The sequence below is a fragment of the Schistocerca serialis genome, chromosome 6 (genome assembly GCF_023864345.2).
Source record: "Schistocerca serialis cubense isolate TAMUIC-IGC-003099 chromosome 6, iqSchSeri2.2, whole genome shotgun sequence".
In the NCBI taxonomy this organism is placed as follows: Eukaryota; Metazoa; Arthropoda; class Insecta; order Orthoptera; family Acrididae; genus Schistocerca; species Schistocerca serialis.
The window spans coordinates 263,815,330-263,887,418 of record NC_064643.1 but is presented as its reverse complement, the minus strand read 5'-3'; positions in this window follow the sequence as shown (position 1 = coordinate 263,887,418).

Genomic DNA, 72,089 nt, shown 5'->3' with positions numbered 1-72,089 from the left:
AACAGCTTCAGTTCAGTAAAACTTCCAAATAGAAAACCAGCAGACTTTCAATGATAACAGCTTCAATTAAGTAGAACTGCCAAATAGAAAACAGGCAGACCTTCAATAATAAGAGCTTCAGTTAAGTAAAATTGCCAAATAGAAAACAGGCAGGCCTTCAATAATAACAACTTCGGTTATGTAAAATTACCAAGTACCAACAGGCAGGCCGTCAATAATAACAGCTTCAGTTAAATAAAATTACTAAATAATTAACACACGAGCCTTCTTTAATAACAACTTCAGTTTAGTAAAATTACCAAATACCAACAGACAGGACTACAATAACAACAGCTTCAGATAAGTAAAATTACCTAAACAGAAAATAGGCAGGCTTTCTTTAATAGCAGCTTCAGTTAAGTAAGACTACCAAACAGAAAACAGGCTGGTGTTCATGAATATCTGCTTCAGTTAAGTAACCAAGAGTTTAAATTGCTTCCTCACAAGGGATGTGAGTTTGAGCGTGTTTATGATCCAGCTGTTGGAATATTTATTTAGTTTCTAGCTATTTAAATGTAAATGCAGTATTTCGAAAGTGTTTCATTATGTTTGTGAATGTGTGTCTTGGCTTGAAGACATGGTGGGAGCACTCTAGCCAATCACTCCGCTCGTGAATCGGGAGACTGGATGGAAGTGGGAGAACAGTACGGCAGAGGACACGGGAGAGGCCGCGACAGTACGGCGCAAGGGATGCATGGTCGCGGCAGAGACTTGGAGAGTGTGGAGTGGTTTACCCGTGGTCGCGAGAGACAGAAATACTTCGTAGTGCAAACTTGCGAACTTGTGAGATTTCTATGGTTTCTACAGTGAAGACGTAGTATGCATTTGGTAGCGAATATCTCATGAGCTACGTTGTCGTTCATAACTAATTACGTGCAGTTGAATCTATTGTTTCCCTGTTATTCAACTTATATTTTATTTAACTGCTGGACCATCGACACCAATAAGTGTTTTGCAGAAATATACCGCATTCTCAAAAGTACTTCTACTATCGTACTCATCATTTAAAGTCGTTAATATAGTACCGGCATATTTTATTTAATTGCAATCTTTCATTTATAAATTTCTACGTTACATTCGCAATTGCTGAGTGATAGGAACCTTCGACCATTCGATTAATGTGTATATTCATATTGTATACAGCAGACTCAGCAGTGTTTGGCCTGTAATGCGGCAACTACTTATCCCAGCCCCTAGACAACGAAACCAGCCAAAACTCATAATATTTCAGCTTTGAGTCAGAGGGTACGTAGTTGAGGGCCACCACCTCACATCCTTTCATCATTTTATTTGAAAGCACGCAAACTGGTTTCAACTCTAAGTGTGCCATGTCCTAGAGCTCGCTGGCCTGACTACGCGCGAAGACGGCACTCGAAGCCAGCCACTGATTCAAAGCGGCCCACGAATATGGCTAGCAACCACCCGCTGGAACCTGTGCCCGGGCAACTTGCTCAAGTGCTCGCCTTACTCGCCGGGCGGACCTCTCACACCATCCTCGTCGCTCATTTGCCATTGCCAGTCTACATTTGATATCAAATCTACTTCGCTCATTATTCCTCTGCTGAGTCTGCTCCTCAGTTTCTGTTCGAAAAACATATGGATTTTTTTGTTCCACCTTCTCCTCATCTCCAGTGTGTGAGATAATTAATTACTACGTTTATTTATTACGTTCTGTTTCTCCTGAGGAATGTTTTGTTATAAACTCTGGTCTGTGTTACCGATTTTGCAATTCAGTATATAGAGAAGAACCAATTTATGTTCTAATGTCTGTGAATTCCTAAGGGAACAAATTGCTTAGGTCATCGGTCCCTAGACTTACACACTACTTAAACTAACTTATGCTAAGAACAATACACACACCCATCCCCGAGGTAGGACTCGAACCTCCGGCGGGAGGGGCCGCGCAGTCCGTGACATGGTGCATCAAACCGCGCGGCCACTCCGTCCTGGAACCCATTTATTCCCTTTATCACCACTAATTTCAACAAGAATCACAGAGCCGACCAACTTGTCAGGGCAATGCACGTAGTTGATCTGATACATGTGAGTTCTAGGGCGGCAATCTTTATGTTAAGGGAGGGTTGATTCGATTCAGATCCCAGGCACTGTATATCTTTAGTCATAGTTCAATGTCGTCTTGGACCCTCTTCTTGTAATCATACGCTTCTTTTCCTATGTTATGGGCATTATGAGTTTTCGATGAAGAGATCTTCCATTTACTACAGCGAGTGAAAACGTTGTCCAAGTCATTCTGCCCATTTCCTTACGACTATCGAACACGATACCTCCCTATTGAAAACCAAACCGTTAGCTAGGAATGTCATAGTGCTGCTGATATTATTTGATAAATCAGTGATGAATACTGACAGGTCCTATCAAGTTGCCTTATGGTACACCCGATCTTGCTTTCGTTACTGTTCATCATTAGGCATCTAGTATAAAGTGCTCGGTTTTGTTCGAAACTCATCGTGCCAATCGCATCTCTGTAAAGACACACCGTTTTGTTTTGTTTGCTAGTTGAATACGTGGTACAGTCTTGAGCGTCTTTGAAAATCTAGGATGAGACCAAATGTTCATGTGCATGTATTTTTAGCAAGATATCGTGTGTAAATAAATGAATGTGTTACACATGAATCACTTTTCTTAAATCCACTGGTGGAATAGTCAGCAATCAGTTAAAAGACACCATGCAGCTGTATCCATTGTGGGGGAAAAAAAACCGGTAAATTGTAACTGCGATAATGTGGCAGGACGTTTTTCAGCAGAGAGCATTTCATATTAAATGTGGAAATTGTAAATAAACTGGAGTGACAGGAAATATTTTGAACAGCTGCTTTTACGTATGCATTTTGGATTTAGCCATTGAACAGTGCGCAATTGGCATGTCAAGAAGTATCTGAAGAATAAATACTGCGTTTGAACCTTGAAAATACGTAATAGACAGTAAATCATGAGAGTTATTAGAAATATTCTGAATAACGTGTAACACATGTGAACTGTGTTAATTGCCATTGGACAGCGTACAATTGCTCTCGTAGGAATGGTAATGAAATATTAATATTATGTGTGACAGAGTTTATTACACTGAACATCGAGAGAAACTTTTAATTTTAGTGGTACTGAGAGCTACATCGTTACGAACAGTGGCAATAGATATCTTTGCATCTCATCTGTGAAAGTGTTAATCATAGACATTGAACATTAGTACACGACATTCACTGTGGACTGATGTTGCGGAGCATTAAGGATTGTTATAAACTCTGTGACTAGATTATTATTGCCACAATATTAATCTGATGATGGTGTGCAGTCTGCGACTGGAGCTGGCTGAGTGAGGTCGGAGTGACCGCTGGACGGAACTGACGGCTACGAGTGCAGTGAGAGCGGAGGCGCGTTACCGATGCCGGTCATCCTCTTAATAAATCAAATCAACGGTGCTGCGTGAAACTGGTGGCCAAGACGACTCGTGACAGACGGCGTGTGCATATTCGAGTACAGCATACAGTTGTGGCCGACGAGTGGGAAATGACGGGGCTCCGGCTAGTTTTAATGCCGGAAGCATACGGCTTCTGCTTTCTAATAATATTACTTTGCAGTAATTAATGTAATTTTTATTTACATAATTACTGAAGAAAGTAAATTTTCTTGTCGTTTTAAGGAATTTAATCATGTAGTTTTAACAATTATAATTTTCGTGTTTTGTGCATTATTTCTGTTGTAAATAAGAGACAGAGTTTAGGCAATGAAAATACAGTTTACGTTATTTTCACCCAGGGATGTTTTAATGATGAGGGCAATATTCACGAACTATATAAGCGTAGGCTTCCGCGGCCGTTGTCTTCTTCAATAAAATTCTTCAGGGTATCAGACCGCATCGTCATAGTTTAAAATGGCGCATTTTAAATCATGACGATGCGGTCTGATACCCTGAAGAATTTTATTGAAGAATTCACGAACTATTCAATCATGAGAATGGTAATTACTACATTTAAATGAATCTCATGATGCAGTACAGGTTGAAACTGTTGAGACAAATGGTGAATCTCGTGATTTAGTGTACGATAACACGGTTGGTGTAAGTTGGGAACAGTAAGTTAATGATAATTGAATTCATGTTAACTTAACACAATTATCAAGTAGTCATGAAAAAATTAGTATTGGGACACCATAATAGATTGATAATAAGAAGCTGTTATATTTAGTGAGATGTTTCTCAAAGGAACTGCATATGTAGTTACAGAAAAACACTGAATCCAGTAGTAGAGGCAATAACGTGCATTTTGGAAAGAAAACTGAATGAATCAATAATGACTTAAAACAAACTAAAATGAGCTGTCAAAACAATTTCGTAAGGATTTGAAACAAGGCAGTTAATAAAATAATAATAAGGTTTACAAATCTAATGAGTGACTTGATCAATAGAACAAAGATTTTTGAGTCTCATATACAGAAATTTAAGATGAATTGATAGATATGAAAAGCGTGTTATTTGTCAGGAGCGAAAAAAATGAGTACTGAAGAGGAGACATCCGTAGAGGTAATTTGTAATGAAAATAAAGCACAAGAATATTACAAAGAAACAGGAAAGAGTGAGGTTCAGAATTATGAAACAGTATCAGATGTAAAGGTCTGAGAGTACATTTGAATAATGGAGAATTAGAGATGAGATATGTAGAGAGATGGATTGAAGCAGGTAAACAGAGTAATTTTTATGTTGAAGTAATGGGAAATGAGGGTGATTACTGTACTACAGGAGGTACAGTAGTGAGAGAATAATGATAAATGCATGTAACATAGACAAGTAGTAGTATGAAAATAAGCCGATTTGTGAGAAAGACAATATTGTTTGTATGGATATGAGCCAAAATAGTGACTTTAAAATTATCATAATAAATTTTATTTGGCTGAAGCAAAATATTAGTGATTTAATTAATGATAAAGTCAGATAACATCTTATGATGAAATGGAAGTGATGCTAAAGTTATTGAGCAAGCAGCAGAAAAATTTTTCTTAAATTTGTGTTCTTCGGAAAGATTATACTTATTGGTATGAGCTACATTAGCATATCCGTTTCAAAAGACGGCTTCCAGTCGTTTGGTAGTAGCGTGTGAAGTTATAGATACTAACAATGAATAGTTATTTAAATTATTGTGTGTGTACATTAACAACTCAATTTTTATTGTGAAGACTTTTCAGTGGTTTTTTTAATGCTGTGTGGCTCTGGCCACGAATGTTGTAATCTATGTGTAACGTGAGAGGTCCTGCATGAGCAGAATGGTTAATGGCCCCTCTGGAATATGAAGGAGTCACTCGTATATTTAGGGGAGTCGAGGCACGGCAGCTGTGGCAGTCAAGCGTGCATTAGCAGCAGCCAGAAATTATGTGACGCACTAGTTACGATGAGGATTTACGGCAACGTAAGAGTTTATACTCGGTTTACCAACAAATTAAGAGAGAGTTGTTTTATTCAGTGAGCAATGGGAAAAATGTGTGGATTACACGAAATGTATTCGCAGTTGCGAAAATGGACAACCATCAGCTGTATACTGTGTCGTAGAATAACAAGAATGAAAATTTGAGCTGGATATGAACTCGAACACAGATTTCCCACCTATCGCGAGCGCAGCCCTTACTTTTTGGTAATCCGAGCATGAATCACGGCCAGTCCCAAACTTTCATATGTCGTCAACCTACATATACATGTCCAAAGGAACTTTGTAACATGCTTCCTGAACAACACAGGCGCTGCAGTATTGTACGTGTGGATTATGTAATGTATCGTGTCGGTGTTTAGTGCCACTAAATACTGAGCGTCAGTGGAAGAGTGGAGCGAAGATCACTATTTTGTCACGGATGGCGGGAGGGAAAGTGAAACTCTGCGGGAGGTGGAATGTTCTTCACTTGGCTCAGTGGGTGCGGTGTGAGTGAAACATTGGTTGTTCCACTAAAAGTCGTTTATTAGAAAGGAGATCCTTTAAACAAACAGAGTAATACAATGTGTGCAACTGGCTCAATTCCTCGCGGCTGCGGGGACGCGGAGTCGTAACGTGCGGATTACAGTGACCGCTGATACGACAACGGCTCGTGTTGCAGCGGCGCGCCACCGGCGTGTTCTTACATGTAGTACCGTACCCGTGACTCAGTGCGACGGCGGCGCGATCTCCTCCTTGTGAATTCGCTCGTTGCGTTATTAACAAGCGGCTGCGCTGCGGAGCGGAATGCTCCGTCCCGAAATCGAAACAGCGACCCCTAGGCTCGTCGTCTTCTCGCCGAGTTCATCAACCCCTAGGTTCACAGGTAATCCATTCGACGAGGCCCCACTTCCTTCGTCCTCACCAGCCACCTGGGTAAGTACCACATGAGCTTCTTTCTGGTGACATCTGGGATGGCATCTTCTGCGTTGACCTATTGGTGCGGTACCGACATCTTCTTCTGTCGCGGAGCGTACTGGCTATGTCGTTGAAGCGAAGTATGACGACCGCTGACTAACTCTCGGTTCGTCCAACCAGGTGACGTTTCTTCGTGTCTTTTTTCTCTCCTCAAAAGATCTCCTCATGTCCAATTGTGGGAGATATTTATTCGATGTTTTTTCAGCTGTCACGAAATTTCTAGGTTGACAACTGACTCTTCGTCCGTTGATCACGAGGTGCATTCAAGTTCTAAGGCCTCCGATTTTCTTTCCCCGGACTGAAAAGAGATAGAAACATGCGCATCGTTTTAAAATGAGGCCGCGTTCATTGTCAATACGTCTCAGAGATGGCAGCACCGTACGGCAGATGGAATTTTACCGCCAGCGGCGAGAATGAGAACTGTTTTAAATACTTAAAATGGCGACGTTTTCCTTACTTGAACAGCGTGCAATCATTTGTTTTCTGAATTTGCGTGGTGTGAAACCAATTGAAATTCATCGACAGTTGAAGGAGACATGTGGTGATGGAGATATGGATGTGTCGAAAGTGCGTTCGTGGGTGCGACAGTTTCATGAAGGCAGAACATCGTGTGACAACAAACCGAAACAACCTCGGGCTCGCACAAGCCGGTCTGACGACATGATCGAGAAAGTGGAGAGAATTGTTTTGGGGGATCGCCGAATGACTGTTGAACAGATCGCCTCCAGAGTTGGTATTTCTGTGGGTTCTGTGCACACAATCCTGCATGACGACCTGAAAATGCGAAAAGTGTCATCCAGATGGGTGCCACGAATGCTGACAGACGACCACATGGCTGCCCATGTGGCATGTTGCCAAGCAATGTTGACGCGCAACGACAGCATGAATGGGACTTTCTTTTCGTCGGTTGTGACAATGGATGAGACGTGGATGCCATTTTTCAATCCAGAAACAAAGCGCCAGTCAGCTCAATGGAAGCACACAGATTCACCGCCACCAAAAAAATTTCGGGTAACCGCCAGTACTGCAAAAATGATGGTGTCCATGTTCTGGGACAGCGAGGACGTAATCCTTACCCATTGCGTTCCAAAGGGCACTACGGTAACAGGTGCATCCTACGAAAATGTTTTGAAGAACAAATTCCTTCCTGCACTGCAACAAAAACGTCCGGGAAGGGCTGCACGTGTGCTGTTTCACGAAGATAACGCACCCGCACATCGAGCTAACGTTACGCAACAGTTTCTTCGTGATAACAACTTTGAAGTGATTCCTCATGCTCCATACTCACCTGACCTGGCTCCTAGTGACTTTTGGCTTTTTCCAACAATGAAAGACACTCTTCGTGGCCGCACATTCACCAGCCGTGCTGCTATTGCCTCAGCGATTTTCCAGTGGGCAAAACAGACTCCTAAAGAAGCCTTTGCCGCTGCCATGGAATCATGGCGTCAGCGTTGTGAAAAATGTGTACGTCTGCAGGGCGATTACGTCGAGAAGTAACGCCAGTTTCATCGATTTCGGGTGAGTAGTTAATTAGAAAAAAATCGGAGGCCTTAGAACTTGAATGCACCTCGTATGCTTCTCAATTTTGGGCATTTCAGTGTAACCAATGTCGACACATATGGCTGCTCTCCATACAGTGTCGTCCTCCTCCGCATCGCCAGATATGTCACGCACGTGAGTTCAGTGTTCTGACAGTTGCTGGAGCATTGACCACTGATGTGCTCACAGCACCGGTTCTTGTTCTCCTCAAAGTATATTGCCCGTCGGCTAGGTCGTTGATCTATCGAAGTTCTGACTCCTGCTGCACAAATTCCGCTGGTCATCGGCCTTCTCACATTGGGCGGAAACGTGACCCAATACCGACACACGTGCCTGCTTTCCTTGTTCGACTACTGCCGCATCCGAATATTGTGGCTTAACGTGTCAACATCTCTAAAATGTTCACGTAATCTGTAATAAATCTTTACGTATTTTTCTGCTTTGAACAACCATAAATAACATATGATTGTTATACATAATTATTATACTCCCTACAGTTATACTAAATTTGTTCACATTTTTCAATATTAATGTAAATGTTTCGTTTTCAGGAAGATTTCGCCATTGTGTACATCTAACGCATATCTTACTTAGTAAATGCTACATTTGGAGAAGGGTGATGAAGGAATGACAACTACATCTGAATGCCATGACGAGCCAGTGGAACGAGAGCGGATACCTCAATTGTATCAAGAAATGTGAGCAGATGAACCAGTAATGTGGCTGCGTCATGAATGTGATTAATAAATTTCATTGTTATAAAATTGTAATGTAACTGGAAAATGAATTATCAGAGCCAGAAAATAAAAAAATAGATATTAATGGAAGTAATTACGCTTATTGTCGAAGAGCACTGACACACACTTCAGGAACCGAAATAAGTTTGAAATTTCGGTAAAGAGTATTGGTTCAGAAATATTAGGTAATCTGTATTGTAATGGTTTGCATAAGGTCCCAGGAGCGTTGAATATTTTTAAAATATTAAGTTTTATTTTTAATAAAACCTGCAAATCTGGAAGAAAACGTTTTAAGTTGGGGAAAAAGTGGTACTTATGCCCCATGTTGTGCCATATTTGATTAAATTTCATCATACACTATAGAGAGGCTCTGCTGCTATACGTCAGCAAGCTGTTAAGACCGGTAGCCAGCCGCAGCCCATTAAACAACAGACGATCACATAGCATGAGAACAAAGCCGCAAGCTTTGTCATACTGGAGCATACAGAGAATTTGGTAGTTCACACAGTGAGTCTTGGCGCCAAACGCAGAGCTCGTATTAATATTAACTGTTTAAATGTATGTATGATTCTAACTAGACTGCCGACATTAGCTACACTGACAACTTCCTAATCTTGAGTTCAGTAACTCCAAAATCAAACTCACGTTTTAATTAGAATTTCATATAATGTTGGCAGTCATTGGCGGAATAAACCGACCATTCAGAAACAATTACCTAACTCTTCAGGTAATTTTGAATGGACTTTCAAGCAGTATACTGACAGTCAGTCTTCGACTAGTATTCAGGTCGACAACATTTATTTACTGAAAGTGGATACGTTATGTTTTTAAACTTAGCTGGAAGCACTGTTCGGCCTCGGGAAAAGTTTATGTGCGATCTCGCGTGCGTGCGACCTTCTGTGGTCATTATTGTTCTGAAGACTTTTATGAGCTTGCAGAAGTGCTCGATAAGTAAAGATTAGACTCCGCGAACTTAGATTCACGTATTGCCACTAGACTGGCTGGGGAAGACTGTTTCTTCTTTCCTTCTTATTGAAAACAAGATGGAATCCTTTTATTTCGATACTTTCACTGAAGTAGCTGAGACGCCCAGCTAAGGCCGCAGGACAGGACACGTAGTTTAAGTTGTGGAAAGGGACCAAAATAAGCGGCTATCAGTTACACTCGAACATACAACCTTTTATTTGACCAAACATTACAAAAGCCAAGAAAAAAATTAAAAAAGCACAGCTTTAGTTTTGGAACTTAATTAGCGGCTGAATGCGCCGTACAATCTCATGCCTTAACGGCAAGACCACTTTAATTTAAAAACGGTTGAAAGCCAATAACTTAAAGCTCAACCAAAATCAGAAATTTAAGAGGCAAAGCCTTATCTTAAAACTATTTCCTTAATTAGGCCGAAGGCCCAAAGAATCTGAGACTTTAAGAGCAAACAACTTAAATTCAAAATCGGCTGTAGGCCCAACACTTAAGACTCAATAACATTATTTTAAAAATGCCAATGGCTTTACGTAAAACAGTTCTTAAATTAGGCTGAAGGCCTAAACCATCTGACGCCTTAAGGGCAAAACAACCTTAATCCAAAATCGGCTGAAGGCCTTAGGAATCTCACACGTTAAGAGCAAAACAACTTAAATTCGAAACCGGCTGAAGGCCCAACACTTAAGACTCAATAACATTAATTTTAAAAATGACGAAGACTTTACGTAAAACAGTTCTTAAATTAGGCTGAAGGCCCAAACCATCTAACGCCTTAAGGGCAAAACAACCTTAGTCTAAAAATCGGCTAGAGGCCATACAAGTACAAACAACAAGAACAAACAAGAAAAGGCAGTACACCCAAGGGGTTCAGAAGTTCCGAGGGTCGGCCTGGAATTCAAACACTGACGCTCGCTTAGGTGAGACAGGCAGTCAACCCAACCGTTGTCGATCCGACGACAACCCAACCGACAGACAGTCTGTGGACCCACCAACAAGATAACCTCCACTTCACCCGACCAGCACACAACAAGGAGTTCAATGGAACATTGTAGAAGGTATTGGCGCCCTCAACCAATTATACATTGAGCTGTGAAACTACACACCGTGCTGGACAGCGACAACACGATGAGGGAACTACACTGCCTGAATTTACGTCAACGGCCAGGGCAGGTAACCGGAACGTTAACGGGCACAAGGCAGATTCCGCTGGTGCACATAAATCCAAATAACCAAGTACAGTTAAACTCCACCGGAGGGTGGCTAAAATTTGCCAACTCGCGGAAATATCCCAACAGCCAATAACGAACTCCAAACGACACAATCTGAACTGTCGTGACTTGCTGGTAGATTAAGTCAAAACTTAAATTATATGTCCAGGATCGGTGATCCACGAACCTCGCAGCAATGGGAACAGCACCACACACTCCGACACTGCATAGATGACACCAGCGGACTCGGCCAAACGACGCACCGCGGAGATTTCCTCGCTGGTTCACGCCAACCGACCAACTGCCCGCACACATCCCAGCCGGACACTATAAGCGCCGGTCCAAAGATAGTCCAAGGTGCAAATATCGATACACACTGCTGCTGCAACCTGTGGAAAGAGAGGATAACAGCATAATCGCGATAACCGCGGGAGACTAAACAGATTAGCAACAAAGATTTAATCCAATGCAAAGCATTTGCTAGCCACGGCTCAGTAGCATTGAAATATTCCAACCGGTCATTCATAATTCAGAGTTGATAGTATTTGTTATAGGACTCATGACCGGCAGTCAATAAGAGTAATTTAGTCGTCGAAAGAACTTTACAAGACAAGAAGTAAGCCAGTTCTTCTTGGTGAGGTAGGGAACTTGCAGGTGTGGTGTACCTTCCCCACGTGACGGTCAGCGCAGCGCTCCGCATGCAACAATTCGTAGGGAACTGCTCACTTTATTAGCATGTCCGACGCAGCAATGTACCACGGCAAGAATATTCCTTATTTCTCATCCTAATTAAGCAATTGGTTAGGCAGGGGAGTATAAATTTAAAACAAGCCACTACAGATGGCTTTCCTTATACAGGGAAAATATAACTGTTAGTAAAAGTGAATAATTTACCATCGAATAATGCACTGTCACCGTTGAAATGCAATACAAATGCAGAGAGGCTCTTCGCAAATTGTGTACCATTTTCGGTCAGTCAAATGTGCCCGATTTATCAGCTGTTAGAAGACTAAATGTGAATTCTGAAGAAAGCGGTTCAGTTCATGAGGTGAAGGGACCAAACGGACTTGTACCGGCCTGTGTGCCGAAAATATTGAATTATTAGGTGAGAGAGTAGCCCAAAGTTTCAGAATTTCGATTCGCCGTCGGTCATAATGACTGACCATTACTAGGACTACCATGCTGCGAAAATCTGATAAAGTTTATTAATGTAAATCGTTACAATGTCCAACTGACTAACTACTACTTCGAACGTCTCATTTGCAACAGCGTGGATTCGCTGACTCGGTGTTGGAAAACCAAACTGTGTATGACGAAGTTAATTGGGTGGCAACAGGTTAAACTAATGAATCTGGGGTGACGAAAATCCCCCCATAACCATTTAGTGGTAGACGGGTGAAAACGAGTCGCCATTTGACGTAGATTTTGGAGTAGCCAGAGTAATTTTTCCCAAATTTACGAACAATACCACAGGTTTACAGAGATCGCGATGCTGTACGTCGTTTTAACATTGCAAAGGAGCATCTTTTGCTCCAATTGGAAATGATGGAAATCAAAAACAAGTGGTTGAAGGAAGATGCAGTATCCTGCCATACAGTGCGCGAATAAGGCGCATTGCTACAGGAGAAAACCTACGTCATCACGCCTTATGACTATTTTCTTCGCGGTCACGTCAATTCAAGCGTTTATGCAAACAAATCGGTAACGTTAAAGCACCAAATTGACGTCGTTAGAATGTAAAACACATCTTAAAACTTACGAAACTGTCATTAAATTTTAGGTGAAAAGATTTTCCACCTTGCAGTGCTTTCGATCCACACTGTGACATGTACTTAGGTTGTGTTTTGATGTCATTTGATAGGACTGATGCCGTTTTATTATGAAAATGAAATACGACTGACATCGTCAAGTACACGTTGGTACTAATAATTGAATTTCATTCGAATGTTTTGTGATTAAAGCCTTGTAACGAAATGTGAGGGCTGGATCCACGCAGTGACTGCCGGTGGTCGGTTGACGCCCAGTTGGTGGCATCACGAATCTTTCGAACGGTATGGAAGCAGTTTAGAATGTGCCGGGCAGCGCGATGGCACCACCAGACGTTAGCACGCAGGCGAGTCCACCAGCCTGCATTTGTTTTAAGAGATGGAAGAAGGAATTTGCCCTCGACGGTTTTCTGGGAGAAACCAAATTTGAGTTTTTTGGTTGGCCCGAGCGTTTTAGAGTGAGGACAGTGGAAGTACGAATAGAAGGTTCTAATTCTCGTGTTATGATTTGCCGGCCCTTAATTTGGGAAGAGGTAATAAAAGTGAGTTGGGTAGCCAGCAGAGGACTTGTGCCCAAGTATCTGAAATGGAAATACTTCTGATAGAGACGCCGCCCTCCCTCCACCCCGCGCTACGTAGAACTTCTGTTGCACGTCTTAGCTAGCGTACTGAAGTGCGAATTTTTTTAATTTTTAATTTTTATTTATTTATTTATTTATTTATTTATTTTAGTTGATTCTGTACTTCACCTCTTCGGCTGGAATTCCTCGTGTTACATATGCCCTACCCTTCGGGAAGCTCTTTCGCTGTTATGCACTTGCGTTTAAGACGTCCCTGGATTGCACCTTTGGGTGGGCCGGCCGCTGTGGCCGAGAGGTTCTAGGCTCTTCAGTCTGGAATCGCGCGACCGCTACAGTCGTTGGTTCGAATCCTGCCTCGGGCATGGATGTGTGTGATGTCCTTATGTTAGTTAGGTTTGAGTAGTTCTGAGTTCTAGGGGACTGATGACCTCAGATGTTAAGTCCGACAGTGCTCAGAGTCATTTGAATCATTTGCACCTTTGGGTGGAAGTTGTCGTCTTACGCTTGTTGTTCGCAATGAAAACACTGTGGGGCGTAGCCTTGTTCGCAACACACGATACTTCGAGAGTCGTCACTGCAATCCACAAGCACGCTGTTTGAGACGTGAAAAAGCCACCCACTGCAGCATTCAGGGCAGACAGTGTAAATTGCTGAGATCACTTGTGAAAGTTTCACCACTGACGTTTCACATCAGCTGATTAGAGTAAAAAAAATGGTTCAAATGGCTCTGAGCATTATGGGACTTAACATCTGAGGTCATCAGTCCCCTAGAACTTAGAACTACTTAAACCTAACTAACCTAACGACGTCACACACATTCATGGCCGAGGTAGGATTCGAACCTGCGACCGTAGCGGTCGCGCGGTTCCAGACTGTAGCGCCTAGAACCGCTCGGCCACACCGGCCGGTCTGATTAGAGTAGATTCAGTATAGATTCAGTACGGAGGCAAAGTCAAACGTTCACTGTAGGTATTCCCAGTAATGTCTTTATAGATGTCGTATCGTCCTATCCCTTCTTCTTGTAAGTGATATTCTTTTCCTCGCTGATTCTGTGGAGAATCTCCTCATTCCTTACCTTAACAGTGCCTCCAATTTTCAGGATTCCTCTGTAACACCACATCTCAAATGCTTCCATTCTCTGTTTTTCCGGTTTTCCTATAGATCATGTTTGTCTACCATACAATGTTATGCTCCAAAAGTACATTCTCAGAAAATTCAACACCAAATGAAGTCCTATGTTTGATGCTGGTAGACTTCTCTAGACCAGGAATACCATTTTCGACAGTGCTAGTCTGCTTGTTATGTACTCTTTGCTCCGTCCATCCTGGGTTGTTTTGCTGCCTAGTTAGCAGAATTCCTTAACTTCATCTACTTCGTGAACCCCAATTTTCATGTTAAGTTTCTCGCTGTTTTCATATCTGCTACTTGTTACTACTTTCACCTTTCTTACATTTCTCTGAATGTAAATTCTGTACTCATTAGACTCTCTTGTAATTTTCTCTTATCTCCGTCGTTGCTTCTTCCTTTTTGGTCTTCCAGTCTTATTATTCCCTCTTGGTTCTTGTACATAGTGTACATTGTCCATCTTTCCCTATAGTTTACTCCTGCTTTCCTTAGAATTACGAATATTTTGACACTTTTACATTGTCGAACGCTTTTTATAGGCTGACAGATCCTATGAACCTTTCTTCATTTTTCTTCATTTTTTTCCTTTATCAATTGCAAATTCAGAACTGCCGTTCTGGTGCAGTTACCTTTGTTAATTGGAGGCCGCAGGGGGGTAGCCGCGCGATCCCGGGCGCCTTCTCACGGTCCGCGCGGCTCCCTCCGTCAGGGGTTCGAGTCCTCCCTCAGGATGGGTGTGTGTGTGTGTGTGTGTGTGTGTGTGTGTGTGTGTGTGTGTGTGTTGTCCTTAGCGTAAGTTACATTAAGTAGTGTGTAAGTTTAGGGGCCGATGAGCTCAGCAGTTTGGTTCCATAAGGTATTTGTTAAACTGATTGTGCGAAGATTCTCACACTTGTCGGCTCTTGCTATCTTCGGAATTGTGTGGAAGATGTTTTTTCGAAAGTCTGTCATATATCACCAGTCTCATTCTTCCACCTTTTAGGGGCAGTTTCGCACCCCAACGGCAAGACAGTGCTCTCTGTCGGCTCCTCCGTCCTCTTTGACAAGGCCTTCTGCATTGAACAGTGGAATTCCCGTTGCACTCTTAATGTTTCCGCCATTGGTTTTAATTTGCCAGACGATTGTTTCAACTTTTCTGCATGTTGAATTAGTTTCTCCTACCATCATTTCTTTTTCGATTTGTTTATGTTTATCGTACAGGCATTTCACCTTAGCTTACCTGAACTTCATACTTATTTATTTGCTGAGTGACTTGATATTTCTGTGCCCCTGAATTTCCCCGAACATTTTTGTACTTATTCCTTTCGTCGATCAACTGAAATATTTCTTGTGTTATCCATCTTTCTTTGCTGTTAGCTTCGTTGTTCCTATGTTTCTCTTTCAAGCTTCTGTATTGCCCTTTTTAGAGATGTCCATTCTTCTTGAACTCACCTGCTTAATGAGCTATTCATTATCGTAATATCTGTAACGTCAGAGAATTTCAAGTCTATGTATTCCTTCGTACGTCCGTATCCCACTTGTTTACACACTGATTCTTCTGTTAAACTGAAGCCTACTCTTCACCGTAACTAAATTGTGAGCTGTATCTATATTTACTTTTGGGGATACATTGCAATCCAATATGTGATTTTCGAATCTCTGCCTGGTCGTGATGTAATCTAACTAAAATCTTCCTGTACCTCCCGTCCTTTTTCAAGTATACCTCATCCTCTTCTGCTTCTTGAACAGTTTATTAGCTTAAGTTCATTGCAGAATTAAATTAGCGTTTCTTCTCTCTCATTCTACAGAGCACATATACTCCCGTAATCCTTTTTTCCTCTCCTTCACATTCAACCGCCTTATAGTCTCCTATGACTATTTGATTTTCATCTCTCTTTTCATACTGAATCAACATTTCAGTATCCTAATATACCTTCTCTATCTTTTCATCTTCTGCTTGCGACAACCGTCCACCTGTCTGAGGTGATCCAGGTGGGGAAAGAAATACATGACGATGATCCACGATTCAAGACAGATTTCAACTTATGTTTACAGGCGACAGTACTCGTCATCATACGAGAAGACGACCTGGAGAGTCCGCATACTGAGCTGTTGTAGGGTTCTGCTTATCTAACTAGCACGGTCTTTAATTTGTAATTAAAAGAAGAAGGACCATATGCATATCCCTCCCTTCTATCCCTGTTACACACCCGTCAGCTGGGCGACAAATTGGCGAGGCCTCGGGTAGCAACCCCTGCCCTCTCTGCCGCCATCCTTCACACCCAGAATAGTTTATGAAGTATAAAAGAAAAAGCGGTAAGCAGTCATGGCGTAACACTACCAAACTGATGGGCCGTGTTCGATTCTTAGTCATGGCCTTTTTTTTCATTCCATTTTTAGGTGTATCTGACAATACTTTGATAATGGGGAAGTGTGATTAATAATCAAATAAGTAAATGTAACTTGATGACAGTTATTTTCATCGTGACACATTGCGCGCTACGACAGGATGATGATCTCTACCGATCCGCAGTGTGATAGTGATGCCACCAAAATGTACCGTGTGTCGTTTACTTCTTCCGCCAGATAAGAATTCCATAGCACGACTTCAAAATCAAGCGACACCTCAGTAGAACAGACAGTTGACAGATAGGGAGGGGGCTACCAACATTCATGCGTTGATCCGTAACCAGTTGTAAATGTCTGTCTTTCTAGGTACTCTTGTAAGTCTGTTACGCATTCAAATTGATAACTGATATATCTGTTTTTAGGTACGTAAACCAGATACGTTTTCCACGAAAATTGTACTGGAAAACATGTCAATGCTGCGAGATATTGTTTGTGTGTTGTGCGTGGTGTGAGAAATATCTATGTTTTGCCTGTTTCTATGATAATTTTCACCCCACTGATTACGAGAACGCTCAAGAACACACGATCAGAAAGGATTACGCTATAATATACTTCAGGTGTATTTTGAATTATGTATCACGATGAAAGTAACTGTCAGCAGACTTTATTATTTATTTATTTATTTATTTGTTTATTTACAAGTGGCAAGAGCCTTATCGACCTGCTCTACGGTGTTTGTACTGCTCTTTTAATTGTTCATTTTTTATCATCCCCCATTGCACGTTATCTTCATCACATACTAGACCAAAAATTTTTCTTGGTATTTTTCTTTGAAATATTAACAGTTTTTCTTCATCTTTCTTTCTAAATATTAATGTTTCACATCTCTAAAACGTTACTAGTATATTGGTTGACTGATACAAGAGGATTTTAAAGTTAGTGCTAAGTGATCTTTTCTGTAAGATTTTGATAAAGCTAAAGGGTGTTTTGTTCACTATTGCGAGACGGACATCTACATCCGTTCCACTATTGTTACTAAACAGACTCCCTAAGTACATGAAACGGTCAAATGTTTTGAAAATGAATCCATCTACAGCCAAAGTTTCACGCCTTTGGTATTACTTACTTATGACCAGACATTCTGTCTTTTCTTTATTAACATGTAATCCTGCTTTCTCAGCAGTTTTGTAATAATTTTGCGTCGTTTTCATTATTTCTGTTCTGGAACTACTTATGAACGCTACATCATCTGCGTAGGCATTTGTAGTAATTTTCATCTCCTGCATTTTGAACCCTTGTGGATCAGTTTTACTAAATTCTCTCTCGATTTTTTCTAAGACGGGATTAAATAAAATAGGTAAAATAGCGTCTCCTTCTTCCAGTCTAGTGAAAACCTTAAAATTTTCTGTTCCTCATATAGGTGTCATGATACGACATGAAGTTCCATCTGTACAGATTTTAATTAGTCTGATTAACTTTGAACGTATTTCAGATTCCTTCATTATACTTAAAAAGTCTGTCGGTGTATGCTATCGTAGGCCTTTTCGAAATCTACAAGTAATATGCGTACATCTACACTGAATTCCCACGCCTCTTCAGTTATCTGTCTTTGAGTGAAAAGATAAGTAACATCCAGTAAAGCAATTCCTCAACTATCGTACACAAAGGGATCATTCTTCTTAAATATGGGGCATGTAATTGTGGTTTTCCAGTCTGCAATTATGGTTTCTGTCTTCCAAACTGTTTCTATGAAGGAATGTAGTTCTACTTCCAGCTGTGGTCCACCATTCTTTAATAGCTCAGCGTATATCTGGTCTTCATCACAAGCCTTGTTATTCTTTAATTTCTTTGTGGCTTGTCGTATTTCATTTACCGATGGGGTGCTAACTTGTACATCGACTGTATCCCGTTCTTCAGGTTTAAAGTAAGGCTGTGGATCATTGCTGTTGACTAATTGTGAAAAGTATATCTTCCATCCTTTATGTATGCCACTCTTGTTGGTCGGTATTTTCCCATGCTGATCATTTATAAACTCTTCTCTTTTAATAAATTTACACAAAATTTTTTTAATATTTTGATACGTCTGCCTTGCTCTGTGGTGCTTGAAATCATCCTCTGCTTCTTTTATCATATGGTGGTAGTATTCATATTTTTCTTATGTTAGAGTACGTTGTGTTTCCTGGCGGATTTTGTGATATCTTTCCTTCAGTGTCATATTGATCCTTCCTGTAATCCACACTTTTCTTGCATTTCTTCTCTGCAGAACTTTTTCTTGGCACTTTTTGCTAAACTAAATTTTATTAGGTAGCTTTCTTTTTCCTATAACTTTGTAAGATACTTTCTGAACACTGTTCTTCAGGTGTCTCCATCTGCTTTCGACATCTTGTTGTTCCCTGTTGGACGGCCTAGTTTTTGTTAGATTGTGATGTGTCGGCAGCTGGGCCAACACCTTGTAGTTCGAGATGGCTGAAAATGCACGCTAGACTAACGCAGACGGGCGTGAAGTACTGGAACAGGCTATGTAATTAATGCTATGAAGAAAAGTACGTAGCTGGATTAATACTTATCTTTAATCAATCATTGTGGTACATCGCTCTTGACGATACACAGGAGACTTTTATTACAATCACTGTAAGGCTAATGGCGCCTTGCTAGTTCGTAGCCATTAACTTAGCTGAAGGCTATTCTGTCTCTCGGCTAATGAGAGAGAAAGGCTTCGTACATCTAGTCGCTAGCTAGGTCGTCCGTACAACTGGGGCGAGTCCTTGTTCGTATCACGAGACCTGCCTTGTGGTGGCGCTAGGTCTGCGATCACACAGTGGCGACACGCGGGTCCGACATGTACTAAATGGACCGCGGCCGATTTAAGCTACCACCTAGCAAGTGTGGTGTCTGGCGGTGACACCACAGATTGCTTAGAATTTCTTTGGTAAAGTTTTCTTTTGTAGATTCTTCATCCAGATTTCCTAAGTTACATCTACAAATTTCCGCTCTATTTCCGTTTCTTTTTCTTTTTAATTTTATTTTAATTTTTGATACGATTAACTTACGGTCTGTGTCACAATCGGCGCCACTATAGGTTCTAATAACTTTAATACTATTCTGGAATCTTTTTTTGATACCCACATCATCAATATGATTTACTACTTCTACATCTGGTGATATCCATGTCCGTAAGTGAATGTGTTTGTGTTGAAATTTTGTGCGCTTAGCGTGAGATCATTTGTTATTGCAATATATAAATTTGTTTATTTATTTATTTAATTATTAATAACACCTCTAGATGTTTTCAGATAGTTCAAATGGCTCTAAACACTATGGGACTTAACATCTGAGGTCATCAGTCCCCTAGACTTAGAACTACTTAAACCTAACTAACCTATGGATATCACACACATCCATGCCCGAGGCAGGATTCGAACCTGCGACCGTAGCAGCAGCGTGGTTCCGGACTGAACCGCCTAGAACCGCTCGGCCACAGCGGCTGGCTTCTAGATGTTTTACTTGCAAAAAAGGAAAGAAACGTGTTTAAATTTAGACAATATTATCAGATGCACCGAAAAATATATAGAATGAAGAACTAGCCACGACTAGGAATCAAACACGGATTAGCAGTTTGATAGTCTCATGGCTTGCTCGCTCGACCACCGACCTCGCTCTGTTAGATACATCACTACAACACAAAAACGTTAATAACTCGAACATTATTAATTTTGGATCCCACATTACACTGGTACAAAATGTTTGTTTTTAGACGATCTGTCAAGTAACATTGAAATTACGATTTTGGGTCATCAACTTTGACCTCGATTTTTTCAAAAACTAGGCAGTGTCTAGCAAAGTGCTGAACACGTATATCCTTATTTGCAACATACAACGTCCTATCAAAACGTCATCAAAAACGGTGACCGACATATCAGACCCTTCCCTTATCAGATTCAGGAACACAGCGGCTACTCGAAGAGAATTACGTCACGCACTGAGCGAGCCAGTTTCACTGCCGCCGGTGGCGAACTGAAATTGCCACTGGCGGGCAGTGAGCGCAAGAAGAGGCGACGGCGAGCAAGGTGCAGTGGCCGGACGCGGGCGGCTTTTTACGAGGCGGCGGACGCCGGCGCCCACAGTCCGACATGCAACTGCAGCCCGGCCGCCGCTTGAGCCGCCGACGCCGCCGACGCCCGGGGCACCCGCTCTCACCACGCCCTCCACTCTCGGTTCTCAGGAAGCTAATTTGCAGAACGCGTAGCCCGTGTCCCTAATTACACAAGGCAGACAGTATTGTTCAGCGTTCGTACCTAGCTCAAAGGACAGCTTACGCCGTAATGACCCTCTCTGGCAGTAACTCCGAGCACAGACCCCAACTTCAATATGAAAAACCGTGGTTCTAGGCCAATGGCCTCATAACATCATTTATCTCTCCCTCTCTCTCTCTCTCTCTCTCTCTCTCTCTCTTCTGAGGAGCTTTATAAAAAATAAAGGCACCCGGTAGACAGTTTTAATGTTGCACTTCATCATCGAAGCAAGACTTAACAAAAGTTAATACACATTCTCATAATTTATGGACCTAGAAAAATCGATCGACAAGATGTTAAAAATTCCCACAAATATGTAGTCTGTAGGAAATGATTGGTAATATGCAAAAAGAAAGGTGCGGCTACAAGAATCAAGTTATCTTTTGAGCTCCAGAGGGGTAGTAATATTCTACTACGGACGTTAAATTTTAGTGGTCAATAGATTATAGTTATAAGTTTTGTGCGATTAAAGTACATTGCGTCAGAATCTATTCTTCTTCACTGTAAACAGCAAAAGTTTAAAATGTTGAAACAATGGAGGATTAAAAATCTGTAGGGCTATTAGAATCTTAAATGTGGCTACCTGAATCATTGTAAACTGTCATACAATTATACATATTATGAAAATTACACTTTCTGGCTGTCCCAGTAGTTGTTACATGCTTTTCCCAAAGCCGAATTGCTTACGACCAGCAGCCCCAACACAAATTTCGTGTAACGACAGTTGATACATTCCCCTTCCTTCTAGGATTGTCATATTTGATGTCACAGACTCCAAAAGGTACATTTCCTTCATCCGACTCAGCTTCAGTTGATGATGAAAATGAATCCTCTTCAGCATCTGAAAGATTCTCGTAAATATCCACCGCATTTCCACGACCCTTAATCCACGTTCCTTGGGAGTTTTTTAAATACAATTTACTCTTCCCTCATACGAGGAGGCGAGAGACCAAGGGGTACAAGTGACAAAAAGTTAGTTTTGAGATAATCAAGTTTAAAGTTAAAGTTAAATATTTAAATCTAGGACATAAATATAAAAAACATTGTTGCATATCATTTGAAGATATAGTTTTATTATGTTCATCTCTCTCATACTTCTACAGCAAAAAAATTAGTCATTTTAGAATTGTCCTAGATAATTTGATTACATGTGTCACTTATACCCCTTGGCTTACAAGTGAGAGTTAGAAAGGTAAGATCTCAAAGAAATAATAAAAGACTTTTCAAATTATTTAGTACATTATGAATCATAATACATAATTCACATCAAATACAGTAATAATTAATGTTGAAAAATCAAAGAAAAATGATTCTTTGCAAATTATAGAAAAACGGAAAATGCCTAATCCTTCCTTTTGATTTAATAAATAAATAAATTAATTAATTAAGGAAAGTAATGGAAACAACTATAAAAATTTTCTTCTATTATTGCATTCTTAATCTGAATTGGATTCTTAATCTGAATATTGTCGTTTTCACCTTCCGAGTTACCACTCTCTGTTATCGACTGTTCCTGACGGTGTGCCGCACACGCCGTTGACAAGGGCCAACACTTATGTCAGTGTCTCTCCTGTGGTTTCCCTCTGCAGGATTAATCGATTTCTTTTCTCTTGTGGATGGACTGCAGAACTGAGTTCTCTGTAAAAACTGTGATGCACATGAGCACAAATGGTAGAAGGTTCAGTAAGTCTTTGTACTTTTTTTCCTTAATTTTTGGCGGAGTTGTTCTGTGAGTTAGTCTTGGGAGTATCTGAACATGTCTTCCAACGCTATTTGCTTTCATATTGTAGGTGTAGAATTCAAAATCTTCATTGAAGGTGCGTTTGTAAAACAACGTCCATGGTTCATCTTTTTTGGAGTGCAACCACTGCATTTTTTTGAATTCCCTTTACAGCTTTTAGAAAAAATGGTTCAATCACATCTAGTGTGACAAAATCCTTATCACTCATTTTCACTACCTCAAAACGTCTTGACACCTTGGTGATTACATCAATCCAGTCTTGAGGAACGTAAATACCCCTTTGTGAAATTTTTCTACTGCGCTCAATAATTCCAAAGTTTCTGTCACAATCATTAAATGAATGGCCAGAAAGTAGAAAATTATGGTCAACGGTCTGAATGTGACTGTTGTTGACTATATAGAGCCAAAATTTCAGTATGTGTTCACTTTTGTTTTGTCCTCCTGCATTGTCACTAAATGCAGTGAGATGCGTGATGGTTGGTGTCAAAGTGTTAATAAATTTCAGTAGGCAAGACATTAGCTCCTGACATCCTCGTGAAGCTTGACCCTCGTGCCACATAAACATGAAGACTTTTCCTGTACCCAAATCATATACATACAATTGCCGAGAGTAATAAGCTTGTGAACATGCCAGAACTGGTTTTGAGAGCATTTTCTGTAAGTCAAAACATACAGCCACATGCCGAGCATCTTTGGCAAGCAGATTTTTTGCATCCACCACTTGTTTCCGAGCACTTTCTGCTTTCCGTTGATGGAGTTACTTTTCAACAAGAGCATCACGTTTTTCGCCAAGCAATCCATGATCAATGGTATTTTGCAGCTTGTCACACGTAGCACATGTGTCTGTATATGGCCTGTGGAAGCTAAGATTAAAGCATGTCTTAAAAACATGGCGGTAAAAGCTTTCCCGTACTGGCTCTTTTTCCTTTTCTTCACAAAACTCCTTATAAAGCTGCTAAATTTTCTTGAGGTTGAGGTTTCCTGCCAGATACTTCTTATCAGGTGCTTTTTGGCGTGAATAGTGGCTACTGTACTTTGGAAAACTTTTGATGTGTTCCTTTATATGACCTACTTTAGCGTCATCAATCTTATTTCCAGGGATTTTATGGCCTCACTTGTCCATAGGTGAAATATTTGTAGTTGAAGTGGTTTTCTTTTGTACCACGTTTGTTACGCTCTTCTTAGTCACTTCCGGGGTCCTCAAAAAGAACTCTTTGGAAACTCTTTTGCCCTGGAGAGAATATTGACAACTAATAGATTTTCTTTTTGTAGCCGTTCCTTTCTTTCTGTTTGGCTCACTGACAGTAACAGAAGAGCATAAGAAGGTGGTCTGCAAGTCCTAGTTACCAAGACTCCAATATTCATTAAATACCTGTCTTGTTTGTTGACTGATGTTTTGATTGCTCTCGAATCGGCAGTTGTGATTGTACACTCTTACCTTTCTTTCTTTGTGCAACTTTCCACGTATCCGTTGCCTGCATTACGTTTTGTAGATGATACTACTCTTTTTCGTAACTGAGTCCTTCGTGTTTCTTTTCTCCCCACATGCTTTACTCTCTGAGAAGCTTTGTGCCCTCCACTGTTTACCTCACTTTCATCAGACGCCTCATTTTCGTCTGAAATGAAGAAGCGTAGAACAGTACATTAACCTGGTTAGTTTTACTTTTTCAGGTAATGAAAGTTGTTTTGATTTCTCATTATTTGTTAATTAATGGTAAATACACAGCTTGTAAAACTTTTCTAGGCAGCAAGGCAAAAATGTGAACAAGGAAATGCACCAACATGGCTGTGGGGTGAGGAGTGATGAGGGCAGACAATTCTGTGTGCTACTGCTAACTTCACATTAATAATTGACTATGGTAGAAATTAACGATGCACAGCAGTAACAATGCTTCATGAAAGCATAATATTGTACAAATATTCACTGTCAAAGTACTTTAGCTCTGGGTAGTGTTAATGAATGTGGAATTAATGAATAAATCTTTTGTAGCACTTACAATCAGTTGCTTATTATGTTTGGCGGCGTTTGCAAGCACAAAACAGCACAATGCACTCTGACTTCCACCGAGAAATACCGATCAGAAGAAAGAAGCTACTCTGCCAGGAAAATTTTTAGAAACTGTAACTTAGTTTACTGCTCATATTGCGTCATTTATAGAAAATTACCTTCATCACTAGAGTTCTCCCTCTAGTTAGTATCTACAGTATCTACATCTGGTTCTTACGAAATAGCATCATAATCTGTCTGGTCTGTAGCAAAAAAAAAAGGTCATTCTAGCGAATAATATCGACAGATTTTCACTTTAAATATGAAATATACGTATTTTCGAAGTGTTTTAACACGAGACAATAATATTAATGGTGTACTTAATTACTCACCTTCGGGTCAGAAATGTCCCCTTCTGGAGATGGCAATAAAAATAATATTAATACTCGTATTTATTGATGAAAGACAGTAAATGAAGTTTTGTTTTATCACTTATATGCAATGAAACAACAAACTTAACTTCTTAACAGTACCTCTGCATTCACACACACGCACCACCATTATTGCCGCTTCACATTTACTCCTTGGCCGCCAAACAATACACCCGTTTCTACAAGTAGTTAAATTTTCTGCCGCCAGATTGCAGCACCAGAGAGAGATACACTTTTACCTCTTGACCGGCATAATTTTACATATATTAGGAACCCATTTCTGCATTTAACTCATTTTTTCCGAAAATGTCACTTATACCCCTTGGCTTTTCACCTCCTCATATAAGACTGAGACGATGTAGTGAATTCAGTGGTACCGACGGTTTTCGTTTTGGTTGGCAAAACATAAGAAAATGATAAAGATGATGTTGCTGAGCTCTGATTTTCTGAATTTACCGGAGGATCAGGACTTGCAGGGCGTGGGTTTACTTCTGATTCTGTGGTAACTGAACAAGGCTCATCATTCAGGAATGTAGACGCAGGAAGTAGTTCTTGTGATGATATGTTGTTGGGACTGAAGGGGAATATTCTCATCCACTCAAATCTCTTCACAGCATTTCACAAATTATCTTCGCCCTTACAGACGACGTCGAAAATGTTATCAAAAACAGATTTTGTAATGGGGATTCGCAATTATTGTGTATAAACAATCTACATGAATACTTTAGTGAAGAAGAAATAATACATATATTTCGATTCACAAAGCTCAATGGACACTAATTCACGTAACCCCAATCCCTTATTAATTTTTGAATGCAAGCACATGTCAAAATTAACAACAGATGTCGCTAACTGTACTGTTTATCTACCTGGTCGATCACATACAACTGATAGCGAAAAGCTTTATAACTAGCATTCTTGTATTTGAACAATAGACCTTATGTTAAGCAGATTTAACGTTGCATGTCGGATTTTCATAAGCAATATTGTCTTACCGCTTCTATATTCTTCTGGATGATTGCTGTCTGGATAAAATGTATTTGGAGAAAGCTCTTTGTAGCTTCTGCACGACTTGTCTAGCTGGCATCGGCTCTATATCCCGAGCTGCTCACACAACTGAGCTCTAAAGTGTTTTCTTATATCTACCCACGTAGTCCTTCATTAAAAAAGTTCCACTCGACCCTATGTACCCCCTCTCCACCCCAAGAAAAAAGACAGAGAGGGAATAACAAAAATGGAAGAGAAGTGGTTGAATTCAGAAGTCCCCTTACTGTTCAATCTATTCATAGAAGAGCTATGACGGAAGTAAACGAAAGTGATATAAAAGCTTCAGGTGATACGATTAGCTGGTAACATTACTGTCCTTAGTGAAAATGGCGACTGGAATGAACACTCGGGTGAGAAAAAAAGAATACGTGTTCAGGTTAAACCGAAGGAAGGCGAACGTAATGAGGAGTAGCACGAATATAATTGCTGAACATCACATCAGAATTGATGAACACGGAATAGATAAACTAAAGGAAGTTTGACATCACGCAAACGGAAAAGCACATGACAGGCGAAACAACGAGATTATAAAAGACTGACTAGCACAGGCGAAGAGAACGTTATTGGTCAGAAGAACGTTACAACCGTCAAACATCGCCCTTAATTTGAGGACGAAAACAAAGGAATTCTTAATGAATCGATGCATTTGAGTTGTGGTGCTATAGAAAGATTCTAAAAATTTCGTATACTAATAACACAGAAAATGAAGAAGTTGTCTGCAGACTCGGCGAGAAGTGTAACATGCGACAATGGGGCCTGGTAGACGTATTGGGATAGTCCCATAACTAGTGATAGTTTAGCCAACGAACCTACAAGCTATGCTAGACGTATAGTACCTATGCACCGGGATACAATTTGGAAACGCTATCTAATTAAGTTTAATAGAAATAGTCACACACACGTAGTTTCACTCAGTGCAATTGATAAATTGGACTCACACAGCGATAAGCGGGGCATCCGTATTCGATTCCCAGTCCGGCACAAATTTTCATTGTTGTCATTCCATTCTACAGCTGATGGTAGTTCTTATTCACAATTGCGAATTCACCTGAAGTGTTTCGTAACGGTTGTGGTCGCCGCAGTGCTGTTCCTTTGGACATGCATGCATATAACTGTTAATAGATTTATCCCTTTGTGAGATAAGACGGTCAATGTCTTAGCAGCAAAATGCCTGCAGTTTTCTATGGAACCACGATTGTACCCGAGCGTGTACTTTTTCATACGAACCAAATCGATGACCACGAATTTTTTTCTACGGAGCTCCAAAAACATGGAAATCGCATAGTGAGTGATCGGGACGGTATGGAGGACATACAGGGGCTTCCCAGCGAAACTTCTATAGCGTAGTCGAGAAAACCATGGCAACATGTGGCTTGACATAGGGCTTGTTTGACCCCACAGAAATGACGTTAGAAGCCTACAGAATAAACCAAGCAGCGTCATATGAAGCTGGGCAGCAGTAGCCGTCCCAGAGAGTCTTGGCACGCTATCAGGGACTGTAGCAAGCGACGCCTTGACAGCTGCAGACCTGTATATTTCTCAAGATAGCGTTGCATTGTTTTTGCCTAATTTGAAGGTGACAGCACTGATGTAATGAGGCAATCCAGTCCATTTCACTTGTGGTGCTGTATTTAACTGAAGAATAATAAACAACCACTACACGAAGGTTTTGTTATTTATAAAGTGGATATCATGAAAGTAAACCTGTAAGCTCCTGGAACCAACGACCATAAAATAAGTGTATCCACACCATTTGTGGATTTGGGATTCTACATCATTAGTTGGTGCTCCTATTAACGACATTTCAAATAAACATACGCTGCTCACATGTGCATTCCGTGTTGCGTTCATACTTTCTCCATAGCCCAGTGATAACAATAAACTGCAAAGAAAAGCGTTTTAGTGTTTATGTCACAGTCACATCGCACGCTTAATACGTTGTGCAAGTAGTTTTCTGTATTTGAGGCATTTCGTAATTGAATTTCTTTTCTACTTTTCACTGGACTACCGATTTCGATACTATGGTAGTATCCTCACCCCCGATCGGTCTTCAACTGGTAATAATTAATTTCCCACGGCTGATTGACTGCACTGACCGGCTGTGCCTGTCGCTAGCTGAAGCAGTAGAATGAAATAACAGTCGCCAGATTAATGTAACTCAATGCTTTCTCTGAAACAATAATCACGCATATTGATCGATATAGTGATGCCTTGGATCGAAGAGAATCGGTTCGAGGCCAGTTGAGGGGTTTAACAGCAATACTGTGACGATAGATGGATTTTCGAGCTGCAAGATGAGCCGTGGTAGCAACATACAATCTGTTATTTGGGCTGGTTGTGGAAAGGATTTTATAATAGAGAGATCCTGGTAAGAACTGCATTTCAGTGCATAACTGTATGATAATACACACGGCGAGAGAAATCAGTCCGCCAGGGTTTTTTACGGACTGGGAATTCACCTTCGTACTGGAACGTTGGTTGCTGTGACGGCAATGACCGCAGTGCCTCACGGACGGTGCGTCACAAGGAGAGGGTCATATATATATATATATATATATATATATATATATATATATATATATATATATAGGTGTGTGTGTGTGTGTGGGTGGGTGGGTGGGTGGGTGTGGGTGTTTGTGTGTGTGTGTGTGTGTGTGTGTGTGTGTGTGTGTGGGTGTGTGAGTGTGTGGGTGTGGGTGGGTGTTTGTTCGTGGTTCGTGTTCCACATCTCCTCTTAAACCACTGGAGCGATTTCAGCCAATCTTGGTGCACACATCCTGAGCCAACAGTCGCTTTTGCGGTAAGAACTATCTACCTAACATGGTTCAGAAGATACGATGTCATAAAAAATAAAATGAGGCGCGTGAAAACTGCCGCATCGTGCATGTCGTTTAAATTTACTACTTCTTTTCTGTTCTCAACAAACTTTGTAGACTGGAGTGGCTGAGTGTACCTACAAAATTATGTCATTGTGTGATACATAGTCCAAGAGCTACGACGTCGTAAACGCTGAGAAGCATGAAAAATTTCCGCATCATGCATGAAGCTTTAATACGTTTGTTCCTTGCTACTAAGACACTCGTACAGTCGAGTCAAACCAAGGAAATCCCTGAGACCTGGCAGCGCTTTTGACAACTTTCAACAAAGAAACCGAAACCGTTGTAGGCCAAACAGTATCCTTCCATAGAGCTATGAAGATGTATTACCGTAGAAACGTTTACGAAATCGCGTTGCAGACACATGAAGCAGCTGCGCCTAACGTACAAAGACTGCCTGGGAACATGTTCCTTAGTTTGGATACTGTACCTATACATTTGTGCATTATGCATATTTCTTCTGTATCATAGTTTCAAGAGTGTTTTAAAGAATACATGGAAATGAAACTTTTGCGATACTTCACTACAAACACATTTCATTTTTTGTTTCTAATAGAAAAGTAGCAAAATGAATGCCGTGGCCATGCCCGGTTTATCGGCAAGTAGGTCAATAAATACACACAACAAAACAAGTTGAGCATCACCTCGGTTCCGAGAGTTTCGGAACCTGTACAGAAAATTGCAATAGAGAGCAACATAAACATCATTTCCGCCTTTTTCATTGCTCATGAAAACCACACATTGCATGCTGTACCACCATACAGAGAGACCTTCAGAGGTTGTGATCTAGATTGCTGTACACACCGGTACCTCTAATACCTAGTAGGATGTCCTCTAGCATTGATGCATGCCTGTACTCGTCTTGGCATACCATCCACAAGTGCATCAAGGCACTGTTGGTCCAGATTGCCCCACTCCTCAACGGCGATTCGGCGTACCGATGTCATTGTTCTGAAGGAAGTCATTCACAAGACGCGCACGATGGGGCCGCGAATTGTCGTCCATCAAGACATATGCCTCGCCGATATACTGCCGATATAGTTGTACTGTCCATCGTAGGATGGCATTCACGTATCGTACAGCCATTACAGCGCCTTCCATGACCAGAAGCAGCGTAGTCGGCCCCATATAATGCCACTTCAAAACATCACGGAAACTCCACCATGCTGCACTCGCTGGACAGTGTGTCTAAGGCGTTCAGCCTGACCGGGCTGCCTACAAACACGTCTCCGACAATTGTCTGGTTGAAGGCATATGTGACACTCATGTCAAATCTGAGCGATCTATTCGGTAAGTTATCGGGCCCATCTATAGCGCGCTGCATGGTGTCGTTGTTGCAAAGATGGACGTCGCCATGGACGTTGGTAGTGAAGTTGCAATCATGCAGCCTATTGCGCACAGTTTGAGTCGTAACACGACTTCCTGTGGCTGCACGAAAGGCATTATTCAACATGGTGCCATTGCTGTCAGGGTTTCTCCTAGCCATAATCCATAAGTAGCGGTCATCCACCGCAGTAGTAGCCCTTAGGCAGTTCCTGTCTCTCCGTACCTCCTCCATGTCCGAACAACCTCGCTATGGTTCACTCCTAGATGCCTGGACACTTCCTTTGTTGAGAGCCCTTCCTGGCACAAAGTAACAGTGCGGACGCGATCGAACTGCGGTATTGACCGACTAGGCATGGTTGCACTACAGACAACACGAGCTGTGTACCTCCTTCCTGGTGGAATGTCTGGAACTGATCGGCTCTCGGACCTCCTCCGTCTAATACGCGCTGTTCATGCGTGGTTGCCTACATATTTGGGTGGGCTTAGTGACATCACTGAACAGTCAAAGGGACTGTACCTTTGATACAATATCCACAGTCAACGTCAATCTTCTGTATTTCTCGGAACCGGGGTGATGCCAAACTTTTTTTGATGTGTGTATGTCGTTCCTCAGTATCACACACCAAGCTCCGTAATGACAAATCTTTACATTCTGATCACTACAGATGTGTATTGGGCCATCTTAATACACATGATGAACGGAGCATCACTTGAAATTCGTGCTTACAATATGACCGCTTTATGGTATACAAAACTCACAACATTTCGTTATGTGGCTTTTTAGCAGTTTTTGGATACTATGACGTGGTCGTATTTCAAGTGCTTTTATGGAATGATTGCTAGCTGATTATGTCTTGTATAACTTGAAGATCGTGCAGTATAAACTGGAATCGGTTGATGAAACTTCTAGCTCTTCTACATAGAAGAAACTTCCTCAGTCGTTCTTAGTGTTAAGATGCGCGAGACGCTCTTCCTTACCGGGGCACGTTGTAGTACGAAGACCTAATTTAGTTTGATAAACTTTGTCATCACTATTCAATAGACTTCAGACCGAGAGTTTATCTTTAGTAAAACCTTTCTGTGCAAGCAAATTTGTCATCTATAAATCCTTACGAGAGAAGAAGAAAAATTGAAGAGGGAAGTACTTCATTTTTTGATAAAAAAGAATTTCAGTATTATAGAACATTGAACTACAGTCTTAAGTAAGAAAGATTTATATGTTTAAAGAAGCAACATTTAGTTTTTAATGACGAAGACTTTCAGTTCTCTCGAGGACAGAAATTTAGTTTTCCTAGAGCAAAAATATAGTTTTACAAGCGAGATTTTAATGCTCAGAGAATAAGAATTTCCCTTTGGCAAAAGTATTATTTTCTAAGAATGGAAGATTTTTGTTTTTTGAGTAAAGGGATTGCAAAACCATTAACGGCATTGAGAGGTGGCCTTAAAACCCACAAAGGCGAAGGCAAATTGGCAAGCGAAACGTTTGGCTAAAGGAGACGACGAAGGATTCTTAAAATCAGAAAAAATACTGTTCTATGTTAGAAAAACAATAAAATAGGGAAATAAGTCCAAAATTAATAAAGGAAAAATCGCTAACGTAAGATTTTGTGATGGAGCTCGGCTGGGAGGTACTGGTTCGAATCTGGCTGATGGAATAATTTTTCATCGTGAGATTCTGACCAGCCAGAGAAGAAATGTAGTGATGTTATCACGAGGCATTGTGTTTCAAACTTTTCTGGAATGCCTTACAGAGTGAAGCCAAGTGAATCTGTTGTTTGCAATCCGTCGGTTGGATGGACATATTAAAGTCAGTAGTCGCTTTCTATGCTATTCACGAGGAGAGGGTTTTGTGCTAACACCAGGTTTCGTTCTTTCCTTCCCTCTCACGTCATCATCAATGACGCAAACCGACACTAAACTCTGAACATCCTCACCACAGGTATCCGTACTACAGATAAACTCGTTGGGCACAACACCGACACTTCGCCAAGGACAGGTGTCACTATGAGAGAGGAAAAAAATTCTTTCCAAACAGGCTTCTATACAGTCCCTTAGTGGTCTGTCAGCCACTGCCATACGACTTTAGGACTTGTACGGAGAAAAGGTTAAAATTTGTCTGTATGGCACAGATGTCACTGACATAATACATAGTATACAAATAATTACATTTGTGTTCTTTACTTCCAGCTAAAACATTAATTTTACATGTAAATACCGGGATTATGAGCCACTAATGGTCGCTGACTGATAGGAGAAGGAGGACTAGTGGAAAAATTCATTTTATAAATAACTTGACAAAGGTTGTTGCATGCACACTGCAAAGAACATCCGAGCCATCGGCCAGCTTCACGTTCCAGGGAACACAGTGCACGGAAGACACGAGAAAGCTGCGGAGGCACGAACAGTAGCTTAAGAGACACGTTGCCCACAGCCAGCAGCTGTTTTCCGTAAAAGCAAGACAAGAATGACATTCTGATAGTCATTCATTGTATTCCATTCGTTCTGAACTTACCTATTTATGATTGTACCAGATAAATTGCAGTTATCACTAATTCTTACTCAAAATACTGTTAAATTATTTCCGTGAGACGCAGTGCCCGTAATTTTATTTGAAGAATATATTGTTTTTAGTTGAATGTAGAATGGTTTATTTTTTCAGAGTGAACTGACAGATGGAGTTCTCAATTTATTTTCTGTACACGGCATTGCCTGCATGTGTACTTATTTCAGTCTTATACTATTCCATCTCTTTCTTCCTCCCCTCTCTGCCCACTTCATCCACCCCTCTCTCTCTCTCTCTCTCTGTCCACCTCCTCCTTCTCCTCTCGCTGTCCATCTACCCCCCTCTCTCCATCTACTACTCGCCCTCCTCTGTACACTTCCTCCTTCCCCGTCCATCTTCTGCTACCTCCTATAATTCCATATCCTCCTTCTCCTCTCTCTTTCAAACTCCTCATCCCCCTCCTCATCCTCCCCCTCTCTGTCCATCTTCTCCTCCCTTCTCGCAGTTAATTTCCTTCTTCCTCTTTTGTGTAATCCTCCTTTTCCACCAAGAGAGGTGGCGCATGGTTAGCACACTGGACGCACATTCGAGAGGACGATGGTTCAACGCTGTGCCCGGCCGTCCTGATTTAGTTTTTCCGTGATTTCCCTACATCACTTCAGGCAAATGCCGGGATGGTTCCTTTGAGAGGGCACGGCCCAATTTCCTTCCGCATCCTTCCCTAATCCGAGCTTGTGTTCCGTCTGTTGACGGTACGTTAAACACTAATTTCCTCCACCTCCTCTTTTCCTTTCTCAGTTCATCTCCACCTTTTACCTCTGTCTGTCCATTTCTCCTTTCCCCTCTCTATCTTCTCCTTCCCCCTCCATATTTGTGTCCATATCTTCCTTGTCCCTCTCTGTCTATTGACACCCCTTCTCTCTCCACATTATCAAACTCATCCCAATAGGAGAGTGGTGGTTCGTACCTCTGTACTTTTTACGGCTTGATCATAACTAATATATGTACGAAATTTGTTTGAAATCGTTCTAAAGATTTAAGATGCGCTTTTTACCTTTAACTTTACCTGCCTATGTACATGTCAAATATATTTCACATATGTTTAACATTTTTTAGTGTATTTGTGCACATGTTATCATGCATCCCTATCGAATTTCTATCTTAGGTTTCATTTTCACGCAGCTCAATGTTAATGATGTCGTACAATGATAGTACAATGATATAATTTTACAGGTACACCCGGTGATACAAGTGTCTATTCTCAGCGAAATGTGCTGGGAATAGAGGTAGTAGTAAACAAGTAATAAATTAAAACGTCAAGCATGATGCAGCAATTTTTCATTATCTCAGTATATATGACGTCATCTCTCCTGAACTATATGTCTTACAAGGATACATTTTTACAGGTACATTTAGCGACCTATGTGAACACTGTCTGTGAAATGAGTTGGCAATAAAGATAGCACTAAAGAAGTAATATACTAAAACGTCATGCTTCGTTAACAGCGGAAAGTAGTAAGCGATAAAGTTTTTTCCTTTCAGAGTTTTTTGTGGGCTGTCAGCAAGAAAACGTTTCGTATATGTTTAAATTATGTGTCATGTTACCTGTCACAAAGTTCTCTCGTTATCAGATACTGGATGAATAAAATATGAGTGTTTGTGTGTCGTGGGATATACTGCTCTTTCAAAAATGGTTCAAATGGCTCTGAACACTAGGGGACTTAACTTCAGAGGTCATCAGTCCCCTAGAACTTAGAACTACGTAAACCTAACTACCCTAAGGACATCACACACATCCATGCCTGAGGCAGGATTCGAACCTCGGCCGGCTCTGCTCTTTCACTCTCACCCATTTGACAGGTATGTGGTTTATACCTCCGTAGCTATTCTTTCCTGATTAGGTTTGGTTGAAATCTGTCTAGTAGTATAGGCGCAGATCTGGAACATGCATACGAACATACGTATTTTTTATTATGTTTTACGCGTCTAGTTCTGTAGATCCAAACTGAGGAGCAGATCTCCACGGTCGTGGATCGTGTCAGTACATGATATGACAACAGAAAAGTAATAATAGATCAAATAAGATTTTTATGAATCCAAAAAAGATTTCAAGCTATAAGGTTACGTAACGCAACCAACAATATGATACAGAAATCAGCATAATTTTTCAAGAAACTCCTCGACAGAATAGAAGTGATCTATGAGGAAATTCTTCATGTTAGATTTGAAACAGCTTAGGTTACTGGTAAGATTTATAAATTCTTATTGTAGCTTATCGAAAATGGATGTAGCAGAATACTTGACGCCTTTCCACACAAGTGTCAAGGAAGTGCGATCCAAATGCAGAATGGATTTTTCCCTGGTATTAACTGAGTGAAAGCTGGTAATTCTTGGGAATAAGCTGATATATATTCATGTATATACATAAATATTCTTTGCTTTGTTTATTATTAACAATGTCAGTTTATTCCTAAGAATTAGCATATTTCACTCAGTTAATACTAGACAGAAATCCAATCTGCATTTGGATCGCACTTCCTTGACGCATGAGTGGAAATGCATATAGTGTTCTACTGCATCCATTTTCAATAAGCTATCACAAGAATTCAAAAATATTAGCAGTAATCCACGAGCTTTCAAATCGAAACTGAAGAGCTTTCTCAAGGTTCACTCCTAACCTGTCGAGGAGTTCCTTGAAAAATTAAGCTCTTTCCTATGTTATATTGTTGATTGTGTTTTCTTAAACTTATGGCTTGTCTTTTTTGGGTTCATAAACATTTTATTTTATTGGTTATAACTTTTGAGTTATAATTCCATGAACCTGGAGATTTGTTCCACAATTTGGTCCTACGGAACTAGGCGTGTAAAATAAAAAATAAAAAATTAATTGAGAGGCAAATGTCAGAATACGCATACCAATGACAGAGGTCGACAAGAGCTTCAGGAACTTCTGAGCCAAAAATATCCTCTGAGAATGGGAAGAGTTACCCAAAGTATAACACCACACGTCATAAGCGAATGAAAATATGCAAAGTAGACTACTTTTCGTATCGAATTGTCACTTACTTAGATACCGTTCTAACAGTAAAATCGGCGGCAATAGGTCTTTGAACAAGATCACAAACATTATCTTTCCACAACAATTGACTGTCTATCTGAACACCGAAATTTCAGCCCTTCAGTCTCACTAAACGTTTTTTCTATTCTGTGTAATTAAAATTTGTTGAAATGTGTGTTAGAAACTGTATAAACTGAGTCTTACCTTGTTTGCGCCTTATTTTATTATCTACAAGCCATGAAAGTATGTTCTGAACTGCGCTATTGGAAACAGTGCCAATGTAGCACAGAATATCTTTTCAATCAAGCTAGTGCCATCAACAAGCAGCAATATTTTAGAATCACATGTAATACTAGAAGGCATATCATTTATACAAATTAGAAATAGGACTGGCCCCAGCACTGGTCCCTGGGGCCCCCCTTTCCACCCCCCAACCCCCCACCCCCATTTAACCATGCCCCACAAGGACCCCACATCATAGTCACTCTCAACACTGTGGAGTATCAGATTTTGCAGCATGTTCTTAAAGTAAGTAAAGTAATTTAGGAGATCTCCCAAAATACTTTTCCTTGCTTAATCAGATACAAAATTAATACTGAAGTAAGTATTAATTTTTGGTACTTCCTGTAAATTGAAACAACGATCCTTTGTGGCTTAAGCAGAAATTTTGTTAAGTCAGAGTTTGGGGATGTATAAATAACAACAATTAGGAATTTAGTTTCACTAAATTGAGGTGCCCCTGAACAACATTCAAGTACCTGTTCAGTCTGGTGATTTAACACATCTACATACTCAAATGGAGTACTGTTTTTTACATACATGGCCACGCCATATATCGCAAAGAACTCCTTAACAAACAGCCAGCTAATCTGTATGTTAGTGAAGGAAGCCTCTGTGTTCTCACATTATTTATGTGGCGCTCTTATATACCTATAATCTCAGAGTCAACATCTATAAGCAGTTCACTAACTTTATCTCTAATTTATCACATATTTTATTGAAATATGCTGATTCCTTCACTACTTGGATAGCTGTCCTTCTTTGAAGGTGGTTCCTTTGTTACATATATATGTACTGTACATACATACATCATTCTGAGACAAAAAAGTTATCTGAGGAGCAATAACTTTTACTCGATCAGAAGATTCCATTTTAATTCAAATCCTACCCTGGCAGAGAAGATCACCAATGTGGCGAATCCCTTTCTTAAAATGAAGACTGAATTTATTGAAAAGTATTTAAGGTTGCCTCGAATTCCAAGCTCTACCGCTCTGTCTGACGTTTATGTTAATTTTCTAATGTTTGAAGGAAACCTAGTACAAAAGTGCATCAATAAAGATCCCCTGAAGAAATTACATTATCGGTATAAAAGCCATAACTACCACTGTAGATTTAGCATCTGACGGCATGAAAAAATGTCCCTCACCTAACGGTGCGCTAACAACTCAATTGGGCATTAAATGTTAATTTCAATGAGCCAATGATTATTATATCTTCTTGCAATAATTTGAAAACTGCACGCTACACAAAATTCATACATATTACAAAAATTGATGTACGTATATATGTAAATATCAAAGCTGTGTTCTCATGGGATGTGCTCACGGATGTGTCCCACGCTTTCGTACTTGCTGTCATGACATGACCGTAGCGAACCCATCAGTTGTGGGTCGTGGACAGTTCGGACTGAAGTGCCAACTGAAGCTTGATTCAGTTAATCACACGAAGCCGGCCATGGACGAGCTCCTCATCGTGAGTTGTCGTGCGTTGTGCACGGTTGGTGCTGTTTTAGTACAGAGAATGAATCTGTTGGTGGAACCGCAAGGAAAACCGAAGAAAAGACTATTATGGGTCAGGAACTGTATGCTTCAAAGAAAATCGGGAGCACATAATTCGGTTGACAACAGTCGCTGTTGTACGTGGTGGTACAGGCGTACCCAATGTATCCGGACTGGAAAGCTTCGTCAACCGAAGATTTCAAAAGCTTATACTACAACTATCTCATGCTCAGGTTGACTACTTTTAGGAACACGTTTCACCACCAATTTCAAAATCAGACGCGAATATTGGACAAGCAGTAAAAGCAGAAATTGAACTTCAACTAACTTTACGCTGTTTACCTACAGGAAACTCTTTTAACATTTTGGAATATTTATTTCCTGTTCCAAAAGATACAAATAGTAAATTTATAACAGAAACCTACAAAGTAGTCCAAAATAAAGTTAAGAAATTCATACAGGTAATTTCAGTAAAATATAATATACAGCTTTTCAGTTTGGATGCATTTCTATTACTTTATTTAAATTTTCAACATAGTAATGTACACTATGTCTAAGCATTTAAAGAATAGAAAAAAATAAATACATGAAAATTGTCCACCAGCATAATAATACTGATCGTTAAAAAAAAAACAGGTAATTAGGAGGAAATTAATCTTTTGGTTAATAAAAATAAAGTCGACCTATAAATTTATAAATAAATGTTCTTATGAGAAATCAGAACTCATATTTGAGTGTTTCTCACTTGGTAATTTTGATGTATTGGAGGAAGTTGGGTGTGGGCACACTGCATTTTTTATTTGCGATTTAATATACTTTTGAAGCCTCAAAACATTAATTTTTTTTCAGCTGCTGGCAACTTCAGACGAGTGGAAAAATATAGAGTAGGGATTTATACAGTGATGGAACTTTCCAGACTGAGCAGGAGCTCTGGACGTGAAACATGTTGTCTTTCGACAATTACAATTACAAAAATTCTTTCTGTATTGTATTAATAGCTTAGCTCATTACGATTATTGTTTCCTTTATGTTTATGTAGGAACTAAAGGAAGAAGTTCTAATGTAGGTGTATTTCAAAACGTCTCATTGCACAACGCTTTGGAGACAAATTTCCCTGCAACACCAACTGATTTTGTTATTGTAGGGGATGATGCGTTTCTGTTAAAAATGTATTTAATGAAACCTAATAGTCAGCGTAACACGTTTCGGGAAGAGGAGTAGGTGCAACAATCAAGTTTCAGTGGCTCCGAAGAGTTGTACAAAATACTTTCGGCTCATATGAGAATAAACTTTAAGTATTAGAAAAACCAATATTTTTAAAAATACAGTCAGTGGACAAAGTAGTATTCTCCTGCTACTCGTTGCTCAAATGTCTGCGAAAAACGAATCCCGCCTACATCTAGTGAGTTTTAATTAAGTTTGAGGATGAAAACCACCGTATTTTCCCTGGATCGTGGCTTGAAGAAGAAATCACTGGCCTACAGAGCCTTCCACAAACCGTGAGTCGATACTGGCCTTGGATACCTAGATGGTTGGGTTTAAGCCGTACTTCCTGCGCCAAACGTCTTCGAACACCAGATAGGTACCTTTCTCTTGTAATACGGCCGCTTGCCGGTGTCGATATACCTTCGGGCACTGCTGACGTCATCGCTCTAGAATTAAATTGTCTCTGGAGGTGCCTGGGTCTCAAAATTTGAAATTGGTGAGGCTAGGTAATTGCGTTTGGCAGCCTAGTTTCCTTTCGGGCGTTTCAACGTCGTTTTAGAGGCGGTATTTTGCAGTGACGCGGTGTACCATTTGCTTAGTTGTCATTACTTTCACGTAATTAACCTTGCTGTGTTAATATTCCTGTTGCCGACCTGGACCCAAAGAAAAGGGCATTGGAAGGCCGGTCCTCTCGTTGTAACCTTTCTTGGTCTTCCTATTTGGTGTAGCCTTGTGCTCTTTGCGTATAAGCCTAAGAAGGCCTGGCTGTTTTCTACTTCGTACTTATTGAAGGTCTGCCTGTTTTAAGTTTGGTAATTTTGCTTAAGTGAAGCTGTTATATTTGAAGACTTGTCTATATTCTATTTGGTAATTTTACTTAGCTGAAGCTGTTATTAAAGAAGGCCTGGCTGTTTTCTACTTGTTAATTTTACCTACCTTAAGCTGTTATTATTAATGGCCTGCCTGTTTTGCATTCGGTAATTTTGCTTAAATGAAGCTGTTATCTTTGATGGCGTGTCTGTTTTCTATTTGGAAATTTTAATTAACTGAAGCTGCTCTTAAGGTAGGTCTTCGTGGTTTCTATTTGATAATTTTAGTTAACTGAAGCTCTTATTATTGAAGGCCTATCTCTTCCCTTTCGAATAAATTAAGAGATATTTCATAATTTGGATTATCTGAAAACTCTCATGAATCAAGCTCACTTGTCATTATTGCCCTATTATAGAGGTCTGACATCTTACTCAGTCTGTGTTGTAGCTAACTGAAGTTGTGAATGCTAAGGCCTACCTCTTTCAGGGGTATTTATCTCAATAAGGTAGTAATGGGAGATGACACATGATGGAACATGGGCCCTAACCTTTCGCCTTAGTTCCTTTTACCCATAATTGTAGGTATCCCCGACGATGAGCTTGTTCGCATGCTCACGTTATCACTGTGAGGTGAGAATTTTTGTGTTTTCATAGGACTTATCATAGTCTGGTGTGTCTATAACCAACCAGAAAGGAGTGTTATATCGTCTCTCCTACACGTCAGGGCGAGTCTTTGATAACTTGCCGCGGTCTCCGGGCGCGAGAGATCATCAGACACGAGAGACCATCCGACAACAGCTCGGTACAACCGAGATATTTACCTTCTTCGTCTTCATTATGAAAGTTTTCGATGTTGGTGTTCAGGTTCCTCTCCACCGTTCATACACCTAGTGGCTGCAGGACAGACATTTATTTGATTGATAACAAGTGTATAATATGGAAAAACTAGATGAGAAACAAGTAATTATTTCAGGTTATCCTGTAGTGTTATCAGAATAGAGGGAAAGAGACAGTGTTGTCTTGGAAGCTGACAAAACATCTGTACCTCAATATAAAAAGTTCAAGTCTAGTAGCAGCGACTGTAGCGAGTCTAAAGATGAAAAAGGAAAGAAAAGAAAAAACAGGCAATAAGTAATAACAACTTGACACCAAAATTGTAGCTAGTACCTTCAGATTTAGCAGTAGTACATGTTGTTGTTGTTGTTATGAGCTTTAGTCCATAGACTGGTTTGATGCAGCTCTCCATACTACCCTATCCTGTGCAAGGTTCTTCATTTCTGAGTAACTACTGTGACCTACATCCTTCTGAATCAGCTTATGGTAGTCATCCCTTAGTCTCCCTATCCAAGTTTTACCCTTCACGCTTCCCTCCAATACTAAACTGGTGATCCCTTGATGGCTCAGAACGTGTACTACCAAGCGATCCCTTCTTCTAGTCAAGTTGTGCCACAAATTCCTCTTCTCCCCAATTCTATTCAGCACCTCCTCATTAGTTACGTGATCTACCCATCTCATCTTCAGCATTCTTCTGTAGCACCACATTTCGAAAGCTTCTATTCTCTTCTTGTCCAAACTATTTACCGTCCATGTTTCACTTCCATACATGGCTACATTCCATACAAATAGTTTCGGAAACGACTTCCTGACACTTAAATCTATACTCAATGTTAACAGATTTCTCTTCTTCAAAAACGTTTTCCTTGTCATTGACAGTCTATATTTTATATCCTCTCTGCTTCGACAATCATCAGATATTTTGCTCCCCAAATAGCAAAAATCAATTACTAATTTAAGTGTCTCATTTCCTAATCTAATTCCCTAAGCATCACCTGATTTAATGCGACTACATTCCATTATCTTCGTTTTCTTTGTGTTGATGTTCATCTTGTATCCTCCTTTCACAACTGCTCTTCCAGGCCCTTTGCTGTCTCTCACAGAATTACAATGTCATCGGCAAACTTCAAAGTTTTTATTTCTTCTCTATGGATTGTAATTCCTACTCCAAATTTTTCTTTTGCTTCCTTCACTGCTTGCACCCCCCCCCCCCCCAACATGTTGACGAATCCAAACTGATCTTCCCCGACGTTGGCTTCCACCAGTTTATCCATCGTCTGTACAGAATTCGTGTCAGTATTTTGCAGCCGTGACTTATTAAATTGATAGTTCGGTAATTTTCACACCTGTCAGTACTTGCTTTCTTTGGGATTGGAATTATTATATTCGTCTTGAAGTCTAAGGGTATTTCGCCTGTTTCATACATCTAGCTCACCAGATGGTAGAGTTTTGTCATGGCTGGCTCTACCAAGGCTATCAGTAGTTATAATGGAATGTTGTCTACTACTGGGCCTTGTTTCGACTTAGATCTTTCAGTGCTCTGTCAAATTCTTCACGCAGCATCATATCTCCCATTTCATCTTCATCTGTGACCTCTTCCATTTCTATAACATTACCCTCAAGTACATTGCCATTATATGGACCCTCTATCTACTCCTTCCACCTTTCTGCTTTCCCTTCTTTGCTTAGAACTGGGTTTCCATCTGAGCTCTTGATATTCATACTGGTAACTCTCTTTTCTCCAAAGGTCTCTTTAATTTTCATGTAGGCTGTATCTATCTTACCCTAGTGATATATGCCTCTACATCCTTACATTTGTCCTCTAGCCATCCCTGCTTAGCCATTTTGCACTTCCTGTCGATCTCATTTTTGAGACATTTGTATTCCTTTACGCCTACTACATTTTTTGCATTTTTATATTTTCTCCTATCATCAATTAAATTCAATATCTCTTCTGTTCCCAAGACCTTCTACTAGCCCTCGTTTTTTTAGCTATTTGATCCTCTGCTACCTTTACTACTTCATTCCTCAAAGCTACCCATTCTTCTTCTACTATATTCCTTCCTTCTGTTCATGTCAATTGATCCCTAACGCTCTCTCTGAAATTCTGTACAACCTCTAATTCTTTATGTTTATCCATGTCCCTTAGAACACCAATTTTTTTAATTTTTAATCTACATTTCATGACCAATAGATTCTGGTCAGAGTCCATATCTGCCCTTGCACCTGTCTTACAATTTAAAACCTGGTTCCTAAATTTCTATCTAACCATTATATATTCTATCTGAAATCTTCCAGTGTCTCCTGGCCTCTTCCACATATACAACCTTCTGTCATGTTTCCTAAACCAGTTGCTAGCTATGATTAAGTTATGCTCAGGCCACCGGCTTCCTCTTCCTCTTTCATTCCTTACTTCCATTCCATATTCACCTATTACTTTTCCTTCTCTTCCTTTTCCTACTATCGAATTCCAGCCCCCCCCCCCCCCCGCCATGACAATTAAATTTTCTTCTCCCTTCACTATCTGAATAATTTCTTTTATCGGATCATATATTTCTTTAATCTCTTCATCATCTGCGGAACTAGAAGGCATATAAAGTTGTACTACTTTGGTATGCGTGGGCTTCGTATGTGTCTTGGCTACAATAATACGTTCCCTGTGCTGTTCGTAGTACCTTACTCGCGCTCATTAAACCTACTCCTGCATTACCCCTATTCGATTTTGTATCTATAACCCTGTATTCACCTGACCAGAGGTCTTTTTCCTCCTGCTACCGAATTTCAGTAATTCCCACTGTATCTTACTTTAACCTATCCGTTTTCCTTTTTAAATTTTTTGGTTAACGTTACAAGGCCAAATCAGTCAATAATTCAGACTGTTGCACTGCAAATACTGAAAAGGCTGCTGCCCCTCTTCAGGAACCACACCTTGTTTTGGCCTCTCATCAGATACCCCTTCGTTGCTATCTGTATCGCTGTGGCATGTAAGCCTGTCCCCAACGGCAAGGTTCATGGTTCATGGGGGGAGTAGTACATAAGCAAATGAATAACTTAAGACTGAAGCCTTTGAGCCTCAAATAAGAGGTGAACAAGCTGCAGCTACACTGAATAGCCAAAGAAACTGGTAAACCTACCAGATATCGTGTACGGCCCCGCGAGCATGCAGAAGCGCCGCAAGACGACGTGGATTCAAGTAATGTCTGAAGAGTGCTGGAAGGAACTGACGCCTTGAATCATGCAAGACTGTCCATAAACCCGCAAGATCATGACGGGGCGGGGATCTCTCCTGAACAGCACGTTGCAAGGCACCCCAGATATGTTCAATAACGCTCATGAGTGGGGAGTTTGTTGGCCAGCAGAAGTGTTTAAACTCACAAAAGTGTTCCTGGAGCCTCTCTGTAGCAATATTGGACGTGTGGGGTGTCGCACTCTCCTGTTAGAATTGTCCAAGTCCGTCGGAATGCACGATGGACATGAATGGCTGCAGGTAATCGGATAGGATGTTTACTTGGATCTTATAATTAGTAAGGGTGGCTAATTCGAAATTGAAGTTTTTCAGTTCGAAGGCAAAGGCAAAGAATTAGCGCGTTCCCTGGGGCTTGAGAATTATTATGGAAAATTCGTGAGAGTATCTGCAGATGTATCACGACTGTTTACACAGTCGCTGAGAATTGGTATCAAATATGTGTGGTCAGAAAACGTTTGACGAGTTGAAGGAAGTATCGACACTGAGACCAAATCTTCAGAAGGAAATTATAGTATCACATGAAGCGTCGAACTATTCTTTTGTGTGTATTTTGAGCCAAGAGGTCGATGGATAAGAACACCCTAAAGTTTTGCGTCGACACAACTGAATGGCGCAAAAAAAAAAAAAAAAAAAAAAAAAAAAAGAATTATTAGCGAGACTGAGATTTTTAGCGTGGTGTAAGATTTAACGTATTTCTGGTGTTACTTTTACAGAAGAAAGTTTTAAGTAGTGGCGGGTCTTGCTGCTTGGAAATGGTTATTAGGTTTGAAAGACTGATAGAGTAGAATGACAAATAGGGAAACTGTAGAGTGGCATTCCACATGGATTACGAGGAACAACATTCACGGTCTAAACAACGCACATACACTATGACAAGTAACAAGAGAGGTTATGGCCTATGCGAGACCACCACTTAGCTCCAAATCGGGATTCAGAGGCAGTTCAAGCATTAATAAAAGTATTGGATGTGAGACTAACGCTAACAAGACCTTTGCAATCGCTGGGGGCAGTATCTGAAATGCAACGAACTTGTAACAAGCCGTTTATCAGGCACCGAATGGGCAACTGAGGCTGGTTCTGTTGCCATCCGAGAAGTATCTGAAGGGATTGAGAAAGGCGTAGGAAGAACCGCCGCCGGTACTACAGTTAATAGCAGAGCCTAAAAGTCAAAACCTCTCTTTCTACTGTCACGAAGCAGCCATGAAAGTTAGAACGGATGTGTCATTGAAGGTACCAGTGGAGAACAGGCACGCATTGCGTAGATGTTATACACTACGCAACTATGCAGTAAGGCTATGAACAGTACGGAAGTTTGTTAAGATAAAAGAGGGTGCTGTGTTACTGATAGCGAAAGACAGGGATCAGCATGTGGCAACGACTGAGAGAGAGCTACAACAATGCCGAAGTGGTGTGGTCGCCGTAAGACCTACTCGTGAAATCCAAACGGGAGGAAACCCATGTGACATGCATTTATTCGGGGACCAGACAGAGAGTCAACAATGCCGAAAGGAGGCGATGGAACCGAAGCCGTACTTCTAGCGACAGTATCGGGATGGTAGACGATAGGTAACCATGACCTTTAGTGTCACAATAAGTAACGTCGTAGTGACTATGATTTTATTTTTCATAGCTTTTATTTCTCCGTGACAACGAGCTGTTCAGCAACCCAGTCTGTGTAATCCAGGTTCCAGTGGGCTGGATCCAGCAAGCTTGAGAAGGAGGGTATTTTATTTAAAATGTATTTATTAGATTTGAAGGAGATTTGGAAACACAGATAAAGCCTTCTAGGAGCAAAGATACACAGTGGACCAAGATAAATTAGACTAATGTTCTGAACTAATTACAGGTAGACAGTCATACAGTTTAATATTATGCTAGAGACATACAGCTATGAGTATATGCTGAAAAAGAGTGTTTCTAAATTCTTTTTTCTTTTTCCATGGAAACTCTCAAAGTTCCTTATTAAAGCCAACATTATTGACATTCTGCCTTTTCATCATTTACGTCTACATATGTGCAGCCCTCTGCCGCTAGAGGGCACCGAAGCGTAACATGTGACAAGACGGTATGTCACGTAACTACTTTGGTGCATGAGGAACACCGAGCTGTAATCAAGTTTCGAATTCGAAGAGTTCGTCCACACATTTACAATACTGGCCATTAAAATTGTTACACCAAGAAGAAATGCAGATGATAAACGGGTATTCATGGGACAAATATATTATACTAGAACTGACATGTGATTACGTTTTAACGCAATTTGGGTGCTTAGATTCTGAGAAATCAGTACCCAGAACAACCACCTCTGGCCGTAATAACGGCCTTGATAGTCTGGGCATTGAGTCAAACAGAGCTTGAACGGCGTGTACAGATACAGCTACCCATGCAGCTTCAACACGATACCACAGTTCATCAAGAGTAGTGCCTGGCGTATTGTGACGAGCCAGTTGCTCAGCCGCCATTGACCTGACGTTTTCAATTGGTGAGAGATCTGGAGAATGTGCTGGCCAGGACAGCAGTCGAACATTTTCTGTGTCCAGAAAGGCCTGTACAGGACCTGCAACATGCTGAAATGTAGGGTTTCGCAGGGATTGATGAAGGGTAGAGCCACGGGTCGTAACACATCTGAAATGTAACGTCTACTGTTCAAAGTGCTGTCAATGCGGACAAGAAGTGACCGAGACGTGTAACCAATGGCACCCCATAACATCACGCCAGGTGATATGCCAGCATGGCGATGACGAATACACGCTTCCAATGTGCGTTCACCGTGATGTCGCCAAACACGGATGCGACCATCATGATGCTGTAAACAGAACCTGGATTCATCCGAAAAAATGACGTTTTGCTATTCGTGCACCCAAGTTCGTCGTTGAGTACACCATTGCAGGAGTTCCTGTCTGTGATGCAGCGTCAAGTGTAAACGCAGCCACCGTGTCCCAGCTGATAGTCCATGCTGCTGCAAACGTCGTCGAACTGTTCGTGCAGATGGTTGTTGTCTTGCAAACGTCCCCATCTGTTGACTCAGGGATCGAGACCTGGCTGCACGAACCGTTACAGCCATGCGGATAAGATGCCTGTCATCTCGACTGCTAGTGATACGAGGCTGTTGGTATCCATCACGGCGTTTCGTATTACCCTCCTGAACCCACCGATTCCATATTCTGCTAACAGTCATTCGATCTAGACGAACGCGAGCAGCAATGTTGCGATACGATAAACCGCAATCGCTATAGGCTACAATCCGACCTTTATCAAAGTCCGAAACGTGATGGTACACATTTCTCCTCCTTACACGAGGCAACTGTGTGGTGGCAACTGTCAGCTTCCAGTGGTACTGTTGTGTATCTCTTGAGCTGTGTGCCTAAGAGTAGCTGTTTCAGATAAAGTTATTTTCTAACCAAAGCAGTGGATAATAATAGTTAAATGAAGTAAAGGAACAAGACTTCAATGGAACCACAGTTCAAATTTAAGTGCTTTGTGTTCCAGAACTAGTTAAGAGATTTGCTGTACATGGTGAGATGAATGTAAAATATTCAATTACCAGACCAGCATTCAGTCATTTTCAAAAATATCAAAACAATAAGTACAAGAAAACTTAATTTTTTCAGTATATATAGACAACATGATACAAATTTATATCATATTTACTATAAGTTTGTTGGTGGTGATTTAAGTTTCGTGATTTTAAAGAATGTTGTTGTATATGCAGGAATGAGGATCAGCTGGGATTTTTTGGAACAGATATGACTAGGAAACTCAATGACTGTAAATACAGATGTTATATTAAATTTCTATAATAACATTTAAAAGTTGAATGTAAAAAATAATTTCTTAATGGTTGTTGTTTATAGTAAAATACATGATTGTCCGAAAGATCTTATCAACAGAATGTGTATGATCTAGAAGTTGCTAAAAACGCTAAATGGCATAGATGAAAATTTGAACAATTGAAAAAAGGATTTAAGCTTTGGAAACAACAACCAAGAACAGAAAACGAAACATATGTAAAAGTAGCTCAGCCTGTTATTGATGCAATCAAGCATTTAGGTTGAGGAACTGAAGGATAAGGTGATAATGTTCTGAAAGCTATCAAGGAAAATAGAGGAACTGGAAAAAAATGCTTCCAAATTATTGAAATTTATCAAATATTGACATCCACATTATGAGTGGTCTGATGATAACCCTGCTATGTACGATTATGTTAAGTGAATCAGAAAAAAATAAGAGTATTAAAGTCCACAGTTTGGTTAGATATTAAGTGAATCAACAATATAGGCTGTGCTTAATACTGATGAAGGAAAAAATGTAAGAAAGAACAGAATTGGGAGAGTAATGTTAAAAATATAAATTAAGGTATGTTAAACCATATCAACCTTCAAACCTGTTGGTATATTTAAATTTGTTGGTTACTTGGCAGGTGAATTCAATAGATATAACTCAAGAATTGGTGAAAAAGAATATGAACATAAAAATGGACAATGAATATTTTAACTAAAAAACAAATTACGATAACTGATTTAAACATAAAATTTTTGGTATTGATTTATAAAATTATGCAGATATATTACACCATTGTGGAACATTGTATTCTGATAATAATCCAAGTGAAATAAAACCAGGTACAAATAAAAATATATAAATTTGATAAAGGAAATTTTTCATGTCTATATCCCAAAATGAAAACCTGATTTAGAATCAAGTTTCAGTGAAGGCTTAGTGAAAAATATACAGGAAAGCTAGTTGAGTGTGTTTTGATGAATGATGTGCATGAATTAACCAATAAATTAGCAGTAATTAATTTAGAAGGTTTAGCTAGAAATAAAAATCATCACAACAGAAAAGCAAGAATAACAAAAATGTTAGAAAATTGTTTTAGTAATTTCATTATCAATAATCCAAGAAGAATGGTGCAGCTCATTAGATTTTTGAATAACTTGCCACACACATTCTGGAAATCTGTAAACTTGGAAAAGAAAGAGTTAATTGGATTTTTAGTATTTTGCCACTGCGTCTTCCATGATATTTGTGCTGTGGAACATCCACTATACTAGATGAAAGAGTTGCATGTGGCGAAAATGATATAAATGCCTTACATAGCACCCACAAAAGACATGATACTCCATACAGAGAAAATTTAAATTTATAGTCTAGACATCAAGCTGACAGAGAACTTCAGATAGCTACAAAAGAGCAAATGTATCCTTAATATGCATCACTTGGTGAAAAAATAGCTATAAGAATGATTAGAGGTATAGTGTATGGAAAGAGGAAATTAGGAATGGGTGAAGCCATGACTGCTTGAGCTTTCACTGGTTTAGATGGTGATAAAATTGGATGGGGACTATAAAAGCATTCAGTCTCATAAAATTTTTTATGTATTGAATGAATAATTGTAGTGTGGGTTACTAATTGCTAGTGGATAAGACTAAAACAAAAGCATTTAAATTAAACATATTAATGAACAGTTGCATAGTACTGACAATTTTTTAACTGATTCTCAAAAGACAGAGAGAAAAAAAACAAGTTTACTCATGTTTAGACATACTTGTTATAAAAAAAACAATATTGAATATCTAACAAAAAAGACATAACACTCTCAATTAATGTAACACTAAGGAAGACTTCTTCCAGCCCTTTCAGAAATTTATCATATTTAGCTAATATTGGTTGGTCTGATGTTGCAAATGCAGTTAGAAACAAAAAGGAAGGGATAAAGAATTGGTAGAAAAAAAGACAGACTCAACTAATGTAAAAAGGTCCAGGGTTAAAAATATGAAATTCCAAAAAGTAATTAGAATGTATCCTGTTGCATTAAGTAATTTTGAAGTAGAGATATTTCCTAAAAAATTGAAAATTAAACACATTTGTGGCATCTTTATGACTGATAAATTATCAGACAAACCAAAATATATCAAATGTGGAATAGTGGATTTGGATACTTGCGATCATACTGGCACACCATGGATAAATCAAATAATGCAAAAGCTGAAACTTCATGGCAGATTAAAAGTGTGGGCCAGACCTATACTCGAACTTGGGACCTTTGGCTTTTTCAGGCAAGTGCTCTATGAACTGAGGTACTCAAGCATGACTCACAAGCCGTCTTCACAGCTTTAATTCTACTAGTACCTTTGTCTCCTACCTTCCAAACTTCATGATAGCCCTCCTGCAAAACTTGCAGAACTAGCACTCATGGAACAAAGGGTATTGCACAGATATCGCATAGCAGCAGAGTGAAAATTTCACTCTGGAAACATCGCTCAAGCTGTGGCTACGCCATGTCTCTGCAAGATCCTTTCTTCTAGGATTGCTGGTTCTGCAAGACTTGTATGAGAGCTTCTGTGAAGTTTGGAAGGAAGGAGAAGAGGTACTGGCATAATTAAAGTTGTAAGAGCATGTCACTAGTTGGGCTTTGCTAGCTCATTTGGTTAAGCACTTGCCTGCAAAAGGCAAAGATCCTGAGTTCGAGTCTCGGTCTGACCCTCAGTTTTAAACTGCAAAGAAGTTTCATATTAGTGCACACTCCACTGCAGAGTAACCATTCCTTTCTGAATACAAAAGTAGTTCTTCATTCAATTGGTAGAATGTATCAAGACAACTACTTAAATATTACAGTTTTGAGACAATACAAAATTTTTGCAAAGTCATTTGCAGGTATTTTTGAATATTTGTACTTAACTTGTAGATAATTATAAATTAAATATTATTTTATGTTGATGTTATTGGAAATAAGAAAAGTGAATGAAGAAATCCGAATAAAATCTGGGGAATTCGAAAGTGTTCAACCAAGTACAATCAGATGATTTGAAAAGGAATCAAGCAACATTTTTAAAAGAACTGAAGTACATATTGATTTAAAGTTGGAAGATTACTATATGGAAAAGATACTACAAATGCCTATGAAGCTGTTACTAAAATTCTTTGAAGTTGAATTAAATATTGATGTTACCAAATCAAAATAACCAATATTCTAACACAATTTATTTGTTGTGGCACTTCAGCACATCTCAATGAAAAGTTTAATCAAATTCATGAAGATAACTTAAATAATTACTTTACAGAAAAGGAAGTAAAAAACTTATGTAGATTACTTCCAAATGATGGATTTAACTCCATACGTAAACCAATTAAGATATCTTTTCGAAATAAAATCTATGACAAATAAAGTGTAACTTCATTTTGTTACTGATAATGAAGCATTAAAATATGAATTTTTATATGACATAACAAGTAATGGAATTTTTCATTTTTGGGGCCAATGTAATGGTGACCTATTACCTACTGATGATAAAATAGAGTTAAACCGATATAATGTCTGTTAACCAAACCCTTTATATCTCACTCAACTAAATAATTCCGAAATTAAAATGAAAATGAAAGATAAAATTTTTATATTTATAAATGAATCTGTTAAAGCTGTACCTGTTACAGGTGAATTACTTCAATTATTTCAAATGAGGATGATAGAGAGAAACAGTATTTAATGAATTTTTAATCTGTGTAAATCGATAACCAAACACAGTGTTTGATGTGCAGAAAATTTACTGAAATGCATAATCCTCATGGAGTAACACAAAAAAACAGAAGACAAAAAACTGAATGTCTTCACACAATATGCAAGTCTAAAAAGAGTAAATTTGGTAAAATAATTTGTAGGTGATGTAGTGAACAGATCGTCCAGTTACTATGTTAAAAAGCAAATTATTGGTGAATTACTCTATAAACAATGAGAAAAAAATGTAAAGTGTCATGACATTCGGTATAGATGATTAATTGCAAGCTGATCCATTAAAACTTGGCTCATGCACCAAAAAAGAAATTTCAAAACTAAGTAAGGGATATAAATATTTATTAACTATTATTTATCTTTTTCAAATCTTTCTTAGGCTATTCTAGTTAGGGCAAATATGGCAAAAATCTATCTGATGATTTTCAAAAAGTATTTAGAGAGAGAACTCCAAGAAGTCTACAGGCAGATAATGGTCAAGAATTATAAAATAAAGTATTTTTATCGGTTAGGAAAAATACACTTGTAACAATTACTCATCTTTTACTGAGATAGCAAAATATGTTGTTGAAACACTAAAAGAAAAAATGTGGAACAGATTTGCTCTTCAAGGACATTATATGTGGACAAACTTGGAATTAAAATTAGTCAATGAATAGAATAATATGAAACATTCAACAATAGAAATAAAGCCACTAGAAGTTAATTTCTAAAATAATTAATCAACTGCTTTTAAATCTTATCTGTCCTGTGTCTAATATCTAAATTTAAAGTAGTAATTAAATTTAGAATTAATAAGCATAAAGGAATTTTCGAAAAATGATATGCAGCTAGTTGATCAGCAGAAATTTTCTAAAATTGGAAATGTTATGGTTTCTAATCAAATCACATACAAGCTGAAGGCATTGAATGGAAAAGAAGTGAAAGGAAATTTTTAATAACAAGAGCTGCAGCACACTAATTATCCAGATACATATCTTATCAGAAAAGACTTGAGAAAGGAAGGAGGTAGTGTGTGCATTAAATGGTTAAGATTTTTGTAATTCAGATATTAGGCTGATAAATATCGATAACATAGTACAATATGATTGTTTTATAAAATTGTTATTTTTAAATGGAAATCATTACTGAACATTTGAAGTTCTCTGTAAGTGATTATAACATTAACTGATAATAAGAGGTAGAGTATATTTTGATATTAAAATAAGAGGTAATAAGGATCGCACAAGGTGAGAAGCATTTGCGAATTTTAAGTCTGAGTTGATAAAATCAGATGCATTTGGCCCATTCAATTTATTGGATGTATATAAAAATCGTTATGAATGTTATGTAAAATTTATCTATGAAAAATATTGAGTTTTCACCGTTACTGAAATACACTCCTGGAAATTGAAATAAGAACACCGTGAATGCATTGTCCCAGGAAGGGGAAACATTATTGACACATTCCTGGGGTCGGATACATGACATGATCACACTGACAGAACCACAGGCACATAGACACAGGCAACAGAGCATGCACAATGTCGGCACTAGTACAGTGTATATCCACCTTTCGCAGCAATGCAGGCTGCTATTCTCCCATGGAGACGATCGTAGAGATGCTGGATGTAGTCCTGTGGAACGGCTTGCCATGCCATTTCCACCTGGCGCCTCAGTTGGACCAGCGTTCGTGCTGGACGTGCAGACCGCGTGAGACGACGCTTCATCCAGTCCCAAATATGCTCAATGGGGGACAGATCCGGAGATCTTGCTGGCCAGGGTAGTTGACTTACACCTTCTAGAGCACGTTGGGTGGCACGGGATACATGCGGACGTGCATTGTCCTGTTGGAACAGCAAGTTACCTTGCCGGTCTAGGAATGGTAGAACGATGGGTTCGATGACGGTTTGGATGTACCGTGCACTATTCAGTGTCCCCTCGACGATCACCAGTGGTGTACAGCCAGTGTAGGAGATCGCTCCCCACACCATGATGCCGGGTGTTGGCCCTGTGTGCCTCGGTCGTATGCAGTCCTGATTGTGGCGCTCACCTGCACGGCGCCAAACACGCATACGACCATCATTGGCACCAAGGCAGAAGCGACTCTCATCGCTGAAGACGACACGTCTCCATTCGTCCCTACATTCACGCCTGTCGCGACACCACTGGAGGCGGGCTGCGCGATGTTGGGGCGTGAGCGGAAGACGGCCTAACGGTGTGCGGGACCGTAGCCCAGCTTCATGGAGACGGTTGCGAATGGTCCTCGCCGATACCCCAGGAGCAACAGTGTCCCTAATTTGCTGGGAAGTGGCGGTGCGGTCCCCTACGGCACTGCATAGGATCCTACGGTCTTGGCGTGCATCCGTGCGTCGCTGCGGTCCGGTCCCAGGTCGACGGGCACGTGCACCTTCCGCCGATCACTGGCGACAACATCGATGTACTGTGGAGACCTCACGCCCCACGTGTTGAGCAATTCGGCGGTACGTCCACCCGGCCTCCCGCATGCCCACTATACGCCCTCGCTCAAAGTCCGTCAACTGCACATACGGTTCACGTCCACGCTGTCGCGGCATGCTACCAGTGTTAAAGACTGCGATGGAGCTCCGTATGCCACGGCAAACTGGCTGACACTGACGGCGGCGGTGCACAAATGCTGCGCAGCTAGCGCCATTCGACGGCCAACACCGCCGTTCCTGGTGTGTCCGCTGTGCTGTGCGTGTGATCATTGCTTGTACAGCCCTCTCGCAGTGTCCGGAGCAAGTATGGTGGGTCTGACACACCGGTGTCAATGTGTTCTTTTTTCCATTTCCAGGAGTGTATAATCTAGTTTTCATATTAACTCAGGCTGATGAAACAATAGTTAACGCAGTCTTAAACAGTGCCAAAGATTCAGTATACTACTAATCAATGGTTCTTGTGTGTAGCTATGCAAAATATTGAAATAGTTATGATGCCATCTTCAAATTTTCTCTCATTCTCTGGTACAAGTTTATTGGATTGGGGTCGTAATCAATTCTTAACTTTTCTTCATAATCTGTATGTCTATCTTATACAATGACCAATTGTTTCTGCAAATTTATTTTTCCTGTTCAGGTCACATAATAATGCTATTCACAGTCAACATCAAATAATTTTAAAAGAACAAACATGTATCTCAATTCCGTATCTTCTCCTACCATAATAATACATGGTTATATTTTTATTATTTGTTCTACAAGCAGTTCCTCTTATCTTCAGAAGTTTTCATTTTCTTCTGTACTTCCCTTCAGCATGTATATAGCCATTTCTCTAACAATTCGAAAGTGTCCAATTCCTTCCTGTAAGTTTTCCATTGTTTCTTGTAATGTCCATTTGCCATGTTTCCGGATTAATGGTAAAATTTCTTTTCTTGACAATTTGTTAAACTTTTCAGCAAGAACCATATTTGTTTTCAAATCAACTTGCATAGTCCAGATTGATAAAAGTAGTTCATTTTTCATTACCTCTCAACCCCAACATTTTGCTACCATTAAAAATTTCTTCTTGTTTTACTTTATCATCTATATCCACTTGTTTCTGCAATCTATATTCAGTATCTTTATAGTCCAATAATTCAGCAGCAACTTGAGTTTTAAATCTTGGATTATTCTCTTTATCAGTTATCACAAACAGTTTGTTACATACAGTTCTCTTGTTCTGGCTAATATATTTAGAGGTAACAATCATACGTGTGACAGCATTCGATGTAGTTGTAATTTGCTCCATTTAGAAAGAAATAAAGTTGAATAAAAGCAAATACTTTTAATATAGTCATACTATAAAACAAGAGAACCATTACATACAATTTCGATGTAATAAAGAGGATTTAATGAAATTCACCTTAATAACATTCAAAGTTTCAGTGAAACTTTTTGGATGTTCTGATCCATAAATAACAAAATGGTTATTATTTTTCTGTTGAAAAGCTTGTAACGCTTTTTTGACTATGAGAATCTATATCATTGTAATGGGGTGAAAGTTTACAACCTAGGAAATCTTCATAAATGAAGCATAAATATAATTTGTGATCAATATATTTTTAAAAAATTACTGGGTCCAAATTGAACCCTATAATTCCTCATAGAAAACATAAAATTTTAATTGTTATCAATATCTTCCTTTGCTCACACAAAGGAACCAAAATATCTTTGAATCTAGTAGATATTTGTTCTTCTAAATGAATTCAGATTTACCAGCCTGAGATACACAATTTTATCATTTTATTATTAAAAAATTATTCTTATAGAGTGAGAATCTACTAGCCCTAAAAGTTAGAAAATTAAAAGCTCGAGTGAAAGATTTATGATGTAGAGGATATGTAGAGGATATGAGAAAAAACAGCTTACCGATCTCATTACAACAACATCAACAAAACAAATTCAATAAACAGCTTAGATGCGGTCTTCATCAGATGCTGATTGTACTCTGAAAGATCTAAGAGCTACTGAGAAAGGACTTAAAAACAATGGGTACTCTGGACTAAAAGGGGAATGACCTCTTGCATCTGTTGAATAAAAATTTTAAAGTATGTGTTCTGAAGAATTACGTGTACTGTATGAGAGACAGAAATTACAAAGATTAAGTTGTTGATTGTAATAAAAAGAATGATAACCTATATGATAAATCTTGATTGAATTTTATATGATAACATTAACAGTCTGAATATTGTATGTGGGAAATCCAATATTAGATTAATTTGCATATTATATCAACTTAACAAAATGTATCTCGAGACTGAAAAACAGAATTTCCAGACAAAATGATTTGGAAGATTATACCACATCGGATTTTTATCGAAAGTTTCGTAAGAGAATTTCAAGATAAATTTGATTGGGTAAGTGTACCAAGGAATCGAAAGTTATCTGAAGATTCTGTAAGTGGATTTCAGGAAAAATACACTGGAAAAAGTACTTAATCAAAAATTCTGAAGGATTTATTACAGAATTTAAAGACAAATTAGATGGTGATGATATTGCAAATTAAAAATAATTATCAGAAGAGAGAGTTTCAAGATAGAATAAACTGGAATGATGTATCAAAGCGAAAGATTTATATGAAGATTTTATGAGAGAATTACAATATAAATTACATTTGGAGTTAATATTAGTAATCAAGAATTGTTTGAAATTTTATAATAGCATTTAAAGATATAATTGATTGGGGTATCAGTAGATATTGTAAATGTTATCTGAGCTTTAAAATAAGAATACTAACAACAAATTATGAAACAGTGGACAAGCTTGAAGGAAGCGACTGCTCTGTATGCTTAACTCATTAAAATCAAATGTTTTGTAATGTGTTGATATATGGTTAACAGATCACTCTTTTTGTCCAGTGTGTAGATATGTCATAAAAATTTTAGACTAACTCAATGTTACGAAGGTAATTATATCATGAATCAATTCTATTTATGTGCAAGCATTCAAAATATTAGAATAATTACAACAGCAAACCATGTAATGCTCTGACATTGGTTTCCTGAATTAGGTTCACAATTATGTCTTAACAATTCCTCAAAATCTCGGTCTCGACCTCTAATATTACTCATTAGTTTTTGTAGGTTTCTTCCTTGTTATCTAAAGACATAATAACTATTATTTTCAAATAATCTTAAAAGATCAGAAGTTGGTCTACATACAATATTAGGAGCAGTAACTGATTGTATTATTTTTTTGTGTTAACAAGTCTGTGGCTAAATCAATTTTTTCAGTTGATTTTTATATATAATTATCCCTAATTTTAATTCAGTCCTTTTAAATGATTTACCTGAATTTCATTCCTTCTTTTCTGTATGGTGCATTAAAAGTTCATATATATCCTTACCTCTATATTCTTCATGTTTTCGTATTGAAGGCAAAATTTCATTAGTACTTGATTCTCAAGTAATTTAGGTTTCTCCTTTTATGATTTAAAAGAGAAAGTAGAAAAACCAGATTTGTTAATAAATATAATGAATTTTGAGGGGTCTCATAATTGTGGTGCCTTTAAGATCAAAAAAATACCTTACCTTCACCATCTATATGTTTGTGTACAGCATTTAGAGGTTTCTTATGTTCTGAACTTCCAGCAACATATTTACCTTAAACCAAGGATTATTCTTTTCATAACTTTTCATATAGGAATGCTTAACATGTATGGAAACTTGTCGTTGATGGATATATTGATGAAGGATGTTTAATAGAACAGATCTTTTCATTAGAAATATTTTTTTGATTCATTACATCTTATAATATTTTGACTGTATGTAAATGACGGTCTGTGTACTATTTTTATTTGTGAAAACAGTCGCCAGCTAGAGTAAAGCAACAAAATATTTGAATGATTTTGGTTATTTCGATATTCCATCACCAGCTGAAGCAACTCTCAAATGAGTGACACTGTATGCAGAGAAGTTATTTCAAGTAAGACACGATCTCGAAATAAAAAGTAAGTTAAGTTAATAGACTTTAAATTTCATATACAGACCTAGATGTGATGTAAAAAAGACATTTGATATCTGTAGGATCACTATGTGTAAATGGAAGAAGGAAAATATAAAATGGAATTATAAAGAGGTAAGTAATAGAGTGTTAGACTTAACACAGGCAGAATTTGGTTTATAGTAGAAATATGTCGATATTCAGTTTGCCCCTGATATCAACAACCCTGATATGTCAATTACAAGTAAAACATGAACATGTACATATAAAAATCTTGTTAATAGGAAAAAGTGATGTCTTAGGTCATGTCTTTTCCAAGTATGAATAATGATCCAGTAGGAATATGTATAGATGAAGTTAGGTGACAGTACTTGTTGATTGATAAGAACACACTCTGTAAGAAAACTAATTTATTTTAAGTTTTAGTTCATGAAGTTGGCCATATTTTAGGCTTTCTACATTCAGATGCTGGAGCAATAATGTGTCCATACTACAGTCATTCAAATTTAGAATTATCTCTATGTCATATTGAAGCTATTCAAAGCTTGTATGGTAAAAAAAACGATGCAGTCGGAAGACTGCTTCATCGGTCACGTGGCACTAATAACATAGCCATCTATACCAAAACCCACACCATTTATGACATCTGAAACAAAATTTTCATTATGTTGGATTAAGAAGTTTAGTCACTTTTGATTAGTGAATGGGTTGTTACGTATTTTTTACAAATTGTTCAGGTAATAATATGACATCGCAGTTCTTTATTAAAAAATCTACAAGAAATAGATGGAGTATATCAAAGACCAAATACTGAAGTTGTCATTTCTTGACAATATAATGCATACAAAAAATTTACATTTCTTTCCATTAACCTGAAGATGTCCAAAATCACCTTCTGGCATAGGTTACATTGTAATTTTAAATTAAATCATGTAGTCAACACATATGGTGGTAGAACATTTTTATTCTTTTGTGCATAGAATTGGATGAATGCAGTTTTAAATGTAAGAGTAAGAGCAATTATTAACGGAAATTTCTCGATTACCTTCAGGAATGAATTCTGTCTTTAGGTACATTAACTGGATGTTATATTTTTTCAAGAATAACACATTCTATGAATATAACAAATTTACAAAAAATGTATTCAAAGCTGGTACAGCTTATTAATCTTTATTTGGTATTGATTGCAGTAAATCATCAGCATCAGTGCCTGGGGTGGAAAATACATTAAAAGATACATTACAAAACCAAAGTACATAAAGTTTGAAATTTTTATTTATTTTTTTTTTCTAGCGAAATGGAAGTGTCAAGTTGTATCAAATTCAAAATGTGTAAATATTGCAAAACTGAGAGGTCAATTGGGTATATTACTTCACAGAAATACACAAAGATTGTTACAGGACAATGTGTAGACAGTGTGTAAAGGAATTTCATACTACTGTACACAGTTGTAAACTTATTCCTTGTGTGTGGAGAAACATTTCTGTATATTATTGTGTCAATCATGTGAAACGATTTCCAAGTGAAGAATATTCAAAGATATTCTTGTTGATGAAAAAAGAGGAACAAGAAACTGTATCTGATAATACAAGAAAGAAATATATTGCTTGATGAGAAAGCATCAGGTACCTCTAGTATTAAAGATCAAACTTTGTGTTCAACCCCCAATTTGTTTTATTTTAATATACTAAATTTAATTTTTACGAAATAAGATACTGAAATGGATCAGTTCACAATTGCTCAACCTCATGATTATTGTGGAAGAACTAACTTGGAAACAGTAAATTAAAAAAAGGGGTCATCTTATTAAATTTATTTACTGACATCAGGAACATATTGGTAGAAGTTTTTTGAAAAACTTACCTTATTCCGAAACTGTAAATTATGACGAAATGTTAAAAATTAAGGAAGAGGAAACATTGAGTGAAATATTTCCATTTATTACCAATGTGTTTGGGAATGATTAAAAACATAGATGAACAATTAAACAATATGTGGTTCTTTAAGCTTTTACAGGCAGACTACAACTATAAATTTCGAGAACATTCTAGAGTGGTTTTACCCAAACTTCTTGAAGGGGACATGCTCGTGAAAATAAACAAAAATTTGAAAAATATTTTCTTGATCTATATAAAAGAACATTTCATGCTGATTTCAAAAATGTATAGTGTATGGGCATTATCATTTTCTGTTCATTCTAAAATAGAGGTTGAACATAATGTTCCAGTGGGGCCACACCCATCTGTCAGTTTACAGTACATCAGAATACGTGATGCATTATTTTGTTCTTCAGTTTTTTCTGTCGTTAGTTATTGGTCGTTAACACAGGTATATTCTAGAAGGCACTGAATCCTGTAACAAAAGTACAGGCATGTCTAGAAGGCTATGATTCGAATGTAAACAAAGATCTGAGATCAGTTGCTTCAAAAGTTGGCTGAAGAATCTATGTCTGCTGGCAGTGCTTGTAGAAGTAAACTTTCACTTTCTGGATGTAATAAGAACAAGCCTAGTATTGTGAGCAGTAATAACGACGGAAATGTTATTGTGAACCTAAATATGCTGTCAAGACTTTTGGAGAGTGCTGTGAAGTGTAAGTACTGCAATTGTGAAGATAGTATTGACGTTTCTGAGGACATTTCAGCAAGGAAGGGTCTTTCAAGTCGGTTAGTAATTGCCTAGACTCGTGTAAGAGGCACAGTGATATTATGACATCGCCAGTAACTGACAATTAACATTACAATGTAAATATTAAGGTTGGTTATGCAATGCGATATTTTGGAAGCGGAATGAGAGCCACCCAGACTTTCTGCGCAGTGATGGATTTGCCTTCACCTCCACTGATGTTTGACAGATACAATAAATTAATACATAATGCTTTATGTGGTGTATGTTAACATTCAGTGAAAAGATCAGAGAAGAAGCAGTAGCCTTGTCTGAGAATACAGACATTGTAGTAGCATTTGATGGAGCTTGGCAGAAGAGAGAACATACTTATCTAGATGGGGTTGTGACTGCCACATTTATTGAAACTGGTAATATTCTTAACTAAGAATGTCTAACAAAACACTGACTTGTTGTTCAAGTAAATTTATTGGCACCCATGTTTGTGTAAATAACTTTGATGGGCCAAATGAAAACATAGAAACGGAAGGATTTCTAAACATTTTTAGAAGATCAGAGATCAGTTGAGGTGTGAGATGTATACGCTACCTTGTGGGTGAACACTGTAGAGGATACACTGCTATTGTTAACGACAGACCATATGGGGACATTCTGATAGAAAAACTTAAATGTGCAAAAAAGTATGGGAGTTTGGCTGACAAAATTATGTAAAAACTTCAGTGGCAAAAACCGTCAGATGAAAAACACATAGGTGGTCCAGGTCGTCTTACAAAAAGTTAAATTGATCCTTTGACTCAATATTAGGGACTAGCAATAAGGAGAAATGTAGGAGGTTTGGAGAACATGAGACGAGCTGTTTGGGCTACATGGTGTCACAGAGTGTCAACAGATGAAACGCCATTGCATGTTTGTGTCCAAAAGGGAAAGACTCGTGGTGCAAGTACTGGTTGAGCAATGCTACAGGTGTACAATATACCCACACGCGTTCCTTATCACTTGCTGTAATGGAGGCAACTAGGCCTATATAATAGGGATCTGGCAAATAAATATCTGCTTGGGAAATGTATGCATGGTCTCTCTCAGAATGCAAATGAAAGCTTCAACAGCTGTATATGGGAAAGAATACTCAAACCTGTATTTGTTCAGCTGACAGTGCTGAAGATTGGTGTAATGGATGCAATAATAATATTCAATGATGGTGCAATTTCAAGGATCAGTGCTATGAAGGAATTGAATATCCAGACGGGAAAGATACAGCTTCAGCTCTAATTGCTATCGATAAGCAGTGGGTAACTGAAGCAGAAACAGCTGTGGAAGTTGCTACCAAGGAGTCAAGGCTAAAGAAAAGAAAGAAGAGAAAGAGTATGGAGGATAAGGAAACAGGAAGGCAACAGGAGTATGCAGCTGGAATTTTGTAAACGAACATACAGGTAAGTTATTAAATCTGTAAACATTCTTTTGCAATATACTGAAAACTTGAATTTTCATCATTCAGGTACACTTTTTTCCTAAAGGAATGAAGTTAAACTCATAAAAATTGACACAGACATTTAGAATGATCTCCTCCACCTCCCTTGTCTACTGTTTCCTGAAAAATTTATAACATGATGATGATATCTGTGTTATTTGAGCTTCATTTTTAAATATTGTTGTTGAAGTAAAATAAATTACTTGTCTTTTTCACAGATCAGCATCAGGGAAGGAAACTGGAGACATAAAACACTTAAGAGTCTGATTCTTTTCCCAAGCTGTGCAGTCAGTGGCTCCAAGGAAAATGGTACCACAGTGAAATAGGGTTCCATTTTTTATACTATTAGAAATATTGTTGTTGGTACCAAGATATAATAAGTATTTAACGGAATTTTTTAAAAATTCCTTGACTAATGGCCCTAATTGTGTGTAAGGATTTTGCGGTATCTCCTTTATAGATCAGTTGCACTATGTCCGCCCCCGGTATCTGAGTGGTCAGTGAGAGAAAATGTGATTCCTAAGGGCCCGGGTTCGATTCCCGTTTGGGTCGAGATTTTCTCCGCTCAGGGACTAGATGTTGTGGTGTCCTAATCATCATCATTTCATCCCCATCAACGCTCAAATCGCCGAAGTGCTGTCAGATCGAAAGACTTGCACCCAGTGAACAGTCTACCCAATGGGAGGTGCTAGTCACATGACTTTTTTGTTGCACTATGAGGGAGAAGATAATGCGAAAAATGCAGACTCTTCAGGGGCGACTACCCTTGAATGCATCAAAACCAAAAGTTAGGAAGATAATGGAAGATTATCTGAATGTACATCACAGGCTGAAAGTAAATTTTTAACTTCTTAATGAGTACAGAATTCAGACCATTAACTAAATTGTAGAGTTGGGGCATCAAACTCAAAGTTATGGGACCACTACAGAAAAGATATAACTAGAAATTTAAGAAAGGGAAACAAAATATTTTATCAAACAACCAAATTTTCCAGCTTGTTGTTCTGCCTGAACATTGCATACAATTATTTGTACATAACTAGGAATTGATAGATATCTTTCACTAAGAAATTCTTTTTACATCGAATTACCCGAGAAAACAAAAGACAAGAAAACCTTTGTTAATGTGAAATACGATCAAAAATGTTTTCTATGAGCTATAGGATCTGCATCGTATCCTGTAGATAAAAATGTGGATAGCGTCACAAAGCACAAAAAAGTTAGTCTTGATATTGATCAGAAAATAGAAAATTTGGATTACCTGTTGGGTTGGTAACATTCCAAAAATTTTGCCTAAAATTAGTGTATCTACTAACCTTTATTCAATTGATGTAAAATATCAAGTGTATCCATTAAAGATAACAAAGTGTAGAAGAGAGAAATACATGATATCATCCTTATTTTATGAAAGGCAGTGTTTCAAACTATTGTTGTGTTAAAAAATTATCTACATTTTTTTGAGTCAAATTACAAAATATTAAATAGTAAAATTTATTTGTGGTGTGTATTTACTCCTCTTTAACAGCAAGGAAAAATTAGGTAGTCACACAATAAATCACATAGTTAACAAACCAATACATTTAAAATTGCCAGGAAAAAGTTCACATTTATGTTTTAAAAATTATCAATCTGAACAGAAAGTTCTATTCGTTATTTATACAGATTTTGAAAGTTGGCTATTAAAAATTATTGTCAACCAAATCTAAAAGTGATAAATTATTTACATTAATTCAGATATATCCTGTCTATGCTGAATAGGATTTTCATAGCGATTTGTACAAGAAATAATAAAAAATCAGGTATAAACTTAGCAACAAAAGCGTAAATCTAATTAAGTTAAAATTAAATGACGAATCTTGTAGTAAGAAATATTAAGAACATGAACCTAGTGGTTTTTGTTGGTATATAAAACACATCAATGGAGACTATAAGAATCCAATCATAAATTGAATAACAAAGTGTTGTAAAAAATTCCTTGAATGTATGAAACGAGAGGTTGAAGAAGTTGGAAGGATCTATTCTGAAATTGAAGGAAGGAAACCATTAATACCTGATGAACAATCGGGGTATCCAAGATCTAAAATATACTCATTATGTAGATAGCAGTAAACAAAAAAGAATAAAAGGGTTTTGTCACTGAGATCATTTAACATGAAAATATATAGTTTAACTGTATAATAGATGTTGTTTACAACTGAAGAATCGTAATTTTTTGCCAAATTTACATACACAATCTCTCAGGATATAACTCACTTCTTGATAAAAGAGCTCAGTTGTGGCAAAAAGCAGCAGTGGATTTGATGCACAATAATGAAAATTATATTAGATTTGACACAACTACAGAAAATTTGAAGATGTGATTTATTAAGACATTAAGCTTTATGTTTTGATGTTTTGACAAACTTTTATTAACTTTGGGGAAGAATGAGTTGGAGATGAGAAACATCATGAAATTTTTCATGGACAATTTATTCAACTTAGTGATCAGAAATGGTGCCTGTCCATATCATTACATGGATTCTTAGAAGAAATCTGAAGCAACACAGTTTCCAGAAACTTTACAGTAAACTAAATGACTATGAAATAATTGATGCACCTTAATAACATTGAAAATTAGTTTGAAGAAAATTAATATTAAAAATCTTTGTGAGTAGCATGATATATGTCTTAAAACAGACATTCTGTTATTGGCTGCTGTGTCTCACAATTTTAGAAAAATGTTGTAAAAGCATGCAATTTGGATCCATCTAGGTACTTTAATGCTTATGTTGGGATACAATGCTAAAAATGGCTGACAAACCACTAGAATTATTACATGATTATGATATTATTCTAATGGCAGATAACAAATAAGAGGTGGCATATCCAAATCTTGTTAAAGATATGTGAAGGTAAATAACAAGCGTATGAAAGATTATGATGTAAAAAAAGATGTCAAACCATTTTGCATACTTAGATATAATGTCTGTATGGTTATGCTATGAGTCAATATTTACCATATGCTGGATTTCAATAGGATAATCCAGAATCTGGAATTATGTACATATTTGAAGTAGATCTAGATTATCCTTGAGAACAGTATGATTTGCATACAGATGTACTATTTACCTCTGAAAACAAAATTGTGTATTGAACTAAGGAAAATAAGTCGTTGACTACTTTGGACAAAAGTATAATTATGTGGTTCACTATAGAAGTCTTATACAGTATCTGCCTCTAGCAATGTAGATAACAAAAATATATAGAGCCTTAACATTTAAAGAATATGATTGGTGAAGGAAACATATGGAACAAGCAAATTAGAATGAAAGGGAAGATCGATTTTCAAGAAGGTTTCCAAAAACTGATGTTTGGGAAGACAATGGGGAATATAACAAACAGAGTGCATATAAAGATTGTGTCACACACAGATAAGTGTTAAAGACTTATGGGGAAGCAAACCTTCAAAGGAAGAACAATATTTAATGAAAATGTTGTTACTATCCATCTTCAACAACCCAGTCTATGCTGATATGTGTATACACGATTTATCCAAAAAACTGTGTGTGAATTTCAAATAGACTTATGAAACCATAGCGCAGTGAAAATATTAAGCTTTGTTCTGGAGAAATGGGCAGTTATATGTAGAACATACAGAATGAAGATTTCTACAAAGACATTGAATCAGTGATTGATAAATTTGATGCTAGTGACTATTCAACAGAGAATGTAAATAATATTCCACAAGAAAAATTAAATATGAAAGTAATGAAAAAAATATATGCTTATAAGATTGGTGGCAATATAGAGAATAAATCGAATGACATCAAGAAGTATGTTGTTAAATGTAACATATGCTTCGAAAATTATAAAGATTGATTGTTCAACAATACCAAATAACACAAAACTATGAATTTAATACAAAGCATTAAACATAAAATTTATTCAATTGAGGCTAATAAAAGGCATTGAGTACTCATTACAATAAAATATGTTTTGGAAAAGAAAATATGGACACCATTATTGTGACATTCATAACCATCATCAAATGAAGACCTTAATTCAGGTGTATATCATTTCTGCTATCTCTTCAACAGTATGTAATATGTAATTTATAACAGAAAAAATAAAAAATAAAATCCTGATAAAAAAATTTTCTGTATGAGTGTAACCCCTACTCAGGAACATAAATGATGCAAGCAATCATAATTTATTTAAAAAATTAGTGAGCTAGAAGTAAGTGTTTTGTATAACAATACTGCATATGTATATTTTAATGGTAGATATGGGGAAATATCTGGATGGGACTTACTAAAGAGTTGAAGATTCTTTTACTTGACAGATATTTGAAGTTAAAAACTAACTGGAATTGCCAGTTTTTAAGATGTACAGGTTAAATTCAGATACAATGTATTGAAGAAAATAAAAAATAATAATAATGAATTAAATGATTTGGGATTTTTACTTTGATTAAAATTTTTTAATTTTGTTACTCTTACTTGCCACTGCATGGATGCCAAGTGATTTCAGTGTACACACTTATAGCTCTATACTGATATTATTTCTCAAATGAGTCAGATATCGTTAGTTTCTTACAAAATCATGATTTATGCCGAAATTATTTTAAAAATATAAAAAATTTGTACAAAAATTATTTTAATCATAAAAGAATTCGTTTCCCTTATTTTCTGGAATTTAGTTTTGCAGGAAAGGGGAGTGTAAGGAAAACAAAATTGAAAAATTGTAAAATGTAGCTATTTTTTCTACATAATTTTAAGTGAGCCAAAAATAAAAGTTGTGTTAGTAGGATAGAAATGCCGGTTCAAGATTGCTAACTCAGAATTATACATAAAAATAGTTAAATTTTCAACCTTCAAAAAATTGAAAATTTAGCTACTTTTATATGCAGTTTTGGGTAGGTGTCCCAGAACGGATATATTTTTGTACTTTAAACGTGACAGACGTGGAGTCACATTGATGACCACGACTTTCCTTCAGCACGTAGAAGTGAGCTCAGGAACCTAGTATCACATTTGAACTGTTTAAATAACCCACAGCAGACCTCAGCAGGTTACCAGATGCATAATTAGCTTCGCAACACTACACCATGTAATCAGCTTTCAAATGTAAGCATATAATAAATGAGTTGGTGAAGTGATGAATAAAGTGACAATGATATTTTTACACTGTACTGAAACAGGCTCTTCGTGTTGTAACGCAGAAACCTTCTTGTCTCCTCTATATCTCTTTTGTTATGCAACCTTCCCTTCTACAATAAGATATGAAACCTTCCCTTAGGACATAGAATGTGTCGTCGTCGTGGCCCTCAGCCATTACCTGCAATAACCCAATGCTGTTGCTTACCTTTTTTTACTGTTACTGGATCAATATCTGACTGCTGCATTGAACTGTGACATGAATATACTTACTCTGTTTTACTATACTCTATTAGCTGCTGGTGGGCTGTCATAAGAAGTGGCTCTATTTATTACCAAAGCTGACGTTATTCTTTAATAGCAAAGCTGACATTATTCTTTATTTCATTTGACTGAAGTTACGTAATTCATAGTTAAACTTTTTGTTGACAACAATAAAATTTTGCAAAGTTTTACATTGATGGTTTTCGGGATGGATTATAATCAATAATGCAAAACTGATGGCAAAAATTAATTATGTTCTGAAAACGATTCTTCAAATATTTACTGTCGGTAATGAAATGGTTTTACAAAGTTTGAAATGGGACTTACTCTTTATAATAATCATACATCCATGCATTGCACAAAAATACCTGCAGCAGTCTTGAGTTTCTAAAAAAAATTCAATAATATTAGTTCCTCTTATGATAATAGTTAGCTGATGTCTCTGTACATCTGTTTATAATCTCTTGTAAATCATAGCTGGTGGCTGGCAGGCACATCACTCCTCTCAACCTCTCACTTCAGACCTGCTACCGACTCGCTTCACATCTCGCTTGCTACTGTCTTCCTACGAACACTGCGGTCTCTCCAGCCAACAATGCTTTCTGGTGGAGAAAATCCTTGCTACCATTACCAAATGTATCAATGTGTGGTCTTTACCGCTCTTTTCGTAATATTTATACGTACGCGCTCTCTCCCGCACTTTTTAAAATTATATCAATCTGCGGTCTCTCCTGCCAATAATACTTTGGTGCAGACATTCCCTGCTATCACAGTTATTTCCAGAATGACAAATATTAATTATTTCTACTTAATCCTATTAATAAAATATAAACATCTTTCGTAAATTGTGGTTTGACAATACACAATAGAAATATACACGTCAGGCATCATATGCTAACTCTTTTTTAAATCCATTGTAAGTAGTATTCAACTGCAGTTGCTTATACCTGATCTCGCTTTCAATTAGAGATGCCACTCCTCCTTTGCCATTAAATCGACCCTTTCAAAATACCTTAATATCTAGAAATTTTGGAATAGAGTTAGGCTTAAATCAAGTTTTATACTTGGCTGCAATCAGGCAGTTATTTGAATTTTGCAGAACGGAAGCTCTTTTTCAACCTGTAGATTTCACATTCCACATAAAGATTTTTCATCCTTTTTGCGGATTATAACAGCATACCCTAAGGTATCAGAGTGTGTGGGTTTGTATGTCATTATCTTGGTGGAACAAGTTGGCAACAGTCTGATTCACTGTGAGAGGCTCAATTGTATCAACACCGAAAGCCTTCTCCTGTTCCACGATACACATAATAAAGTTCACTAATTCTTCCAGCAGTTGATAATTATTTCTGGATTACGGGCTATTCTGTAACTTGACGCCACAGGATATCCACTGACATTATTTGCTTGTGTTAGTACGCTTTGACGTTGTGTAGGGTACAGGTTGGACAGCAAAGTGCCTTTAGGGAGATCAGTAGTGTCGCACCAGAGTGCCAGTTGTGATGCACATATCACGATGGCCGCAGTTGGTTATGAATCGTGGACAAGTGTTGCTTGTTTGACAATGGAGAGCAGACAGGTTAGTTACTTCCGATATTTCTGCGCATAGGTGATGTACGAATATGGAGTCCTCCATCGCATTTAGAGTGCTGACACTTTATTTCTCTCAAACTGCTTTGAGCTCTGTGAAGAGGCCTTGTTCTTAGCTTTGTAATTCTCCATGTAATTCACACAAATCATAAAATGTCCTATGTGCACTGAGAGGCATCAGCACAAATTGGATAATGAATCTGCAACTAAACTGGCTGTTTAAACGGGTAAACATTGTTGAAACACTGGTGGATGGCTTATATACACTGCCACACTACACAACACTTAGCATAAATTTAGACACTTTCTGGGAAAAATTGTAATGTAAGAGATGAAACAGCGATTTTCAGTGGACCCGTTTGGTGATTTACCTAATGCGAATAACTTTAATCAATCGCTTCTGCTAGTAAGTCATACGTAATATATGTGTTGACATTTCGAGTAGCACCTGTCACGTCTCTCCACCGCGCACTTTTTGATTTCATATGCAGTTTACATTGCAAAACATTTTAATTAACTGTATATTGTTTATTGTTGCGAGCACGAAAGATAACATGCGATTCTCACAACCAGTTCTGTAGTTGAAAAAAACTTTAACTTTGTGCACCTCGACTTATTATGTGGGGATACGCACAACAGTAAAAGATTTCCTGGTGTGAACGTGTGATCTTTAATTTGCAAACTGTCTTCATACTACCCTGATTTAACCTGTCAGAAATGATACTGAAACTAATTCCAAATTAAACATGTCCTTCTCTACTTTCGTCTCTTAAATGTACTGAAAATTACTCTTATTTACACTTACAGAAGTTACAGTATGCTATGTTCGTTAAACATAAAAGCTGCAGTGGGTTTTTCAACATATGAACACCATTGATTCCCACTACTAAAACGAGAGCATGAAACAAAAAATTAAATTTGATTTTAATATTATTATTAGCCAGGACAGATTTCAATACAGCAGTCTTTCATATCGCACAAGTAATGTCTTACGACTATGATTTACGTAAATTATTTACGTCACTGAGACTGTAATAGCAGTTTCTCATGACCACCTGAAAATGACGCAATAACATCCACAGTTCTCCTCTGGGGTCTCCTGGAAGTTGAAAGAAATTATTTTAATTTAACATTACCAGCCCACTTAATTGCGGAAAAGCTGCTTTCATTCAATTATAATTTGTATTTGCCGCGGCAGCGGCTCCCGCGATCGCGGCGCAGCTCTGCTTCGTGAAAAATCCTAAATGTGCTGAAAACAGCTAAAAATGTGGAATGAAATACTAGGCAAGCTACCAATAAATTATTACAAGTATTTTTGACAATTTCTACACTAAAAATCAAAATAAATTCAAAGTACAAACCTTTTTTTATACATCATCCTCCAATGCCGTCCTTCTCGAATAAAGAACAAAGGAAAGGTAACCAAGCATTCAAGCGAGCGTCACAGGCTCTTACAACTTTAGCGGCTACAAGAATACAGAGAGAGAGAGAGAGAGAGAGAGAGAGAGAGACATTTGAGCCTCCACTATTTATAATCAATTCAGTATGCTAATAAATATCTTTGTTAATTTTTTCAATTATCATTGTCTGTTTCGATTTCTACTCTCGCCGACCACAGACGTTATTTGCAAAATATGGATACATATGTATTGCACAAACACAAAAATGAAGAATGATTATTTCCTTTTTTACAGACTATACATAATAGACAACCGTTCATACAGAAATGAAATAATAATGATAGTATAGATAAATGTTTCTTTTTTCACATACATCACAACGATTTTGCAAATGTATTGCCAGGAGACATCACACATCGCAAGGCGGGAACGTGAATAGTGCTCAAAACAACTGTAACAGTAAAAAGACGAAGTAACAGTGGCAGGAGGAACAAGACTTTTGGTCAGGTGAATACAGGGTTATAAATACAAAATCAAATAGGGGTAATGCAGGAGTAGGTTTAATAATGAATAAAAAAAATAGGAGTGCGGGTGAGCTACTACAAACAGCATAGTGAACGCATTATTGTGGCCAAGATAGACACAAAGCCCACGCCTACTACCCGAGGTCTAGGTGTAGCGTCTTTGATTCATAGTCAAAACGTCTTCGTTCCCGGGTTCGATCCCCGCCACTGCCTAAATTTTGATAAATATTCAGAATTGGCGGCCGAAGACTTCCGGCATAAGAAGTCAGCCTCATTCTGCCAACGGTCATGTCAAAGAGGGCGGAGGACCGGATAGAGGTTCAGGGCGCTCTCTTGTCCTAGGGGTGGAAAATTGCCCCTAAAGGCGGAAGAATCAACGATGATCAACGACGTGAGGATGCAGAAGGCAAGGGAAACCACTGCATTAAAGACACGTAACGTGTATCCACAGGACATGTGGCCTGTAATTGAAGAGGTGTTATGATGATCTCTCCATTGGTAAAAGATTCCGGAATAGTCCCCCATTCGGATCTCCGGGAGGGGACTGCCAAGGGGGAGGTTACCATTAGAAAAAGATTGAATAATCAACGAAAGGATAACGTTCTACGAGTCGGGGCGTGGAATGTCAGAAGCTTGAACGTCGTAGGGAAACTAGAAAATGTGAAAAGGGAAATGCAAAAGCTCAATCTAGATATAGTAGGGGTCAGTGAAGTGAAGTGGAAGGAAGACTAGGATTTCTGGTCAGATGAGTATCGGGTAATATCAACAGCAGCAGAAAATGGTATAACAGGTGTAGGATTCGTTATGAATAGGAAGGTAGGACAAAGGGTGTGTTACTGTGAACAGTTCAGTGACCGGGTTGTTCTAATCAGAATCGACAGCAGACCAACACCGACGGCGATAGTTCAGGTATACATGCCGACGTCGCAAGCTGAAGATGAACAGATAGAGAAAGTGTATAAGGATATTGAAACGGTAATGCAGTATGTAAAGGGGGACGAAAATCTAATAGTCATGGGCGACCGGAATGCAGTTATAGGGGAAGGAGTAGAAGAAAAGGTTACAGGAGAATATGGGCTTGGGACGAGGAATGGAAGAGGAGAAAGACTAATTGAGTTCTGTAACAAGTTTCAGCTAGTAATAGCGAATACCCTCTTCAAGAATCACAAGAGGAGGAGGTGTACTTGGAAAAGACCGAGAGGTACGGGAAGATTTCAATTAGATTACATAATGGTCAGATAGAGATTCCGAAATCAGATACTGGATTCTAAGGCGTACCCAGGAGCAGATATAGACTCAGATCACAATATAGTAGTGATGAAGAGAAGG